The sequence below is a fragment of the Lepeophtheirus salmonis genome, chromosome 2, assembly GCF_016086655.4.
Source record: "Lepeophtheirus salmonis chromosome 2, UVic_Lsal_1.4, whole genome shotgun sequence".
Taxonomy (NCBI): Eukaryota; Metazoa; Arthropoda; class Copepoda; order Siphonostomatoida; family Caligidae; genus Lepeophtheirus; species Lepeophtheirus salmonis.
Genome location: NC_052132.2, coordinates 956922 through 1017869, shown reverse-complemented (window position 1 = coordinate 1017869; position 60948 = coordinate 956922). Strand labels below are relative to the sequence as shown.

General features: G+C 31.3%; 3 protein-coding genes and 1 long non-coding RNA gene across 6 annotated transcripts; 2 read left to right on the top strand and 2 right to left on the bottom strand.

Moving 5' to 3' along the window:
- Positions 1 to 377: 377 nt before the first annotated feature.
- Positions 378 to 1214, bottom strand: LOC121132271 (chymotrypsin BI). Its single transcript, XM_040727638.2, has one exon. The coding sequence runs from the start codon at positions 1194 to 1196 to the stop codon at positions 432 to 434; it is 765 nt and encodes a 254-aa protein (XP_040583572.1). The 5' UTR covers positions 1197 to 1214; the 3' UTR covers positions 378 to 431.
- Positions 1215 to 5755: 4541 nt separating this feature from the next.
- Positions 5756 to 9382, bottom strand: LOC139904716 (chymotrypsin BI-like). 2 transcript variants are annotated; one of them, XM_071894154.1, is made up of 4 exons: positions 9121 to 9382; positions 8715 to 9064; positions 8149 to 8650; positions 5756 to 6716 (listed from the first exon to the last, which is right to left on the bottom strand). In XM_071894154.1, exon 4 carries the CDS (start codon positions 6613 to 6615, stop codon positions 5851 to 5853), a length of 765 nt encoding a protein of 254 aa, XP_071750255.1. In that variant the 5' UTR covers positions 6616 to 6716; positions 8149 to 8650; positions 8715 to 9064; positions 9121 to 9382; the 3' UTR covers positions 5756 to 5850. The 2 variants fall into 2 exon arrangements, with proteins under 2 accessions (XP_071750255.1, XP_071750256.1); XM_071894155.1 differs by lacking the exon at positions 9121 to 9382 and having other exon boundaries at positions 8715 to 9096.
- Positions 9383 to 12136: 2754 nt separating this feature from the next.
- LOC121132269 (chymotrypsin BI) lies at positions 12137 to 14302 on the top strand. Its single transcript, XM_040727635.2, has 2 exons — positions 12137 to 12677; positions 12745 to 14302. Exon 2 carries the CDS (start codon positions 12846 to 12848, stop codon positions 13608 to 13610), a length of 765 nt encoding a protein of 254 aa, XP_040583569.1. The 5' UTR covers positions 12137 to 12677; positions 12745 to 12845; the 3' UTR covers positions 13611 to 14302.
- A 12003-nt stretch (positions 14303 to 26305) lies between these two features.
- LOC139907686 (uncharacterized) lies at positions 26306 to 30219 on the top strand. 2 transcript variants are annotated; one of them, XR_011784408.1, is made up of 3 exons: positions 26306 to 27671; positions 27746 to 27802; positions 29937 to 30219. It is a non-coding gene; the product is annotated as an uncharacterized lncRNA (long non-coding RNA). The 2 variants fall into 2 exon arrangements; XR_011784409.1 differs by lacking the exons at positions 26306 to 27671; positions 27746 to 27802 and adding an exon at positions 27867 to 27898.
- The last annotated feature ends 30729 nt before the right edge of the window (positions 30220 to 60948 follow it).

The following is a 60948-nucleotide window of genomic DNA, read 5'->3' as shown; positions in this document are numbered from 1 at the left end:
GCACTCGGAAAAAAATAATTGGATTTTTTATGTGTTTCATCTTCAAGATTTGCAATTCTATAGGCTCTAATGCAAATTTTGGTTCCACCAGGTTGCATAAAATATACACAAAATATGTCCAAGGAAAAATCGTACACAATAAAAAAGAGAAGAGATGAAAACTTATTTGCACCCATCAGTGAACCGACCTTAAGTCAAACAGACATGATCTCATAATATGTAATTATTATAACAGTAACCCTTGTAAAATTTTTTATCGCTATTGTGTTAAAATCTGCAGAAATGTATGATATTATTAATAAAAAACATCTTCCTGTAGAATATGAGGAAGAGTTGCAATAAATTTGGAGCTATATAGGGCTCAATACTCATATTAATTGGAGTTTGTTATTTTTTTATTAAATGTTTATCTAAGAAAAACAATAGATTCATTATTCGATAACCATTCCAGTTATTTCTTGAATAAAGTCTAGATGAGTTGATACACGTGCATATCCATTGACACCTCCTACACATTTTCCATTAGTAATAAATTGGTTGACTCCAATTTGCATATACTTTCCATCTTCCATTTCGTAGTTAAGAGGGCCACCGCTGTCACCAAAACAGACAGCCATTCCTTGATTTGCATCAGAACAGATAATATTGTCTTCAAAACCGCATTGAATAATGTTTACATTTTTAGCAAAATATAATTCGGGATAATTTGCCCTCTCAAAATTATTTACACCCCATCCTGTTATGGTCGTTGATGCTCCAACAAAGGTCCTATTAGCATCTGCACGTGTTGGTAAGCAAACTGGTCGGACATATTCATTTAATTCCAAAGGAATCTCCAATTTGATCAAAGCAAAGTCTCCAGTTGGTGATTCGTAAAATTCAGTACTTGTTCGGGTTTGCTTATATGGTTCATCCGCACCATTGCCAGTGCTATGAATTCCAACTCGAATTTCGGACCAATTATCATTTAATACACAATGTTTAGCAGTTATAATCCAATTTTCATCCAAAACAGAACCAGTACAATAACCACCGGTAGTGACAAAAGCTAGCCATGGAAACTGATGTCTTGCTGCTTCATGTCCTCCAATGATTTTTGAATCCACAGAAGGTTTGTTTTCCAAACCACAAATATCTGGATATTTGGGATTAGCCAAAACAGATCCAATGATTGTCAGTAACACTAATGCTCTCATGATTACACTAGTTAATTATTATTTACGCATATTTATATAGAATGGGATGATGATAAAGATATTGTTATCTGTTCTGATCAATCAAACAAATCCAAATTTTCCTGGAAGTAAATGCATAGATATTACGAACAAAAGATATTTTTGATAAGTAAAATGTTAATATTTAAATTACAAGGGATGTTCGATATTTGCAATTTTTGTAACTTTTTTGCGAAACGGAAATTTTTCTCTTTCTCCCTTCTCTACCACATCCCATAAATTTGCCTTAGGAAGGTGTTTAAAGAATTAATAAAAGCTAATTTTTGAGTTTCTATATGTATGTAATTTGTTAGGCATATTTCGAATTCCAATATTTAAGAAATGGTTAACTATTGAATGTCAAAATGGGACGAGCAAATATTAGGACTTAAACCTTATTTTGTATACAAGTTTTATCTCTCTATAGCCTAGTTTTATTAAATAAATGAACCTAAAAAGTATTAAAAATAAGTTTTCACATCGTTCCACAGTCTTATTTTTACGTTGTACAACCTAATTAACTATTATAAATGAAAATGATAGATACATTCTGTCATTATCCTACTTTTATTATCCCAAATTTACCCAAATCAACAAAAAAAAGTTGTAAATGTCACAAAATTTAAGGGATTGTCAATAGATACTATCTTGGTTTAATTCAAATATTACTGTTTATCATTGGCACCAAGTAATAATAAATGCATTTGTTAAGTCTTTTTTATTTATAAAGCCATTTGATTGAATTTTATAAGGTTAATTGGAAATTCGGGCGTTTTATTTTGTAAATATCAACTATATGGCCCCAATTTTGCGTTTCCATCTGGTTCTAGCTTTTTTTGTGAAAATGAGGACAAAGACAATTTTTGAAAAATGGGATATCACAATTCATTTTGTATATAACTGGAATTTTATTTTGATTCAAGACATTACTTTTAAACATTATGAGCACATTTCCATTTTAAATTATGGTAAAAGAAATCATCATGTGTGCCATTAAGTAGTTTTTTTCTTCCACTTTATATATTGATTCTATACTATCAGTAAAAAATATATTTTCACAATTACAAAATTAATAATTGATAAGTTATAATTAAAAGGACATATTGGGTTTTAATTATGTCTCAAAAATCAAATAAAGGCTCTAAACTATAGTTAACATTCTTGAATATATCAATTTATCCCAAAAAGGTGAATGCAGAACTCCCAATTAAACAAAATCTGTCAATATGATGTAAAAAATATATTGTTCTCAAAACGCGGAATTTTTATGAAAACTGTGTATTACAAAACCTCTTTATTTCTGTAGAAATAAGTATACAGTAATTTTAATTATGCCCTCGGATGTGTACAACTCAACGGTCAATAACTGGCAACGGGACAGAAGCAGTCAGCATTGGTAAATCACTAAGCCATCTTTTTCTAGTCACCCTAAATTTCAGCTTATTGTCTTTACATGGCACAAAGTTACTACCACCTATGCCTGTCTATGGTCAACGTCCTCGGGGGTACAAATTTGGACTTAAGAGAAGGCTGCAAAAATTGGCTGTCCGAGTTTTTTACTAATAGGGACAAAGGCTTCTACGAAAAGGGGATAATGAAGGTGGATTCCCGTTGGCAACAAGTTATAAAATAGAACGAATCATACTTGGGTTTAATTGGATGATTGTAATAAAGTGAAACATTTAGTTTTTTCCCTGATCTATTACATGAAATTTTAGTTTTGGTGAAAGCAAAATATGAATGTTTTCATGAATTATTCCTTTTACTTTCAAAGTTCTTACAGATCAGCAGGACAAGGAGGCACCATAGTTCCGAATGACATCTCTCATCAGATATGTCGTCTCTCAAACTTAACAAATTTCTAGGGTCATATAAAAAGAACGACTTATTACAGAATTACCATAGTTTGTGTCAGCAGTCGATGTCTACTTCTTTACAGTCATCCATTGCATCCATCCTCCGCATCTATCTCATCTATTGTCTTGTCAGGCGGGAGTGCATTCCTTCTTCTGGAGGGAAATTAAAAGTATATACCCTACCTTTTATTTATCTATTTTCCTGACCCTTGCAGGTAGGTCAATGTGTGGCGTGTTAAATCACACCTTTAGGAAGTAAGAGGGAGAGCTCTTAACAATGGTGATGAAGAAGAAGATCCTCTCCGATGGTATAAAATTCCTTTTTAAGGTCCAATTTAAAGCAATCGACACTATAATTGAGAACTTAAAACAGAACTTGGGGTTTTACCGATTTCAATGTTAGAAACACTCTCTAATTCCACTAATTTAATTTTCTTTAAGAAGTGAGGAAAAATTACATCTTCACTCAAGCAACGCAGATAGAACATGTAATTGGTACAAGTAAAGGAGGAATTTTCTTTTTTTAGCAGCTGTTATTATAATTTAATTCCTGTTGAGAGTTTTTCCTTTTCTAAATTGATTCAATTATATTCAAAAACTGTCCAACGTTCGTGTGTGCTCATAAAAGACGGAGCGTAGCCCTGAGGATTTGTTGCAGAGTGATCATTTTAAGTCGTTCTTGGACTCAGAGTACAAAAGGGCATGTGCATTGTTTAGTTATATTCGTTTATAAACACATTACCGGTGAGTAGCGACACATTTGCGGAAAATAATAAACCTCTCTGAATAGTAATTATGATTACCCCGGCAAAGAATACTAGCTACTACCTAGAGAAAGACGTAAGACGAAGTTGAATCCCCTGTTGACAAAAGTCCTTTAATTTTATTAATCATTATTATTTGAGACTTTAGTAATGTCATTTTAATTTTTAGTCAGGTATTTTAATTTTTATTAATTGATAATTTAATTAAAAGTAAAATTATGAAGTGCTTCTTGCTAGTAGTCCTTGAATTACAATTTGCATTTAAATCCATTAAAAGTAAACAATCTATTTGTCAATGTTACAATTACATGGTTAGGCAATAAGGAAAATGTCTTTTTTTTCTTTGGAAAGGGATTGGGGATGAGTATGGACTGACTCTCCTCATTTTGAAGTTAATGTCCAATAACTTCAGTCCTCGGAATCTGTTTTTTGAATGAGCAAGGACTGACTCATCAAAATAACGAAGAGCCATCATCCTTTAGGATCAGAATATATTCAGATACTACGAATATAGACCATTCATGAATTACTCATTCTCATGAAGTTGAGGAAAGGGACAACATTTCTTTTCATGAAAGTCAGGATAATTTTGGTTGAGGAATGATTACTCTCAACATCAGCAGTACACACTTATAAAGAATTTATCTTCGTACAATTTTAAGAAATCTAAATACTAGTATGTTCATCGGAGCCCTCTGATTTATTATGCAAGGGAATTAAATAACTATGTTTGAATACTTTGTTGTATATTTTCTAGTATTTTTGAATTAGATACTCCGGACTGAAACTAATCACTTCGACTCTGGATTATTTTTGTTAACATTTAATACATTCATGATAATATCCATATGGTCCTTTTAAATATATTTTTTTTTCTGAATTCATTTCAATTTATTTATTTAGTAATTAACCAATGACTGTTTTGATTTTGTTTATTTTAGAATCAAAATTGTTTGTGGCGAATACCAAATTTTTTGATTTCAGTTTATTTCATCCCTTGTTTGAATATTATAATATTCTGAAAATGAGTAAAAAATAGGGATGACCATACTACACATACAATTTCATAATTTAGGGAGATTAATTGCATCAGGAGAATGCTGATGAGGATTAAAACAATTCTTCTAAATATTTAATTAGAAATTGATAATACCCAAGATCATCTTCGTATTCGGGAATTTCGACTTAAAGTGAAATTCACATTATTCTACAGGGTCGAAGTAATATTTTTGACACTTATCAAAGAATTTACAAAAAATGCTTAAAGTCTTTAATAATTTATTAAATCAAAAATAATATTTGAAAGGTGTGGCTTCTGGCTTCGAATTGTATGCAAAAAAGAGACCCTCAATGGCGATGACGTTCTCCAGCCTGGACCAGAGCCTGTTGCAGGCGCGCTCAACCTGGCACATGGGCAACTTGTTAAACATTATGATGATGCGCTCCTTTAACTTTGCCGCCGTGTTCCACAAGGCTCGGTTCAGGTCCTGTTCAACTGCATTCCACAGGTAGAAGTCAAAGGGATTGCAGTTTGGGTGGTTGGGCACTTGGAAAAAAATAAATTGGATTTTTATGTGTTTCATCTTCAAGATTTGCAATGCTATAGGCTCTAATGCAAATTTTGGTTCCACCAGGTTGCATAAAATATACACAAAATATGTCCAAGGAAAAATCGTACACAATAAAAAAGAGAAGAGATGAAAACTTATTTGCACCCATCAGTGAACCGACCTTAAGTCAAACAGACATGATCTCATAATATGTAATTATTATAACAGTAACCCTTGTAAAAAATTTTTATCGCTATTGTGTTAAAATCTGCAGAAATGTATGATATTATTAATAAAAAACATCTTCCTGTAGAATATGAGGAAGAGTTGCAATAAATTTGGAGCTATATAGGGCTCAATACTCATATTAATTGGAGTTTGTTATTTTTTTATTAAATGTTTATCTAAGAAAAACAATACATTCATTATTCGATAACCATTCCAGTTATTTCTGTGCTCTTAATGTTTAAAAGGAATCAAAATATAATTCCAGCTGAATAAAGTCTAGATGAGTTGATACACGTGCATATCCATTGACACCTCCTACACATTTTCCATTAGTAATAAATTGGTTGACTCCAATTTGCATATACTTTCCATCTTCCATTTCATAGTTAAGAGGGCCACCGCTGTCACCAAAACAGACGGCCTTTCCTTGATTTGCATCAGTACAGATAATATTGTCTTGAAAATTGCATTGAATAACTGTTACATTTTTAGCATAATATAATTCGGGATAATTTGCTCTATCAAAATTATTTACACCCCATCCTGTTATGGTCGTTGATGCACCAACAAAGGTCTTATTAGCATCTGCACGTGTTGGTAAGCAAACTGGTCGGACATATTCATTTAATTCCAAAGGAATCTCCAATTTGATCAAAGCAAAGTCTCCAGTTGGTGATTCGTAAAATTCAGTACTTGTTCGGACTTGCATATTTGGTTCATCTGTGCCTACTGTAGGGCAATGAGCTCCAACGCGAATTTTGGCCCAATCATCATTTAATACACAATGTCTTGCAGTTATAATCCAATTTTCATCTAAAACAGAACCAGTACAATGACCATTGGTGGTTACAAAAGCTAGCCATGGAAACTGATGCTTTGCTGATTCCTGTCCCCCAATGATTTTTGAATCCACAGAAGGTTTGTTTTCCAAACCACAAATATCTGGATATTTGGGATTAGCCAAAACAGATCCAATGATTGTCAGTAACACTAATGCTCTCATGATTACACTAGTTAATTATTATTTACGCATATTTATATAGAATGGGATGATGATAAAGATATTGTTATCTGTTCTGATCAATCAAACAAATCCAAATATTCCTGGAAGTAAATATATAGATATTACGAATAAAAGATATTTTTGATAAGTAAAATTTTAATATTTAACTTTCAAGGGATGTTCGATATTTGCAATTTTTGTAACTTTTTTGCGAAACGAAATTTTTCTCTTTCTCCATTCTCTACCACATCCCATAAATTTGCCTTAGGAAGGTGTGTAAAGAATTAATAAAAGCTAATTTTTAATTTCTATATGTATGTAATTTGTTAGGCATATTTCAAATTCCAATATTTAAGAAATGGTTAACTATTGAATGTCAAAATGGGACGAGCAAATATTAGGACTTAAACCTTATTTTGTATACAAGTTTTATCTCTCTATAACTTAGTTTTATTAAATAAATGAACCTAAAAAGTTAAAAAAAATAAGTTTTCACATCGTTCCACAGTCTTATTTTTACGTTGTACAACCTAATTAACTATTATAAATGAAAATGATAGATACATTCTTTCATTATCCTACTTTTATTATCCCAAATTTACCCTAATCAACAAAAAAAAGTTGTAAATATCACAAAATTTAGGGGATTGTCAATACATACTATCTTGGTTTAATTCAAATATTACTGTTTATCATTGGCACCAAGTAATAATAAATGCATTTGTTAAGTCTTTTTTATCTATAAAGCCATTTGATTGAATTTTATAAGGTTAATTGGAAATTCGGCCATTTTATTTTGTAAATATCAACTATATGTCCATAATTTTGCGTTTCCATCTGGTTCTAGCTTTTTTGTGAAAATGAGAACAGAGACAATTTTTGAAAAATGGGATATCACAATTCATTTTGTATATAACTGGAATTTTATTTTGATTCAAGACATTACTTTTAAACTTTATGAGCACATTTCCATTTTAAATTATGGTAAAAGAAATCATCATGTGTGCCATTAAGTAGTTTTTTTCTTCCACTTTATATATTGATTCTATACTATCAGTAAAAAATATATTTTCACAATTAGAAAATTAATAATTGATAAGTTATACTTAAAAGGACATATCGGGTTTTAATTATGGTTCATAAATCAAATAAAGGCTCTAAAATATAGTTAACATTCTTTAATATATCAATTTATCCCAAAAGGTGAACGCAGAACTCCCAATTATACAAAATCTGTCAATATGATGTAAAAAATATATTGTTCTCAAAACGCGGAATTTTTATGAAAACTGTGTATTACAAAACCTCTTTATTTCTGTAGAAATGTGTTTATTGTAATTTTAATTAATGAAGGTGGATTCCTGTTGGCATCAAGTTATAACACAAAACAAATCATACTTGGGTTTAATTGGATGATTGTAATAAAGTGAAACATTTACTTTTTCCCTGATCTATGACATGAAATTTTAGTTTTGGTGAAAGCAAAATATGAATATTTTCATGAATTATTCCTTTTACTTTCAAAGTTCTTACAGATTAGCAGAATAAGGAGGCACGATAGTTCAGAATGACTTCTCTCATCATATATGTCGTCTCTCAAACTTAACAAATTTTTTTTGACAATCTCTCGGGCGGTGTTCTTACGCTTACTACAATTTAGACAATATTCCCAATCCTCAATATTGATGTTGATATGTTTGTTTCTCGACTTGTCTTATTAAATAATCCTTTTGAACTCAATACGGGTAGGTTAGCACCTTGGCCATTCCAACAGATAAATGTATAGTATTTGTCCAAAGAGTTTCAAAATACTATCCACGGGTATGCTAAATAAAAAGAAAAACGAAAAATTCACCTGGTAATTTGGACAATTTCAAGAATGTTGCTGAGAAGAGCAGCTCAACGTTCATGACGTTTTATTGGATTAGCTGTGAGCAGGCCTGAGGGAGTTGGAAAGGAAATAAACACAAATCCTACTCCATATATTGTGAAAAACATTGGCTTGAATTACTTTGAAGTCGATCCTAAACTCTGTCTGAGTAAGGTACATATTAAAAGAGGAAATTATTACACAATTTGACTTTCCTCAATATATCTACCATTGTTTGTGTCAGCAGTTGATGTTTACTTCTTTAAGTCATCCATTCTATCTATCCTCCTCATCTACTCCAGGTGTTGGGACATTAGGAATCCTTACTTCCGATATTAAAGTGAAGGACATTTGTCACCCGGGTGTGACTCTCATCTAACAACCGTTTTTCAATGCTCCTTTAGTTCAAAGAATTTGAGTCCCAAGTCTTCTCCGAGTCTGTCACATCTATGTATATTCTTGATTCTACAATTTGATTAATGTAATTCAAACCCATTGAGGATATTCCACGTAGTATTGAACTTTCACAAGAAAATCCCCTTTTCATTGCATACTAGAGCGGGGAACGAAGAAAACTGTCTGATTTCACACAAATATATTTGGAAAATGAAATAAAATGATATTTATGCTTTAACTCTTTAGCCTTGTCGTTATTAAATCTATCATTCAATCCAAGACCAAATTTACTCAATCCATATGAATTGTAGTAATCAATTTATATAGACTGTCATTTTTTCGGATGTCCATAAATTATCATATGTATTCTTCATCAATTAGAAGATACTAGATGGCTACTCTTTGACGAATGTGTGGAATTAAATTTAACAAAAGATTATATAACTTTGTCACTCTCGGTGTTAAAGAACAAATCACTCTGATAGAGTGGAACATGACTACATATAGTGATAATTAATTTTTAATTGTACACATTCTTTCAGTTTCATTCCACTCTTAATATATAGTGAGCTTTTTAAGTGATAAGGAGACATAAATTAATTCAAATACAGACTATGTATAAAGGTTGCTTGAAGCAAACAACTTTTAGGATTAAATGCAGTTCATAACTTTCTTAGTATGCATTGTAATGATTTAATTAAACTCAAGCATCTTCAAAATTTTTACTTTATTGATCCTAAGACATAATTGATAACAAATTTAAGATTATGAATTTAATTTAAACAAGGTGACCATAGGATAATTATCTTTTTTTGCCATATGCCATAAGCTTCTTATGTATCTACGTGTATTTTGACCAATAAAGTTGAGACACCCATCAAAAATTATTGTTATTGTTATTTTTTTGTTTTAAAGCCCAATAGGCATACCTATATTTCAATTCTAACAGACAAAGGAATTCAAACATTGTAACTGAATATAACATAATCCACACATATAACTGATATGAGTTAATGAAAAAAACAATAATAAGAAAAACGACAATCAAAAGCACGGCTTTCATTATTTTTTCTTACATACTAATACCCAAAAGTCCGAATTAACGACCATTGTCGGAAAAAATAGCTAAAACGTGGAGTTCTTTATCTATTATACCTTCCAAACTTGTTGGTATGGATTTCTTGTTGCATATTCAAGAATCTATTATAACCTGCAATTTACTGATGATGGTCTACACCTTTAAAGCCCTTGGAAGATTCGGATTGGTGGTCACTATCCAATCACTTTCTAACGTCAAAACTAGTTGTTTTTCTAATTTTACTTTACACATCCTTAACAAAGGATTCCCTCTATAACACTCGTAGAAACCATAATTGTCCAACTCATCCTTAGAGAAACCACTTCAAGAATACTTTTAATTAAATTATCACTTAATAAAAATTAAAATCATATTTATAAAGTCTCAAATAATAATGAGTAATAAAATAATAGGACTTTTGTCAACAGGTGACTCAACTTCGTCTTACGTCTTTCTCTAGGTAGTAGCTAGTATTCTTTGTCCGAATAATCATAACTGTTATTCAGGGAGTTTTATTATTTTTCGGCAATGTGTCGTTACTCACTGGTGATTTGTTTACAAACGAATATAAGTAAACATGCACATGTTCTATTGTACTCTGAGTCCAACAGTGACTTACAATTATAACTCCGCAACAAAACTTCAGGGTTACTCTCCGTCTTTTATGAGCACACACTCACGTTCAAAGAGGTTTGGAATATAATTGAATCAATTTAGGAAAGGATATTCACTATTCAGGAATTAAATTATATTAGCAACTGCTGAGAAAAAAAAAGCCTTCTTTATACTACCAAATTAATGGTCCAGCCAAACCGCACACCTTATTTACGGTAAATTAGTTTTTTCAAAGATTATGGAATAATTTTTGGAAAAGGATATCATACTTTAGTCGAGACTAAAGGTAGATTACTTTTTTTTCCATGGACTCGGGACATGAGGAATTGTACTCGAAACCAGAAAACCCTGGAGTATGAGGACTGTGACTTTATCTGAACACTGAATAGGTGGATTCAAATACAGCAATATAATTATTGGGAATTATAAATATAGATAGATACAAGTATAATACTAAAAATATATCTTAATATTTGGTTTCTTATATTGATTGTACTATGTAGGTTATTGATGATAACCTCGACGAAAATTGTAGCAGTCTCATTCATCAGTAAAAATTTAAGTTAAATATTTTCTTGCCTTAGACGAGACTACAGGTAGATCCAGATATTATTTATTTTCCCATCTACCCGGAGCATTATAACTTGGACTCCGAACCAGAAAGACCCGAAGCATGAGGACTTAGACTCTAGCTGAATACTGAAAAGATAGACTCAATTATAGCTCTGAATATTGGATTTAATAGATCTTTACTTTTTTTAAAATTATATTTACAATTTAGAAAGAGTTAATAATAATTATTTATTGAATAAGAAAAGGATCTATAACGAATAACTAATGAGAATTATGAAGATGGGTAGATAGTATGATATTATATCTTAATATTTGATTTCTTATATTAACTAGACTATATAGGTTTTAATGATGATAACCTCGACTAAAATATGGAGTGGAATCATTCATTAGTAAACATTTAAGTTGTGTGTACAAATTTCAGGAAAACAGAGGTTATAATATGCCATGAATGGATAACGTTATTATTGATTGAATCACAGTTTTCATCCATCCATACCACTGAGACTGAATTGAAGTGCTTGATGTAGTAATCAATCGTTTTCGTTCATCAAAATTAAGATAATAAATTTTAACTCCAGAGATATCGTAGTTTCGTCTAAGATAAGAAGTACAAGTTCTTTCTTAATCTTTGACAAGGATAATTTACTTTAGGACTCCATTGACTTGTGAGGAGCTATGATTTAGAAAGAGGGAATGCCTTTCAAAACTTCATAATTTTGGACCAGCTTCAAATCATTTCTTTTAGTTTTGGACGTTATTCGAATCATGTTTCTTAATTTCGGACACCATGAAATAGTAAAAATATACAAGATAAATATACATAGGAGTGCAAATGCTGTTTGAATATTTATCTCTTGCGTGGATAAAATTCAAAATACGACGTACATACTCTTGTACGCGGGGGAATCCTTGATTATTTGGCAATCCTTGAGATGAAGGATCTCATATTATTTTATGACAACGAATAGAGGAAGGAAGAGACACACAGTACATAAATTAGAAGAATAAATTAGAAAAAGGAAAATCATCACTCCACTTTTTGTTGTATTAATAATTAATACAATATACAAAGGATCATGTCTGTGTTTCCAACTCCGTCTCTGAAAAGAATATTATGGACCCAGTTCTTCAATATGATACCATGTATTCCATGAATACCTCCAATATCCGATTCACTGTCAAATCTCTACTCGGATTCTAACTCTAGCCAAGTATCTATGGAGTCTTTTGGAGTCCGAGGCGCTTCACTTCAACTCATGGAACCTCGGGAAATAATCCTTTTGCAAAGATGTGCTATAATTATGAGGTCTTGTTTGCTCCTATCGTCAACTCCAGAAAGTTAAATCCTCATTTCCAATACGATCCTATATTTCATTGGGACTCTTTCATGTCAAAATTAATATCATCCTGATAATATGTTAGATCAATTATGAAGAGGAATTGTCTCCAACTCTAAATCCTTCATTTACTTTAACAATCAAGAGTTATCATTTATATTCCAATTTAAGATATCAACATCCCTTGAAAGTTAAATATTAACATTTTACTTATCAAAAATATCTTTTGTTCGTAATATCTATGCATTTACTTCCAGGAATATTTGGATTTGTTTGATTGATCAGAACAGATAACAATATCTTTATCATCATCCCATTCTATATAAATATGCGTAAATAATAATTAACTAGTGTAATCATGAGAGCATTAGTGTTACTGACAATCATTGGATCTGTTTTGGCTAATCCCAAATATCCAGATATTTGTGGTTTGGAAAACAAACCTTCTGTGGATTCAAAAATCATTGGGGGACAGGAATCAGCAAAGCATCAGTTTCCATGGCTAGCTTTTGTAACCACCAATGGTCATTGTACTGGTTCTGTTTTAGATGAAAATTGGATTATAACTGCAAGACATTGTGTATTAAATGATGATTGGGCCAAAATTCGCGTTGGAGCTCATTGCCCTACAGTAGGCACAGATGAACCAAATATGCAAGTCCGAACAAGTACCGAATTTTACGAATCACCAACTGGAGACTTTGCTTTGATCAAATTGGAGATTCCTTTGGAATTAAATGAATATGTCCGACCAGTTTGCTTACCAACACGTGCAGATGCTAATAAGACCTTTGTTGGTGCATCAACGACCATAACAGGATGGGGTGTAAATAATTTTGATAGAGCAAATTATCCCGAATTATATTTTGCTAAAAATGTAACAGTTATTCAATGCAATTTTCAAGACAATATTATCTGTACTGATGCAAATCAAGGAAAGGCCGTCTGTTTTGGTGACAGCGGTGGCCCTCTTAACTACGAAATGGAAGATGGAAAGTATATGCAAATTGGAGTCAACCAATTTATTACTAATGGAAAATGTGTAGGAGGTGTCAATGGATATGCACGTGTATCAACTCATCTAGACTTTATTCAAGAAATAACTGGAATGGTTATCGAATAATGAATGTATTGTTTTTCTTAGATAGACATTTATAAAAAAAAATATATATTTTTACATCATATGTATATAATTTGGTCAATTGTAGGTTCTGTGTTTACATTTCTGGGATATTTTGAAATATTCCAGAATGTTAACTATAGTTGAGAACCTTTATTTGATTTAAGAGCCATAATTTAAACCCGATATGACCTTTCAAGTATAACTTATCAATTATTAATTTTGTAATTGTGACAATATAATTTTAGCTTCTGGAAGTACAATTTGCAGGGCTTCTAAAGTGCAGTTTGCTTATGTATTGATGGGTCATGTACCCTAATTAATATTATTATAAGGATTGATGAGCTCCAACTTTCGAAAATGTACTTTAAAGTACTGTGTTTCAAATATTATCAAATTAAAATTGTTAAGGGAATTAATCTACAGATATATATTTTTTAAATAATTCAAAAACAAAGCTATATGCTATTATTAATTTAAAAATATAAACATAAAAGTTTGTTTAAACTTTTGTTCCTTCCTAGGGGTGTTTGCACATCCTATAAACTGAAATAACCTCTAAATATCTTTTGTAATAAATTATTAATTTAGAAATATTATACCTTCAATAATCTACAGTGTTAATATTATTTTTGCACATGCCATTATATATTATGAAGTCACAAGAATGAAATACATATAAAAGTGAAAAAGAACTCAATTTATCATAATTATATTTATATCTACCACTACTTAGGGCTAGTAAAGTTTTATATTAATAAAATATTCATTTTTATGTTGGTCAGTTAAAAACTTTATAGAATGTGTTTGGAGTTAGTATAGTAACCAGTCGTTACTTTTATTATCTCACTCAACCTTTTCTCTGAAAAGAAAATGGGAGAATTCTCAAAATCATTTGTTTCTAATTAGAGTGAATACAATGTTGAATATTCTATTTTATCTGTTTCTTTTAATAATTTGAAGTTATAATATATCTCGATATCTTTTCAAATATGAAATATAAATCATATACATATACATTGATCAATGTCCTTAGGGTCTTAAAATGTCTCTTTTAGTCTATTGATGTCCTTGGCTAATTATAAACCATTTTTTTAGCCTCATCTAACAATAAAGATCATATTTATACTGTAAGAATGACAGTAACTAAATCTACTATCTAAAGTTGCTTTTCATTTGACCAAAATTTCTGACTTATTTTTGGAAATTTTTGTAATATGAATAATTCTCTTCAAATAAAGGTGAAATAAAAGTCATAAAAAGGTCATGTAGGTCAATGTCAACTCAATTGGCATTTTTTTTTGTTTAAATTAATAAGTAATATGCGTACTTGCGAATTTTGGGAGGTAGTTGTTGAATTGTTTGTTTGTGATACGCGAAAGAAGAAGTTTATTAGTGGAATTCAATACTTCATGTAAATACAGTAGTTATTCTTCCTTTGGAAACGTAGATACATAATTCTCGTAAAAATTTATTTTTATTTTGCACACAAATCTTTAATGTGTGTGCAAAAAACAACAACACCATTTTTTTTTAAAGTGAAAAATTTCTAAACTTTATACCTCTAAATATTTTTCAAAATGAGTAAAAGTTAGCCAATGATATTTAAGGATCTCATATTACGAGCATTTAGAAAATAAGTTGCACCCATATGGGTATACTGTAAAAAGTATTTATTATCCTCAAGGTGGTGTGACAGTCCGTAGGTTATTGTTTAAAAAAATAGTCTATGCCCAGAATAAATTGGACAGCACGCTTTATGTGAAAAACTTACGTACAAGTTATTTTTTATAATATAATATTATCATTCAGAGAGTTGTATAATTTTCTCGCAAGATGACGCCCCTGTCTCTGTCACTTTGTTTACAAGGGAATATAAATAAATAACACTCATGTACCGTTGACACTCACGTATGAATTTAAATATTGGTAGTGACACAAACGTCACTACCAGTAACCTTAGGTATTTAACTACTTATTGTTAGGGGTAAAAATCCTTATATTAGAAATATCAATATGGCAATACTATCAATAATTATCAATAGGAAGTAACTCTGTCGAATTGATGTTCATTAGACCGTTAATATTTTAAGGGACTGTATAATTTGTATGTCTGTGTGTCTATTACTATTCCTTGTTTGTTGTTCTTCATTAGTTTGTAAATGTTTTGTTTTATTTTTCAATGAAGAAGTCGTGATTTATGTTTTCTGGTAAAACATTTATGATTTTAGTCTGAGCAAAAAAACAATATTACTTATTCTTTTTTTTTTTACCTGTGTTTATTACAAACTTAAGTAGTACAAATGCCCTTTTTTCTTGATTAATTGCTGAATGAAGTGGAGATCTAATCAAACTTCGTTATAAATTCTCACTCAATAATTACCAATAAGTCATGGCGAGAATCCCCTTTTCTTTACAATTTCCATCAACATCATTTTGTACTTATACTTAGTTTTGTGTACGTCCTTATTTAGGACTGAAAATTGTATTCCATTTCACTCTCGGTCTGGTCCAGCTGAGTCCTGCATACGGCAATAATGGCTGCCAGGTGGAGATGGAAGGGCTGAGATCTGCTGCGGCTGTAGTCACCGTCATGGTGTCCCAGTGCTTGCTGACAATGGCTTTGAGGGCCTCTGTGTTTGGAACCGGGCCACTAAAGGCCTTCCTCTCGACATGCTCCCAAAAGGTGTTGTCAAAGGGGTTGGCATTAGGGCTTTATGGGGCCAAAAGCGTCAAAATAGAGTTCAAAATACTCATTCAAAAAAAGTCTTGGAGTAGAGGAGATAGGGTGCTTTCATTGCTGGTGTCAAAAGTGGCCTTTCTACTTGCACAAGGACCTTTCCGAGACCTTTTTGATAGCTCTCCCTTGGCAGCCTGGTGTGAAACCCCAAGATCTATTGCAAGGACCCTCATGTACTTGAGTGGATTGGCCTAAGCTTTTTTCTGTAAGTCCTCCGGGTCCAGTTTGGCCTTTTTTTCAGAGCCCTTCTTCCTCTCCAACAATTCAGATTTGGTGGTAGTGGTCCTGGAGACGCCCAACTTCTTGAAAACGTCTGTCGGTGTTGTTCCAGCGACAAGGAGTGAACCAATGGAAATTCGTGGATCTTTTTCTTGACTTGTACGTAAACTACACAACTCAGACTTGTTTGCATTGTAAATTATTATTTTTGCTATAAGATATCAGAATTTGAATGAATAATTTCAATCACTCAAAATTACTTAATTATCGAATTAGTAAGTGTTCAGATTTCAATTGCCCGACTGGTAGTTTCTTTATACTACATACATGTATATAGCTAAATTACAAATTGTTGTTCAGTACAAAAACATACTAAGAGGCTTTACAAAAAAAAAAATTATACAAAAAGATCATTTTTATTTGATCATTGAAATATTTGATTAACAAACATAGTTTTAAAACAATGAGCAACACAAAAGTTTTGCTCCATACGTGTTTAGAAATTGCAATTGTTCAAGAGGTAAACGATAACCAAATCCAAATATTGATTTTTTTTTTTTGGAGTAACCAAAATTGGAAAATTTAATTTCTCAAAGAAATTTGGCCAAAACATAAGATTGTTTCAGAAGCAGAGATGTGTTAATTGCACTCTGCATTGAATATATTCCGAGCAAAATAATGTCCTTAGAGTAGAACTGAGGACTGATATTTGGGTAATTCCTACCTATGTTCATTAGGGTGATGCGGTTGCCCCTGAAATTACAAATTCTTTTTAGAATCAGCCAACCCTAATTTTGGTACTGCAACTAAGTAAGGTCAATAAAAATACTCATTTTATTAAATTTGGTTGACGTTTATGTCTTGAAGAATTGCAATTTCTAAACACAGTTGGAGCAAAAAATGTTTGTTGTGATTTTTTTTCAAATGATGTATGTTAATAAAATATTTCAATGATCAAATAAAGATAATTGTGCTTTTTTTTCTTTTAGGCTCTAATTTCCATTGTTGTTCCAAAGATTTCTGGTCTTTTTTTAACCTGATGAGGTTGGACAAAAGCCTCTTACAAAAAAAAATTGAAAAATGGGAAACAGATCCTGGCTTTTGAAAGAAAAGATAAAATCGATAACTTGTCTGGGGTTAACAATGGAGCAGATAGAGGGGTGAAGATAGCATAAGACCTATTAGGCCAAGCTAGAAAAGAGGAAAACTTACAAAACATCCTTCAAGTTGTTGAGAGCTACAGATAGGCTGGGATCGAGCGAGTGCAAGGAAAAGGCTGGAGCGATACATATGGTATTATTGATTAAAGTTATGGTTTTGGAGGATAAAATATAACGTGATTCTACATTATAAATGAGACTCTTCTATAATTTCAAGTAACACTAGAACAGTTAATATAAAAAGTAGTCGAAATTTTCAAATTCAGGAATATTTTTCTTACTTCGTGAAACTATTAAAAAACTTTCATATTTTTATATTGTAGGTCTATTCTCTTTAATTCTTCCCTTAAAGTCAAAAATACGATAAAGACTTTATCAGTAGATTACTAGTAAATTGATAAGTTAAAGTATTAAAGTATAATAACGTAAATTTGTGATATTCAGTTAAAAAAGTTTGAGTAAATAGCGTTATAGTGTTAAGACTTATTCCTTGCTACAATTAAGGCAGGCAATACACAAAAAATAAGTAAACAAGATCATCTTTATTTGATCTTTGAAATATTTTATTAACATACATCATTTGAAAAAAAATCACAAAAATATTTTTTGCTCCAACTGTGTTTAGAAATTGCAATTGTTCAAGACATAAACGTCAACCAAATTTAATAAAATGAGTATTTTTATTGACCTTACTTAGTTGTAGTACCAAAATTAGGTTGGCTAATTCTGATGATGTTGGGGGTAACTGTATTACCATCATGATACCTACTAGGAATTTGAAATTGATTTATTTCATCTCACATTTGCTTTTGCTAATTTAATGCAAGATCACGGGAGCTAAGGAGCTCCCCTCTAAAATCTTGTGTGAAAAAATGGCAGAACAAAAAGTAAAAGTGATAAAATAGAAAAAATGGGGACGTCAAAGCGAAAAAGTCGTCCCTCATAATTTTTCCTCCAAAAGATGATACAACAACGTTACAAGCTGCTCGAAAAGCTTTGTTGCTTCATGTTAAGTCATATAAAATGTGAGATGGTGTCTCCTCATCTACTTGGCAGAAAAAAACACCGCCCCTCTAGTTTCATAATAGAGGACACTTCAAGTATACCAGTACAGACTCTGTAAGTAAACCAATTTTCAGCTGGAGACAAAATTGAGTTCGTAAAGCCTCGACAAATTTGCTTTCCAGCCACATTCAGACCTCTTTGTCACGCAACACTCTCAATTAATTTGATATCAGATCTTTTCCATATTGACCTTAGATCTGCTACTCTCAAAAAGGAACGAGCATTTCTGAAGGTACATTTTTTTTCACCTGTAATTTATTGGAGTTCATCTTCATATCAGAAATGCTTTTTTTAATCTGAATCTTAGCCAAAAGTACGTTACATTTTCTAAGATCCCCTACGGTGTTAACATTTGGAATGTTTTACAAAGACTTAGGAATCTGTAATGTTGAGCCTCTCAGAGGTATATTTGACGGAGAGATAACTCAAGCTTCTTTAGAGTCCATTGAACATCACAAAGAAGAGAACTCAAAAATTTGCAACTTATAAGATGCTGCATGATTGGTTGTAGAACATCATTAGCATGAGCCTGTCTTAAGACCTCGAGAGTTACTGATATGTTCCATAAATCTTGTTCTTTTAGACAATTCAAAATCTATTTTGCCAAAAAATGCTGTTATAACGAAAGTACAAAGTTACCTATATTCACTTAAAGCAATTAATGACACCACAAATGTTCTGTTGGAAATCATTGTTAAAGACTATATTAGATTGTTAATCCTTGTTTAAATAAAATATATTAAGCTTCTAGTTTTTTATATAGTTGTTTTTATATTATTTTTTTTATTGTCACATGTTTATTAAGGATTATTGATTGCACTTTAGGTTATTAAAGTTTTGATTTGGTTAGTTTTTAAAGTTTCACCGAAATAAATGATAATTTAAAAAAAAGTAGAAAAATTGCTATAATACCTTTCACCAGTATAATGTATATTAAGATTTGACAAAAAGTATATAAACACAACAGAAATTTTAATGTAATAAGTTCCAATGACTTTATTCTCTGTTAGAAATTATATTATCGTTGGTCGGGATGAACTGTTCATATTGAACAAGACTCATGGATTGAGGAACAAACGTTAACTGAATATTAGGCAAGAACTGGGATTTCCACTTCGTTATGTTCCAGGAATTTTTAGAAGAAGAGACGATTGGTTGTGGCACTACAATCCACTGGGAGGATTGGGAAAGGCAGTCAAACGTCGGGTCTTTCGAGAGCAAGAAGAAAACTGTAAAGCTCAGTACAGTTGGAATAATCTGAAATGGGAATAGAACGATGGTGTTTGTCTCTTTATAAACCTTATTTTTTTCCAAAGAGAAGGAAACAGACTGCATTATGTAGTTACTCAAAGGACAAAATAAATAATAACGTGGTTATAGTCGTAATTCAAAGCTAATGTAAGTTTTAGATCATCCCTCAGTCTGTAATATCTTTGTTTTACCTTTAACCGTCTGTATGTAAACATTATTTTTAAAACGCAGTTTGTAATCTTGATAAATAACAACCCCAAAAATAAAAAGTATTTAAATGCAAAATATATAGATGGACTACAAAGATATCGAAATCATTTAATTATCGTTTTATTTGTTTTAAATATTCTAATCATTTTCAAATTATAAATATAAACTAAAGTGCTAAAAAAACTTCTATAAGTATAGATAAAAAATACATCCCTATATTAAAAAACATATTAACAACATGAGTTTGGGCATCACCCGCACTGATTATTATTTGTGTTGTAATAAACTTCGGTCAAAAATATGTTTTTCTTAATCTTTCCTAAGCAACGCATTATCAAGATAAGTCAATAATTATATATAATCTGATTCAATGTTTCAGGAGTATACTACAAAGTATTGGAGACAGAATCAATATTCAAACGAATAGGAATTCTTTTTATTAATCGTGTGGTGTATAATATCCAAGTTCACTCTTTGGAGCGATCAAGATCGAATTTTAAAACGAAAACGGTCACTACAAACTAAGACAAAAGCACTCAGGCTTACAAAAATTGTTAATGGCTGAGACCGATTTTTGATTTTGAGACCGAAATCCAATACTAGGGATCCACCAATCAGAAATTAGGCTGATTTTCTATTGGTGGGCAGTTGTCAATCAGCTGATACCGACTAATGTACCTCTTACTTATTAATTTTCAATTGATTTTTCAAAATCTGTCTGTCTGTCAGTGGGATCGATACATCAAATAGAAAATTCTAGCAAGCTGGATTACATGATGGTCTTACCTTGTATTTCAATTAACCTTGGAATTACTGGGAATTATCAAGTCTATTATTTTCGATAATAAACATTCATTGATACTTGTTGATGTACTACTTTTAAAATAATGACTATGAAGAGCAAAGTGATAGAAATACCATAGAATTAAAAATAGAGAGAAAATGGACACACAATGTAATAAATAAATACATATATAATAGTTGTATAGGATTTTTCATGGGCGAGGATGCATCTTGAGTCCTCCAAAATATACTCCTTCCACCTACATACCCATTCATTATTAAGCTAGAAACATCCATGAAAGTATATCTACTTAATAGTAGGTGTAGTTAAAAGACACCATTATTTTAATAGATCTTTTAACTTTTTTTCAATTAATATTGACTAATATCAACTAATAGCCTTTGGTAAACAAGATAGTACTTTCATGACGGTTGGACTCTATGATTTTGATTATCGAAAATCCACATTTTGACACCTGACCTTCCAGAGCGGGGGCATCTTTGACATAAAAAAAATCAACGGAACGGAATACATACAAGCAAAATTGCCCATATCCTAATGTTAAAGTATCCAGACTATAAACACTATTCACATTGCTAGTCACTTGAATTACGTTTTAACCTTTTTTCGAAGAAAAGCTGTAAAATATGGAGTATTCTCTAATTGCGGGTGTCCATATTTGACGCACCTTCAAACTTCCATCTTTGACGCACCTTCAAACTGAGTCAGGCAATCACACAACAACTTGAAAAGTTTTTTTAGTATGAAACCTAGCCTTTCTAACACCATCTAGCATAAACTAATGACACTAATACAACACGAGCAACACATTACTAGAGCCATCTGTTTGGAAAAATAATGGATATCTTTTTATTACACCCATTATATGTTGTGTTTTTGCGCTTGGGGTCTTTAAGATCTTGAAAATATATACGTAGACTACAATAACTGCACACTAGAGGAATCACTATTTTGGAAATGAAGTAAAGTTGAGATAATATGTTTGTTTTAGGACAATTGCAAACATGCAACAAAATGTAGTGATGATTCATAGATTATTATAAATAATTCAATCATCCATTTTGAGAATGTCTCAAAGAAGAATGACTCGCTGTGATTCAAATCAAATTGATAAAGGATTAGTTATCAAAATTTCATGTATCATTGATAGTTGTATAGTTTATGTGACAATTTTACAATGACTGAGTTGCCTTCTTACATATACTATCGTGAAATATAATCATTATCGTTATCTAAAAATCAAAAGATTCAATTAACTTCAACAGTGTGGAATCATTCCTACGACTCATGGCCTTATCAGTCTTTTTTCCTCGCCCCCTTGCTCATTTTTTTTATAAGTCCAAACTTGTTTACATTTAACGATCCTTATGACTGATACATCCATCTTTAAGTTCGAAGGAAAAGTAAGAAAATAATGTATGTATCTAGAAAGTATAATAATACGTTCTAGTCACACATTACAGGTATCTTGTATCTTTGAATTACGATTTAACTTCCGCGAATCAAATAGCTTAATTAGTAGTAACTACGTAATTTAAGCTGTAGAAGTTTCTACAAAAGTCCGAAAAGGATCCTTCCTAGAACTGACAAATTTTATTAGAACCGGACTGAAAGGCCTACAGTCTTTTTTAGCTTTTTTAGACCTATCCAAATCAAAACCTTATACTTTAAACAGACAGCATTAGACTATTTCATTAAAAAAATATGTTATATTTTAAACTTTAAATATTCTTTAACCCGTTTTTTCTAAATAAAATAAGTGATACATCAGGCAGCTGTTTCAATAAAAGGCATGAGAATGTATTATATCTACATGTTACCTCCATTTTGAAAATACTTTTCAAGTTAAAAAATATAGAAGTAATTAAATAATGAAGACATAATTAAAACAAGGATAGGACCTGACAATTACTTGAGTAACTTGCAAATATCTGGAATTATTAATATTTCACATTTTTTGCTCTAAACTATTCGGAATCTCCAATATACTTTTGTATTTCGGTATGTAAAATAAAAGAAACCCAAAATTATCGACTATTAATTTTTTCTTTTCCTCTTATCAGTGTTCTAATTGTTGATTTGGCTTGTGTTCAAAACAAGGATCGAATAACATTTTAAAGACGGGAAACAATTGGCAAAATACCAACTTATTTTTGGCCTTTTTATCTGTTTCTTTTCGTATTTAAGGTGGCGTTGAGCTGGCCCTTGTACATCTACTTTTATTTGGTAGATGTTCAATCCTTAGTAAAACTCCCCCCTTTTCGCAATGTCCTCGGAGCAGGTGTCAAAGAATAATAAAGTTTAATTGACTTTGCAATCATTACAATTGGAAAAATGTTGAAGAGTAAGGTTAGTTAGACGCAGCGAGAATGAAAAAAAACAAAAAAAAAACACATGTCTCACACTGTATTAACTCTGATTTCGATCTTCAGTTCCACTCTGAGTCCAACAAGACTTACTCTTACAACTAGAGATGTGAAAATTGTCGAAATATAATATATTAAAAGAAAGTTGTTAACTTTGTGTAGTTAAATGTCTGCAGGCTGATACTACTATATAAATTAAATGCATCTTGTTTGATAATACTTTTGATTGTCAATATGTATATTGAGCAAAAATACGTAAGAGTAATATTATTAAGTATGTGCTTTTTTCATGTATGCTTAGAATGATTTTCTCAATTTTCACAAATCTACTTATACCAGCTGTTTATAAAATATTTTAACATATATATTCCATTGCATTTTTGAAGGGCTTAAAGTTCTTATATCGCATGCTTGCTTGAGAAAAAGACAAATTCAGTGTAGTTAGCTTCAAACCAAGACCTTAGTCATGTCTGTAGCACACTTAGAAAAAAAGATGTCGGTAAAAAGATTAAGAGATCCACCCTGGGAAGCGCACTCTCGATATCATTATTAACGGCTTGGAGATCAGCCTTTTGCTTATAGTAAAGAGAAAAATTTAAGGATGTTCCTTACTCACAAAAACCGTCCAACTTGATCCTGAGGCTACAAACAATATATATAAGGAAAATCTAGGGATACCCATGCTTAAAATTGCATAGAAAAAGTATGTGTGTCCTCCCACAATTTGGGATTATAGTAAAACTGCCGGTATGAAGTCATTAGTATATTATGGGTAGCTGGTCATGTATTAAAGGCACAAAAAATATTGTTTGGTACGTTGTCAGTGCCAATCGAAGTTTATTAAGGAGCATATACATTTTTATGTTTTCACTTTGTTTGCTTTTCTCGGATTCGATGACATTTTATATTGATCGAGTCATAATTTGGGAAATAGTTAGGTCAAGAGCAGCCCTAAGGAAAATTAGCTACATATTTAGGGCAAAATATCCTGCATCAGTAATGATGGTACAAAATACAGAAATTTCGTTTGATATAGAATGCCGATTAACAGGGGCCAAATACTTGGTAATCTTGAAAAATAGGGTTTTCAAATAAATTTACCTAAGATGTCTTGAAAGTATAATTGGGTATAAACTACATACTTATCATACTGCAAATATTGTTAAAGCGGGAATTACCTTCACATATCCTTGACTTCAACCAGTTGTACTCCTTTAAATTGTGCCAAATATAGTCCAGGGGCTGCTAAATACGTAATAGTAAAATTGAAATCCTGAACTCATCTATCAAAAAAGTTTGAATTAGACTATATTTTTATCAAGTTTGCATGACATTCCAGCCTCACCCACAGGTCATTATTGAGACCAACAGAGATCATATCAATCATGAGAAATGCTTTACATTTGTGAATAAATGTATATAAAAGTATAACTATGTACTAATCAAACTTAAGTTGTGGTAAATGATTAATCTGACATTAAATTGTTTAAAAGATTTTATATACCCTGTAGACATAAATGTTATATTCCCTAGAATTGATAATTACGATAATAGTTTTTGGAAGAATAAAACACTGGTGAGATATACAAATATGTAGAACAAAACCCACTCTAATGGCAAAATGAACACATTTATTCAAATTTAAAGTAAACTTTACTTATTAGATAAAGCTACGATATGATTCTTAATTAAATTACGTAGATTAAGGCATTTTCCTTGGATAAGAATGACTTTTAAAGTGATATTTATGTCAAATCAGTGTAATATAATGTATATATTTTCCACAAAAACTATAAAATGATTAATAATTCAAATCAAAATAGTCACTAAACATCTCTGAGAAATTTAAAGCTTGATTATATACGAGGGTAGTTTGAAAATGGTACGGTGCCGAGTGTGCCGAGCTGTAAGGTTCGTACCAAACTCAACAGCGATACCACACCGTACCAAACAAGTCCTAATATATACATATATATATATATTTATAAAAGCCGTTAATCATAGCATGAAACTTCATTAAAGTTAGGAAAGTCTTTTTCTGGAGGACCTTACTGAAGTTACAAGAAACAGGATGATTCAAAACAGCACCCAGGATCGGTTACCGATATCAAAAAAGACGCCATCTATTATTAAAGCCGTGAGAAGAAGATCCAAAGGAATGGCAAGACGTCCATCTGAACATTGGTCAAGAACCAGAGCATGTGCTAAGCTGATATTCAGTAGTTTTTGAGGAAGAAACTGAAGGCTTTCTTTACAAAAAAAAACAGCTCAGCCTATAACTTTCGTAAGCAACAATAAAAAAGGTCAAAGCGAGCTCCTGAGTTTAAAAAAAAAAAAAACTCCCAAAACTTATTTTTCATGAACGAGAAGAATTTTCGTAAAAAAAAAAATTTGAATTACGCTAATTACCGACCACACTGAGTTAATTGATCTATATTAAAGATGGATATGAGGGGGAAGTTTGAGGTCATAAAAATACAAAATAAATCGTAAGACTTAGTTGATAAAGTATGAGTAAATAATTGTTACGCCACTGTACGAAGTCCTTATCAGAATGACTCTGATGGATAAAGCAAAAAAAAAAAAAAATACAAGAAATGTACCAAAATACTGATTACCCTCCTGTATAATAAGTCGAGTAGTAGTTATAATTATAGAGCCTGGAATGTTACTTACATCGATCACACACAACAAAAAAATACTATTTTTAATATCAATCCTTATTTTATTGACAGTTTATATTCAAAGGAGTTTGTTATTCAAAACAGTTAAAAAGGATTTCCTAGAAACTTCGTGCCCAAATCTCTCGTATCAACTAGAAGGAAATGTTAAGATACAGCCTTTGTCCAATGATTCTACGAGGTTTTTTGAAACATATATCAAATAAGAATCTGTAAATATAAATATTATTATATAATAATCCTATAATATTACATGTACACCCAATTGTTAGATATGTTAAGCAAGGGGGTCATTTTTCTCCAGTTTTCTGTAATCCAAGAGACGTTCCAAAGGGGACAACTGCAATTATTATTCCTTACCGGGATAGATTTGAACATTTATTGATTTTTCTCCAACATATGCATCCCATCCTCACCAAGCAAAAGCTTGAATATAAGATTTATGTTATCCATCAAGTAAATTAATCAAAGTCTTAGCTAAAATAATTTATATATAGGGATCATCTATATAATTATACAGTTTGGAAACGATCCATTTAATCGAGGGAAATTAGTTAATATAGGATTTATCAATGCAATGTATGAAAATAACTGGGACTGCATTATCATACATGATGTTGATTATTTGCCATTAAATGACATGAATCCTTATAATTGTGACATTAGCGTAAGAAGAATGCTATTTAAGTCTAATCCAGGCCCATTTGTCTAAGATGCAACACCTTTTCAATTGGCGCGCCTTTGTGCTATTTTTGTATATATTACACTAAAAACTTAGCATAAGCAATTGTCTAAAGAAACTGTAAACAAAAATAAGGGAAGTCAACCGAGAAATAAGAGTGTCATAACCTAAATCATTTAGCAACGCAAAGCTGCAATTCCAAAGCTATCCCGGGTGAAAAAAAAAAAAAAAACCATCAGAGATATCTCCAAACTCTACTGTGTACATGTGACTACAAGAGGAACAAAAAAAGCTCCCACAAGATATAGATCAAGACCAAAGAGGCAAAATTAATTTCTTGAGGTATGTAACTGCACCATTGAAGGCAGAAGAGGCAAGGTGACTATAAATGGCAGTTTTTATGAATTTGAAAGTTGTCAAATCACCATGCGCCAAATCGTGACGCAAAACTTAAGCTTCAATACCTACAAGAGAATTCCTCATGAGGGTTTGAAGCATTTGGATCGAGTAAAACGCGTCAAACTCCTCCTCAACAGGCTTGAAAAGCAAGACTTTGAGTCTCCTCAAAGCCCTGACAAAAGTCCCTATGAATTTTGGTATTTTCGGCCACCACAAAGGGAAGCTTTTGGATGTCTGTTACATGAAAAAGGATCAACTGAAGGCATAATCATGATTGTTTGAGTCAACCTAGATCCGAGCATTTTAAAGAACGGCTGTGCTAAGTTCCGCCTAAACTTTTTTGAAACATAACAATTTTTGTAATTATCAAAGAGTTTTGCATTTTAGACAGAGGAGCCTTCAGTACATTCCCTAATTAAAATTTGTATGCATGTTTTAGCCACGTCGAATGATTACTGGAAGTAGTAAGTGGAACTATGAATATCTGTAAGTTGATTTCCTTTTAAATTCGAGTGTCTGATAATCAAAGTTCCTTGCTTTTTCTACTTTAAAAAATACAGATCTCCATATCCAAGTTTCTTTGGAGGTGTATCTTCTATCAAACCCTCTCACTTCAAGTTAGTAAATTGATTTTCTAATAAGTATTTTGGATGGGGGGGGAGAGGATGATGACTTGTCTAAGACTTGGATGAGAAAGAAGCTATGATCGGAAGGTATGAGAAATACACACTTTTTTTAGCCAACATTTTTCTACTCCATCAAAAAAGAGCTTTTCTCCTAGGCAAAATCCAAAAACTCAATTGTGCAAAGTTCTGAAACCTCTCAGACCATTTTTGAGTGTTATTAAATTACATTCTAGAGCTGTAAAAAATGGTATTCTTGGATCAAAATTGACCATTTTTAGGCTTCTTGTAGCATCCCTAATATTATGCTAAGATGGAAAAAAAAAATTGATTTATCAATTAAACATTTTTTACATCTTGTTGTTAATCATGTAAGGGATCTAATACGTGTACAATGATTTGTAGTTTCCTTTGTTTTATTAAACATACAGAGCGGTCCATTACAATCAGAACACTTTGAATTTTAAACTAACAATATAATTTCAAAAAATCTATACTATAAATAGATCTGTGTCTGAGCTCTCTTAATCATTAGTGTAATCCCTATTTGAAGCAATAATAGCTTCCAGGCGTGGGAAGCCCTTGCACACACTTCAGATATAGTCATCTGTCATGGTGCCTCAGTGTTGGAGGAAGGTTGCTTTAAGCGCCTCAGTGTTTGGATGACGGACACGGCAGATCTTCCCCTTGATATAGACCCAAAAGTTTTAGTCGAAGGGGTCAGTATCAGACCTGTAGAGAGGTCAAAAGTGTCAAAATACAATTTAAAAGAGTCTTGCAAGTAAGGAGATGGGTTTTTTTATTCCTGATGTCAAAAATGGCTTCTCCATTCTCACAAAGCTCTTTCCATTTACTTTTTGATAGTTCTCTAGACAGTTTGCTATATTACCCTGAGATCTCTTGCATGGGGGTTTCGGACTTGCCGACGTTGTAGAAAGTGGTATTGGAGACGCTCAACTGCTAAAAGAATGGAAATTCGTTGATTACGTTCAAGTGAATTAATTTAAATAACTCAACCTTTTTTAATTATTGAATAAGCCAGTTTCATCAATTCAATGGGCCGCCAGATAACACGAGATAATATTCTTTATTTTTGTTCAACAACTAATTTTTTCAACTATGGTTAAACTTTGATTTCCTGTGCTAGATAAAATCATTCAGCACGTCATAGGCCTGACCCTTAAATGATTTGATTAAAAACAAAATGTCATTTAGGGTGTTTTATTTTCGACTTTTTTCGTGGTTCGATTACAGCTACTACGGGAAAGCTGTGATATGGTATGAAAGTAATAATTATATTGTCCTAATTGGTCGCACATCTCAAGCAAATTATGAAAAAAAAGGCAACAACTCTTTAATTAGTCAATATAGATACTAGAAGGACATTTTTGTTATTTTGTATTTAATAGTTTTAATAAATTTGATTTCTCACCTATAAAAAGTGTTTACAAGTTTTTTTCTAGTATCGTCAACAAAAAGAGAAAAAAGTTTGAAAAAATTCATGAAACATGTATAGCGCGCATATCCTATTTTATTTTCTATTTATAGTCAATAGGGTAGCTTTAAGGGGAATTAAAATCTTTAGAATAATGTCTATATAATTAATTAACACAAAATAATGCGTATATTTTAATCATTTTAGACAAAATAAAGAACTTTTGTCTCCTTTCAAACTTTAAACAAGATATATTGTACATAAAGATGACACCGTAGGAAAGTAAACTTTGCATAGTTCATTTTTTAACACATAATAACTTTTCCAAACTTGCTCTAATTGAAAATGAAAATAAATAAATAGAAAGCAAGCCATATTAATGTAGAATGTGTTTAACTGATGGACCGAATAGTAAAATATACAAAGTACATCTTTTCATTCATGGTATCATATTTTGGGGAGTACAAGAGACGTACAGATGACCTATTTGGATTCAAGGATACTATTTTGATCCTAACTAAAATGATCTGTACCCCACCACAATTGGAATAAAAAGGACTCAAACTTCCCCAAGTTTGTACTTGCTCCTAGTAGAAAAGCTCTTCCTGCAGGGGGAGTCAAATATCAATCCGAAAAAAGGAGTGTACATACATTTACCCAAAAATATGTAAATATAATTAATGTTTTCTTTAGATACAAGATGTTAGATCACGAGCCAGCTGTTCCGGATGAGCATCGATTACAAAGACTTGCTCATGCAATTGCTGATATGCCATTATCAGGCCTAAATAGTCTCCATTTTAAATTGATAGCCAAGAAGGAAGAACTCTTATATTCTAATATAACCGTTGATCTACTCTTTTCGGAAAGTAATTAAAATGCTTCAGGAAGGCTCAATTAGTTGTAGAATAAAACTAAATGCAAATTTGATGACCTGTCTTTCCATACAATACAAAATAAACATTTTCTAAGCGTAGACCGCTTACATCCCACACACTTATTTTGTTATTTTGAGATATGGGCGTTTCGCTCAGTCCTGTAACCAGGCCATTGACACTGGAATATACAACGGTGGTCTAAAAAGGTTCAAAACTGTTAAAATAGGAGCATTCGGAATTAAAGGACTCAAAGGAAACAGCGGACCGACAAAAACTTAACGACAACAACAAAAATATAAGAGAAAGAAATAAAGTCTTCATCTACAGCTATTGGACCGATCGATACATAATTGTTATTTTCTCATGATTCATATTTTAAAATGGTTATTTTTTTTATTATAAATAGTTGTTAATACTTTGTTTTATGATCTCAATTAAAGAATGTAATTAGAATTTTATTTTTTTAAATTAATATAAAGTTCAAAAAGAACTTAATATACTTTTTATTATTAGATACTTAAGTGAATTTTACAATATCAAGTTTTAAATAACATTTATAGGAAATCATATATTTAATTAAGTCATTACCTATAACTAAATATGGCCAATAATCATGACATGAATGCACTATTTCATGCATACTTGCACTTTTTCTAGACCGGACATTACTCCTCAGTCTACTTTTTCTAGACCGGACATTACTCCTCAGTCTCCTTTCTCTGTTCGTCTCATTTGAGAAAGTTATGTGTGTATCTTAACTCAAACTTGGCAATCATTTCGAATAATTTTTTTCTTAATGTTTTGACAATTAGGTGGGGATATATTTGTTACTTTTTTTCAAGTAGATTTTGCAGGATTTTGTTTATACTCCTTATATAATTAATTGTTTTAATATCGTTACAATAATATCGCTTCTCGGCTTTAATAAATATATATTTTTAAAGACTTCCCTGATACACGTGCCTAAAGATTGGCCGGTATAATCTTTTAGATCAAGGAGTTTTGAATATAGATCTATATAACTGGTGTCCAAAATAAAAAAACAGGGACAGTAAAAAAAACAGACATATGTCTTAATTTTGTTTAAAATATAGCCATCAATATAATATAAAATATCAGTTTGTGGTTTAGACAACACAGTATCTTCTTGTTGAAGAGAAGTTGTTTATTGAAGAAAGGAGGCATTATCCACTTCGTCTGAATTATGTCTTCCTTCTTTTAAATCATCTAAGAAATCGCTAAAATAATGGCCATCATCATATTGATAAGTTGAAGATCCCTTCTTCTTCATGAACTGACTTAAATAAATTATTCTAAAATTATTATGAGCCTCTAATCATGTTGTTGTTGGGCTCTTGTACCGAATAAGACTGAAGAAATTTTCGACGCATATTGCCTAAATATTCCAGTTAAAATGAATTAAAATCCTTCATGAAGGAGTTGAATGTTCCACTGAAGGATATAATTTAATTTTCACGTCTCTCACACAGTAAAAAATAGTTGATTATGCAAACTCTTAAGTCTTTGGTGGGAGTCCCATTGGCACGTTTGATGAGATTGATCCACAACTTCCTTCGATTGATGTCGCTAGGAAAATTAAACATTTTCATGTGCGATAAGCCTGGAGGTTCTTTACTCGAAGTTGATCTATTATTATAATACACTGCAGTACATGATGTCAATATAAAAAATATATTGCAATTAATAAGTATTGGCTATTTTTGATAAATATTTAAAACTAAGCACACAAAATAGTATATAAATTGCCTTCAAAACCTTTAAAATATATCTAATGACAGCTGAAAATTTGAAACCAATCAGCAAACAGAAGGAAAAAACATATTTTTCTTCTACTGAGTGTCCACTTTTCCCCTTGAGTCCACATCTATCTAGCATTTGTTGCCAGTTATTCATCAATTTTGGACGTGGAACTGTTATGTGTGAGTCGTTTGAATGGATTGATATGAGTGTTTTTATGAAAATGAGGAAAACCAAGTATTCAGCTGTCTTTAAATATTTGTTTTTGAAAGTGTAATCTTTCAACAGATTCATATAATCGCAAACATACAAACGCTTGTTAAATTAAATCCACCCAATATTAAGCCAATCCAACTTGAAGTAATTGAGCAAAAAACAAAAAGTTTCATATGAAAAAACGCCGTACTGTTTGGAAGGGTTTACTGAGATGGGGGCGTCGCTGGGAGAAGTGTTTGTAGAGTTATTAGGGGACAATGTTGGAAAATTAAAATAAAAAGCCAGAAAAATGGTTATATCTTTGTTAGGCCGGTCACTTTTGAGACCAGCCTCGTATGCACAAATTATTTAATTATGAGGTCATCAAGTAAGTATTAGGAAGGATTGGGTATGTTTGGCCTTTTTTTACGACAATGACACAGTCCTATATTCTAGTAGGGAGAATAGCTGTCATTATTATATTTGTTTGTAGGCTGAATAGCTTGAGATTACATTTTATTTTGTAATTATTGTAATTTTTTGATGAACTTATTAATGATAGAAATTTACATATTATTATCTCATTTTCCATGCCTAAATATTGGTTTTATTTTATGGAATAAAGCAGAGCAATTTTGATATACTTTTTTAGTAATAAACTAATATAACTTTTAGTGATATACAGAGTGGGGATCTAAAACTTGCAGTAGTTTGACTAAATTACAGAAATTCTAATTTTTACGGAATCAAAAAAAAAAAAAAAAACTCAAAACAAATTTGTGATATGTTTAAATATTATATTTACTTGCCCCCTGGAGTGTCCGTCATCCAAACCACTGTCAGCCAGTACTGGGACACCATGACAGAGGACTACATCCACAGTGGGTGTCAGGCCTTCCACCAGGAAGTTATCATTCCACTAAGGGCGGCAACACTAAGGATTAACTGAGTTCAGAGACACATTTACTTACAGTATACGTAGGCTCCTTTATATATTTCTGGCCTAATAATGAAAATGTGAATATTTATCATGAAAATGGTTGTATTGTTTTTCAAAGTATTCTCCAGCATGATTTGTACACTTTTGCATGCGGTCAAACCAATTGTCGAAGCCCTTTTTCCACTCCGATTGAGACACCTTCAAAACATGGTTTCTAAAGGCTTCAACAGCATCTTCTGGCAACAAAAATCGTTGACCACGCATTTTTTCTTGATGTGCAGTAATAAAAAGAAGTCATTGGGTGCTAAGTCAGGGTTGTACGGCGGATGACCCATCAATTTGACGTTTTGGCTTGTATGAAAGATCGCATTGTCATGATGTCACGTATATTTTGTTGAAATTTTATTGTTAATTAATAAATTATTGTTTCTTCCAGTTTAAAAAATTCAAAGTGTTCAAAAACCTTTAAATACACTACTTGGAAGATCAATTGGCTTGCAAGATCTTATAAGTTTAATTAGGGGTCTCAAGACAATTGTTATTCAAATTCATACAAAAGAGGAGCTTAGGTTGTCGACCTGGATTGAGTAACACATTTAAAATCTATTTTGAAGTTTTACAAAATTAGGTTATTTTACATAACAAATTATTTAAATCTGATCCTAAAAACATGAAAAATATTAATTTTCATAATAAACCTATTTATATTAGTATTGATTTGGGAATGTTCATAATTTTTGGGGCTAACCTGTTCAGTAGCCTTTTCCCTTAAAAATTTTAATTAAGAACAAGGGCATTGTCAAACATAAAATGGCAACATATTTTTTCTGAAAACCTCGGTCAAATGAAATTTTGGACAATGCAATAGAAGAACTTTACTGGAGGAATAAACTACCGTGCTTTGTATTTAGACCCAAATAATGATTATTTTTTGGGTCAGACCGTCTTCCTTATGGTAAAAAACTATTTAAAAAATATACAACAATTTATTTTCATTTCTTTACCTATTTCCCTGACATAAAAGCTGGACTATACATATAAAAAGTTGATAACATAATTTCTATATTTTTAAGCCATCCTAGCTTTAATCTTATTAAGTTGTTAGATCAAGACCTTCTGTCTCTGAAAACTTCTAGGATAACTTTATGAAGTCTTCAGTGATACATCCTTCATCTTTTTTTTGGACGATCTCCATTAATTTTTGCAACTAATCTAACGTTATAGAAAAAAACAAGGGCATGTTGAACTTCTTTACTTAAGTTTCTGTTTTAATTACAATCTTAGTTTGAATATAGGTATATCACTAAGTTGATAAAAGATTTCCTTTCAATGAGACTTCACTCAAAAGTTGTAATATCAATGTCTAATTTTGTATTTATGTTACTTTTTCATAAATTAAATTTTCCTTTCAGGTCATATAAAAAAATTATCGATCCAATTTGGAAACTGTATAGTATTAGATCCAAAACATATTTTTTCCTAATCTTTTACGTTTGATAAATAGTTAAATATACAAGCTTATAGATAAAAGTAATCAATAACATAATTCATATTGATTTATATTGTTTTATTGTCCCTAACATGGTAATCTAGGTTTACAATATACACGTCACTCACTTAGGAGGTGCCTCGAAAACTATTTTGATGGATTCTAATCATTTCATGACAGATAAGGGTATCTCCTCTCAAAAATTCTTCAAATTGTCCTTATTGATTTTCCGTTAATATAAGATGTGGGTCTGAGCTCCCTTAATCATTATTGTAATCCTTATTAGAAGCAATAATAGATTCCAGGCGGTGGAAACCCTGGCCCACACTTCAGATGTAGTCCTCTGTCATGGTGTCCCAGTACTAGATGAAGGTGGCTTTGAGGGCCTCGGTGTTTGGATGACGGACACTACAGACCTGCCCCATGACATACACCCAAAAGTTTTAGTCGAAGGGGTTGGTATCAGGGTATATGGGGGCCAAAAGTTTGAAAATACAATTCAAAAGAGTGGCAATGATTGCGTCCAGGTTGAAGGTCTGACACCTGTAATGGTTTTATTTCATTGCTGGTGCAAAAATGTTGCTTCTCAACACTCATAAGACTATTTTCTCCCTTTTTTTTATGGCTCTTTAGACAGTCTGGTGTGAAATCCCAAGATCTCTTGTATGTACTCTAATGGACTTTAGGGGATTGGCTTGGTATGTTTTTATTTACTCCTTTGTGTCCAGTTCTACCTCTATGAGTGAGCCCTTCTTCTTCTCCAACGTTTCAGACTTGCTGACGGAGTAGACGGTGGCCTTAGAGACGCCAAACTGCTTGGAGTGCATGAATTGAAATTCGTCAATCACGTTCAAGTGCCATTTTCTATGCTTGTACGTAAGCATGTTTATTTTGTTTTGTAGCTAAAGGTTTTTGCTTTAAGATTTCGAAATATTAATTAATTTCAATCACTCAACCTTCATTAATTATTGAATAAGTAAGTGTTCAGATTTCAATGGACTCCAAGTATAACCATAATAAAAAACAATAAGTCGAATTTTATTTTGTTGTTTCCTATATATATTCTATGCATCCTTTTCTTTCAGGAATTCATTCACAGACTGTGTATATAGCCTGAAGATTAGGGAGTTTTTTATTTTTTTGAAATGTCCAAACGGCCAATTTCAAGTCAATTCTTTGGTTAAGAAACACAATTGACTAAGTTTGTAGACAATTGAACAATGCTTAAAGGTAATACAAGGGTCGTAAACTTTTGAGAATTGCTAATTTTTCGAGAAAAATGACTTGTTCCTTGATTATTGCGGAAACCTTTCACAATCCAACTATATTTGTTCTACAACTTCTAAAAGATGACTTTCTTTACTCTTTGAATTATTTCTTTCTTTCTATTTATAATCTGCATTACAATTCATAATACTTGAAAAATAATTGAGTACTTGTAGAATTTGTTGCGTGCAATATTTTTACATATTACTCATTTCCATCCTGTGAAACATAACTATGTCTTTTAGATTTATCAATCCTTAATTTGGGAAGTACAGGCGGTCCATTGAAATCTAAACACTTACTAATTCAATAATAAATGAAGGTTCAATGATTTAAATTAATTCATATTTCTATATATTAAGGCATAAATAATTAGTTACAAGACAAAATAAACTCAAGCTCTCTAGCTTACGTACAAGTCAAGAAAATGACACTTGAATGTGATTGACGAATTTCCATTCGCGCACCCCAAGCAGTTGGGTGTCAACAGGATCCCAGTCTACGCCGTCAGCAAGTCTGAAACGTTGGAGAGGAAGAGGGGCTCTATCAAAATGGCCAAACTAGACCAGGAAGAGTGAAAGAAAATATCCTAGGTACATCCCCTCAAGTATATGAGGGTCCATGCAAGAGATCTTGGGGATTCATACCTAACTGTCCATAGGGATATCAAAAAATGGGTGGAAAAAGCCTTGTAAGGGTGGAAAGGCCACTTTTGACACCATCAATGAAAAATACCTTATCTTATCCGTTGTAAGACTCTTTTGAATTAGTCTATGAATTCTTTTGAACTCTTTTTTTGAAACTTTTAGCCCTACTACAGCCTTGATACTATCCCCTCGACTACATCTTTTTGGGTGCAAGTCCAGGGGAAGGCCTACAGTCTCTGTCATCCAAACACCAAGGACAGAACTGAAACACCATGATATTGGCCTTCATCTGGAGCAGGTGTCAGAGGTTCCTTCCCCTCCTGGAAGCAAGAATTTTCGTGAAGGGCAGCTACATAAATGATTAATAGAGCTTAGCCACACATCTATTCATAATATTAATTTTGTTGAAATTCTATCGTTAGTTAATAAATTATCTATTTTTGAAGCTTAAAGGTCAATTGGTATAGATTTTAATGGACCACTTAGTAAAATATGTACCAGTTAACACTCCTTTATGGGTGTCTCAAATTTCAAACCTCCCTACTGTAGATCCATTTCAGCCTCATAACAGGAACCTTGAATCCCTTGACATTCTTAGAATAAAACATGATATGTTTTATTTTTTAAGTTTGCTGTTAGTCACATAATATGTAGTTATACATGCCTATTGCTTGCATATGTAGTTACAAATGAAGATGCGGGAGGTGATATTGAATTGTTTTACTAAAAAAGTGTCTGTACACAGACACTAATTAAGGTGAAATACACATTAATCATTTTGCACTCCCAATTGCAAGAAACAATGAGGCTTAGACAGTTGGAGGGGGAAACATTGGATAATGAATCAAACGTTATACATTCAAGACAGAATGAAAATATTCATAAAATCAGAAATACAGTGTAGAAAATAAAAGATACATGGTTTGGTCGTACATCACACTATTCTCTATATCTCGAAAGTTGACAACAGCGGCAGCGGATGGATACAATTCAAACCTGGCAAACATTTAATAATAAATAAATAACTTCGTAGTGCAAATAATATATTATTGCTTTGTTAAACATAGGGAAGTTAGTTCCTGACTATTAAAAGGTTGTCATACTTGAATTTCAACTATTTTGCTGTTGCAATCTCCAATTTCGAGATAGAAAGAGAAAGTATGAGGTTTTGACAAACTTATACAATGTACCAGAAAAAAATTATTTCATCACTTTCCGAATTTTTTAGTTTGACCACTGACAAGAAAAGAACAGACTAAAAATATAACGATAGGTTAATTTTAACAGTGAGAGACATTATATGTAAATGCTTTGTGAACAAAAAATCTTAAATATAAGCCCTAGAACATCATCCCCACTGTCAACACCCCCTCCTTTATTGCATCACGTATCCTTTCATTCAAAAAGAAACAGATAAATAGTCCAAAATCAGTTGGTAGTTGGCAAATTATTCTGAACTATGTAACTTTTATTCAATAATTGTTGGGGACAGCTTAATATGAAGTAATTTGTATCCAATCAATCTTTCAATTTCTTTATTTTTTATGCAAAAACATTTTTCAACCATATCCACATGACATTTCAAAATTATAAGATAAAAAACAGTCAAATATACTTGCATATGGAGGTTATAAATAAGAAACATTGAATAGTATTATCAACTACTTAGAATGTTATATAGAAGGTTCATACTTAGAGCTGTAAATATATTACATTAGACAAGCACGGGACTTTTTATATTTGCAACCTGAAAAGTGTTTTTTCTTTACCCTGAGCTTTAATTATTTTTTTTTTATTCTTGAAGAGAGTATTTCTAATTACAGAGGGGTTCAATTAGAAGGAACTGTTGTACAAATGAATTGAAAACAATAATCGAATTTATATACGAGCGTAGAATCCGAAACTAATCTCCGTTTTTCTTTCAGTCAGCTGAATTCTCAAGTATCTGGGAATATTGTTTTTCGTGACTATTATCATTCAGAGTCATTTTATCCATAAAACATCACCCACATTAAAAATACGATTAATGAAAATGATGTATGTTTTGTTTTGTTTAAAAGTGTTTTTATTGATTCTGAATCTTGATCTGAACTCGATATATTTCCATTTTTAGGGTGAAAAATGATGAAAAACGACACTCTTATTTATACCTTTATAACTTATTCATAATACAAAGTGATCCCATATTTTAAGGGGATATATTTTCAAATAATAGTAGTAAGGAACGTCATAGTTTTTATCATAATAAAATATTCAGTTTATAATTAAAAAAAAAGATCTAGTTTATAAATTTAAGGATGTTTGTTCCATTTTGTATTTTTAAAATGATACCATTTTGTAATATTTAAATTCTCTACTCATCCTGAATGGATTGCTATATTCTTTCGATCCTGGGATCTTATTCTCAAGGATGGATGTTCACTCTACTCCCTTATAAGGTTTGATAGTTTTCCTCTGATAAATTCTCCTCATGTCGTCCCTCGTGGAATTCAGAATCTGAATTTGAAAATCTCTTGTGATGAATGATTAAGTATGATCTTCGATGTCCTCAGTCTTCCTTTTTGGAGGCATGACATCATGAAATTGCATTGAAATGGGGGAAAATATAATGATAAAGTTGAATATTTGCTAGTACACCTCAATAAAATATGGGATCACTACAAAATAGAACAAAAATCCTTGGAGATGCATATTTATTTAATAGATCTTTTTTAAATACTATACGAGTATAGTGTATACATATATATGGATATGCTAAAGCTTACAGAAAAGGAGAGAATGAAGGTACATACCAACAGGCACATATGTGTTTTTTCATTAAAGAATACTCTTATTTTATCAATTTTTAATGTAATTCATAAATGTAAAGATTTATCGGATTGAACTTAAAAGTGTAAACTCAGCCTTGAAATATTTATGGGTTCACATATAATGTAATGAAATATTTAAAGTACAAATTTGACTTTAAGTTTATCTGTAAAGGATTTTGAATAAGTATTCTCCCCCCTTATACGATATTAAAGTTTGTTTAATTATATGTAGGTAGATTATATTTGTAAATAAATTGAGAGTAATTAGGATATTTAGAATCTCATTATCATTTAAAAATAAGAAATGTTATTTATCATAAATTTGCATACATTTATTAAACAATTATTTGGTATCCATTTATGTGGATAACGTGAGGTAATATCTTCTGGTCTGGGCTATATTTTAATCTTATTTAATGATATCAGGCTGGTAAAATATTCTAATAATCAAAAGGTAAACAAAAGGTATTATCTTAACTAGTCTTTATTTTTAAGACACTAAAAATAAAATTTAAACGAGAGGTTTTGTGAGGACAATTATTTGACCAAATCATTTAAAATTAGTGTTTGGCACAACTTTTATAAAATACTTGAGGCCTCAACTCTAATAATTTCCTCGTACATAACCCCTTGCAGACCTTGACTATGTAGTAAGACTCTTGCTTTGTCCATATCTTCTTGATGAAACCTTCTAGAGACTGGACAATCTGTGTGAGGAGTAGCACACACCCTCCCCTACATACCCACACATTTCTGACAGATAGCTACATTTTTTATTACTTACCATGCTAAGACTGCTTCAATAGCTGAAAAAAACAAACAGCCATAAACTGAATAATTATTCTTAGAAATAAGAAGTTAATGTAAATATGTCTTAGTCTTAAAATAAAAACAACAGCTTGAGAAAATAAAAATAAAACATTGTTTAAGTTCCAAATATTAAATAAACTTATATTTACAACTCTCCTTGTAAAGAATGTTTAATGTACAACAATGTCTGCTAGCTGTTGTTTTGATAGTAAAGAAATGCCCCTAATATTTTCCTAATCAACAGATTTAGTACAACTGGGGCATTTTAATTAAACTGTGGTTCGAGAATATTAGCCACTGACAAAACAAGATGTTCTTTCAATCTTAGAAAATAGTCTTCCATCTCAGTCATACTGTTGAAAGACAATATTAATATAATGTTTTCTTCCTGGAGCTTAATTTTCTCAGAATAATAGTATAAATTGATGATTTTCAGTAATAAGTTTAGTTGTAGGTACATAATTCTTACGGTTGGTGGGTTAATAGAGTCTGATTCTGGCATTTTGTCACCAAATAATGGGTTAGAGAAAAAGTAATTTCGATTTGTTTGCTTTTTTCAATGCATATAAGAAATGTTACATCATTTGATTTAAGTCAAGTATGCCCCGTTCAGTTTAGTAAATTGTTGCCAACGAGACTCCAACTTCATAATACCCTTCCTATAGAAGTCCTAGCCCCTATTGGCAAAAAAATCAGACAACCAATTTAAAGACCCCTCTATTGAGGCCAAATTTGTACACCCAAGCGCGTTAGCTATAGACAGGTACAGGTGGTAGTCACTTGGTGTCAGGTCCGAACTGTACGATGGATGCATAAAACTTATTTTACGAACGTCTGGCGCGTTCTCAAAGATGTGTGTGGCCTGGCGATGTTTACTCACTGAACCTTTAGAACAATGCGGACATGTTATTCCAGGATGTAGGAACATTGGTGTAAAATGACAGGAATGGTTAAACACAGCGTTCTCTTGGAATTTTTTTGAGCATTCTATTTTTTTTTAAATCAAATTATTCATACTGATACATTTTTCTCTACAGCAAATCTTGCCTAGGACCAATGTTCTTTGTTTCGTAAACGCCACTAGTTTTTTAGTCTTTTTGACGAGATCATAATAACCCCTTTTTTCCTTAAAGGATCATGTTACAATCAAGTTAATACTGGAAGCAGAACATCCAAAATACGGAATGTTTATGTCTTTTATACTTTTCTAATATTATAGATATTGTCTGAGACAATAGAGGCTATTTTTTTAACTAAGGAATAGTCATCAGTGACAGCAGTCAGGGGAGACCTAAAATCATTATTTGTGTGTCGTCCAGTAAATTTGCTGCATTCTAACACTTTACAGTCCATAATTGATGCATTTATTCTTTCCAAAAGTGTACAGTAGCCAACGTAGAAGCCTCATGATAAATTATATTTTGAAGGTGCGAAAAATTCTGGTGTGGCTTTTTCTCTCCCCAAAACGAGAAATATTTTAACTCATAGAAAATCCTATTTATTAGGGAGAATAGTTGAGGTTTAAAGATTATTAAGTTCCTAAGAATCAGTTGTGTGTACACACGCCGTATATGTGGAACCAACCTTTATGACGGTTATGCCACTGCAAGCAAGGACATTTCCAGGGGCATGTACAGCCGGGAAACACCTTCCAAATGTATACCTCTCAAGGGAATTGGGGACGTCTTGTAACCCTACTATTAAATATTATTATTCAAAATATATATCTTTAAAACAAGCTCTATTTTCAAATAATGAGGCCATGCTTTTAAACTTATGTGACATGCTTATGAAGATTATTCATAGACCAACCCAACTTAGGATTGTATACACCACTAGATTTTTTGAACTATTTATATCCTTTTAACCATTAATAAAGTTAGATAAAAGCTACTAATGATTTTGTTTGTATGAAAATATTCTTCACACATTAATGTGTGAAAGATATAATAAAAGGCTAAAAAACCACGAAAAACGAGTGTTACTTTTTTATTGTTTTCATGAGTTAATATGAAAAGAAAAAAAATATAATAAAAAAACAAATATATTTCTAAATAAAGATATCCTAAATTGAAAGTGAAAAAATATAACTCTTAAACAATGACCCTTCTAATCTCCATTACCCTTTTCGGCTCAATAAAGTTTTTCTCTCCTAGATTTATTGAGCAAAAGTTAAATTACTTTTTAAAAAAGAAATATATTTTAATGTTATATATAAAGAGTTCAAAATAATGATTCAAGTCTCATGCAAAAGAGTTTTGCAATGGAGGGATGGATTTCATTCATTGGTGATGTCAAAAGATGCCTCTCCACCTTCACAAGGCTCTTTCCACACACTTTTTTGAAAGCTCTTTGGATAGTCTGGTCGAGATCTCTTGCATGGTACCTCATGAACATTGACCTGGCAATTTTCTTTAACTGCTTTGTGTCCATTTTGGTCTTTTTGTGAGAGTCTTTCTTTCTTTCCAACGTTTCAGACTTGCTGGTGGTGTAGATAGGATATCTGGAGAGGACGCCCAACTGCTGCTTGGAGTGCGCGAATAGAAATTTGTATATCACGTGCAAGTAACATTTTCTCGACTTGTACGTAAGCTAGAGGATTCAAGTTTGTATTGTTACTAATTGTTTATGCTTCAATATATCGAAATAGGAATTCATTTCAATCGCTGAACTTTCATTAATTATTAAGTTAGTAAGTTCTTTGATTTCAATGGAACACTCGCTACAGCACAATATTTCATAGACATATTTGATACAATTACGGTCTTTTTATTCAAAATTGTGGCATGAGTTAAGATGTCAAAGAGTTTTTGCTATATTTTCGCAACTATTTTTTATTTTAAGATACTTATATTGACCCTGATAAGATCCCTTTTCAAATCGATAATTAATATTTTGGAGGGGGACGATCAATATTGGAGAATTTCAGTTCTGCTTACAGCGCCTCCAAGTGGTAAATAAAAAAATATTTGTTCATTTAAATTGATAATAATTCGTCAAGAAAGCGATTAAAATTATAGCTTCCCTTTTTGTTGAGGATAAAGATAGGACAGGTAGTGATTCCAAATCCAATAGTGCCCGGATACAATAAAAATAAACTTAGGTATTCTGAAAATATCTGAAAATATCTGAAAACCAAACCGGGGTTTGGTACTCGAACTTTTTACAGGTCTTAAAAAAGACCCTAGGAAATTTTTGGATCTGAAAAAGCGAACATGAGCATTATTTATAAATTTTAGTTTGAAAAAAAAGATTTTATCTAAATGAAACGTAGCATTGATATATATCCTGATTTATGCTTGGAGCGGCATCCACATATACAATTGTTGGTGGTTATTTCAAGCGGCATTACCTGACTATGACAACAATTTACAGTGTATTTGGTCATCAACTGTGGATATTTTTTCTTCTTTTCCACTATTCAGTGTTTTAAATATTGATTGGTTGTATACAAATTAGTTCTCACTAAGTAATAATCATTTATTGGTGTAAATCTAAGAGGTGTCTCACTAATTTTTGAGCACTGACCAAAATATAGACCAAGGGAAACCTGTATCTTCATAAAGTATTGATTCGTCCAGGAACTGCATCTATTTTAAGTTCAAGTATATAAAACATCTTTTGAAAAAAAAAACTAACTGCAACATTCTATTAAAAAGTAAAGTTTTTGCTACAATTACAGAATAATTATTATTACATTTTTGGAAGAATCGGTTAACCTCCAACTTATTTTTGGGTATTTTACTCTTTCTTTTTGGATGAGAGGTTGCAAGACACCATATAGGTACCGACATGTACAATGTTATTTGAACAGTAATTCAAATAATAAAGAATAATTATGTTCTAAGAGTATTAATTTTGGGTTATTCATTGTTTCAAAATCAGTAATCATTAAAAAAAATATCCCTAAATCGGATTCTATTTTATTTATTCAGTAGATTAGATAGAATGTTTATTAAATTCAAGGCAAGAATCCGTCTTATATTGGTTACGGATCTTCCGAAAGCTCGGGTATACAAATGTTTTACGAATATTTACGTCTTAATATCCGAACCGAACCTCATTTTAGAAAATGTAGATCCACCCCACCATTACTTGAGGGACCACATATGTAATTGACATTTATTTTTTCAAGAAAAAATATTTATTATTTTGTTTTGTATATAGATGGCGTTTCATACGATACCTCAATCACACTTTTTAACATTCTGTTCAGAACCACAATGTAGAGAAAATAAACGGGTCTCTCAAATATAATCGTAAAATGATTTTTGTTACCTACAAATTTTACAAATGTATATCAATGATTACTCACTATTCCGGACATATAACATAAAAATAATATACATTGCAAAATAAATCAATTATTTTCAAATAGATTACTTTAGTAATGTGTATCTCGCGTTGTATAAGTGCAATTGGCTTCCATTAAATGTTGTTAGGTACATAAAATTTTGTACTAAACAGTTTTGTGATGGTTCAAACGCATAATTGTGTGAGTGTTTGTCAAAGTTGGACAATATCATTAAGAGAAAATACGCCACATTTTACAATTTTTCTTCGAACACAGGCGAAAACATAAACCATACAGCTAAAAATGGAAATAGTTTCTATTGTACTGGTACTTTAACTGTCAATCATGTGTAATTTTGTTTCTTGGATTCCTAATGTTGATGCCAAAGATGTAGTACGATCTGAAGGGCCAATTGTTGAATGGATAACATAATGGAAATTGTCGAGTCCCACCATGATGAAATAACATTTTTGATTCCAAAGGAGGTAAATGTTAATGAAGATATATATTGACTAGATATGCTGAATAATTAACATAAATTAGTGTTACTTCCATTTACCAATATATTTTGCGAGTGAAATAAATCGAGTATGAATGAAATGTCACTGAAAGATGTGCAAATAAATTTAGCATAAATATTATTTTTATCTAAATGAACTACAAATTAATTCTCTAGTAGAAATATAAGATAAAATATATTTATATTTCAATCCTCTCAACCATAAAAAAGCTACACTAAAAGCAAATAAAATCCCTTTGACCTTTGAACTTGCAAAATATGTATATACATATAATATTGCACAAAGACTTGCGACATAACTAATATTTAATTTAGGTAACATCATTGAATTAGAGGAAGAAGGGTAACCTTGACATCAGCAAATGTACTATCTTTTTAATTCAAACTAGTAGCGTAGTTTGAATTACATTGGCTCTAAAATTACGTAGTTACAATGTAGAAAAGTAATTAAATAAAATTATGGTTCGTTTTTTTAAAATTATTATTATATAATGTAACTAAATTTTGTTTTACTTGTCGTTGTACCTGGCATTGACAGAATTTAATAAGGATCGACGATCAGACAAATTTTGCTCTTATAATATACAAGGGCTTCCAGCATTTTTATCAACACCAAAATATAATTACCTTTATAAATACATAGATTTATTTTTAAATATGTAATAAATTTATGAGGGTGGCTTCAGAAACGTTTGGGATTGTTTAAGACGGGACTGTAAATCTGAATTTTTTGTTGTTGAATCAGAGTCGGGAAATTTTCTGACTAGATAATTATTATTCATGTAATTATAATTTATTTAAAGATTAAGGCTTACATTAACTCTTTCTAAAGTAGTGTTTATCTATGGTTATAAACTATGAGTTAGTATTTATTAAATACTATTAATTTATTAGACTAAAAATTTAAAACTAATTTATAAGCTCACTTTACGAATTTGTGCTCCATAGTCTATACAATCACGATTCCTGAACATTTGTTAAGTTTAAATTATTACGTTACGTCGAGCGTAGGGAGTAGACATAGAAGTTGATAATTTATTCTTGTGAATAGTCAATGTCATCAGTCAGCTTTGCAGTGAGAGATTGTGTGTATTTTTGATCCTGCTTACGAGTGCATAAATTAGGTTAAGAAAATTATGAATGAATAAGTAATAAATATAAGTCAGATTACTTTTGATCCATTTCATTTGTTGATCATCCTGTTAAATATCTTTTATTCCAAATATTTTTTTCATTCCTGCCACATTAATTTTATAATATAGAAAATAACTCCACAAGAAATCCTGTGTGGTACTCTTCATTTTTACTTAATACTTACATGTTCTCTTTTCGAGAATGAAAAATAATAATACCAGCTTTTAAAAAAAATGATGTTATGATCGAGTGAGTACTTTAATCTGTAAAGGACTACCTGATTCAGTTTTAACTAAAAACGCTTGTTGCTTTATCACATCTGACGTCACATTCATTATTTTTTTTTATTGTACTTCATTTCTTTTTAAATATGACACACAAGCAGATGCTACAGGAAAAACGGCTACAAGTTTTGTTCATATGACTTCATTTTTATTTTGTTTGTAGGTCAAAACGTCGACCGACAAATATCTTAACTTATGAAAAAAAGTTTCTACGATATTTTACTCCAGACATTTCCCGCTCTAGATATTTACACCAACACCCCTTCATAAACTACAGTAAGGAACCCTACCAAACCCCCATTTATAATGTCTGCTGTCATTGCGCAAAACATGTATTCTGAAGTATATATGGAAATGTTTTGAAGGGCCAAAATATTGATGGCTCCAAAAATTTTATGATATTCTTTTTTTTGGTGTTGCAACATTTACTCTTCAGATATTTCCCGTTCAAAACATTCCCCCACCCCTTCATCTACAAAAGTAATTACCCCTCAATCCCCCATTTAAATCCCGAAAGTTGGGATGCTTTGATGTATCGCTTGGTTACAAAAAGGGTGAATCCAACATCTGTCAGATAAGTTACCTTCAAAGGCCCCTCACAACACATCAATTTATACCCAAAAGTTGGGGCTGCTTCAGGTACCGCCAGTCCCCCAAACGAGAGAATAACTGAAATAGTCTTCAAATTTCTAGCCCTTTTGGGGCTTCATGTAATTAGTGGTTTTGGGTTTCATCCCATTTTGGGGCCTGGTGGTACTCCAAAACACGTCCAACATTTTGGGTTTTAAGGGGCTCTTAGTGGTTCCTTAAATAGTGGCAGTGGGTTTAATCCCATTTTGTAGTCAGGCTGTACCCAACAGCATCCTCAACATTGGGGGAGTAAATAGGGGTTGTGAGGGGCCCTTACTGGTAGTTTATATGGGAGTGACGGGGGCTGAGCTATGTTTCAGCTGAGAAATGTCTGAATGGGATATATTACCAACACCATTTGGGGGAGCCCCTTATTTTATATTTCACGGTCGATGTTTTGTCTGGTCGACGTCATGTCCATTTGACGTTTTTTGTCAGTCGACATTTTGTCGGTCGATGTTTTGTCCACGCACCGTTATTTCTTAGATCAAAATCAATGTTACTCTGTAATGACTATTTCAAAACAAATAAAAAGATTTATTTGCAATAGCACGGATTTTTCACACAATTCAATCAATGTATGAAATAACTGAATACTACAAATTTTATCTCATGTTTTAATAGTCAAATGATCTAATGGAAGAATTGTTGTTATTATTATAAATACCCAAGAATGTATGTACATACTTTCATACAGAAAAACCTAGCTTTATTATTGATTTTTTTTTAAAATTAATATTCATTTCAATCACTTCATTATGAAATAACCTTGAAAACGTAGTTAAAATAAGGGTTAATACAACAACAAGAGGAAAACATAAAAAAACGGGAATACTTTGCCTGAAAAAGCTTATCAGATCACTTCATCAGTGAACATAGCCAAGAAAAGAGTATCTTGAGATGTTATTAAGTATATTCAAACACTTTGGATTTACGATAGAGTGGAAGTTGAGGATTCCAATTGCTTAAGACACCTAATCAAAGGCCTTTATTGTTGTGCTTCAACGCAAATATAATTGGCAGTACATTGGAAAGAAGTCACTCAATCGTCCATTCATCTTTATACAGTTAGGACATTGCAATAAGGGGCTCATTCTTTCTGCAAAGTTTATATAGAACTCTTCTTTTAAGATCTTAAGGACTGAGGTACTTTGGGACCTTCATAGAATAAATGGAACAAGTTTTCCGATTATGTATGTCAAAAATAACATTTTGTTTCTTAATGATCTATCCGACACTTGTTTATATAAATACTTTATATAAATACTTATTGTAATTTCTTAGAAACTAAAATTTTGTAGGCGTTGCAAATTACAATTATAAAGCAGTTATCATTATTCTTAGATTCTTGAGGACAGAATATATAGTTATAAAGTGTAATCACAAGTGTATGTGCTTTAGATATATTGGATCAAAATCGAAATTCCAATGTATTGGGCAAAATATCCAAAATCTGCATACCCGTACTTTATTAATTAAATAAATTTGCATCTCATGGAGATGTTTCGGCAGTTGTGAAATTGATCAACTGTGAAAATCTTCTTCTTAAAGAAAATTTTGACTATTGATCCATTTGTCTTGATACATGTGAAGATTTTCTTGCAACTCTCGAGCCTCCTGGTTTTCATGCCCTCTGTTAGAAGGTTGTGTGGTGTCACTGACAAAGAAACTAACCCCAACTTGTCCTTTATAGCCATCCTGATGGTCCTAGGAACCACAGAGAAGTCGTTGGTGAAGCGATTTTTCGACTTTGTATGATCCTCTTTTATATTCTTCTCCAAACCTAAGAGGAACTTCGTATGCCTTTTTTAATTATACCCTCCACTTCCTGACATCCTGGAGAAGTCTTCCCTAATTTTTTTCACTTCTGCTAACTTAAAAACCATGCTCCTAGAACAATTAACAATGTGCATAATCTTCGTCACATTGACTGAAGCATGTAGATCTGAGATCTGCTGACTTTTTGCTTGTTCCTCGTTCATGATGATGAAATGACTAAATGATTAGTAAAGTTTGTTTATGTAAAAAGGGCGGCAAACACAAAATAAAAAAAAGTAGAAATCACTAAACCTTTTCATGGTATTGAGAAAATAAACAGTCCACGTTTTGCTGTATTATTATTAATTTTAAAAAAACCACATTTTTTATAGAGTTGAATATATAAGCATAAAAAAATTTGTCGAGATGTCCATTTTTTATGTATGTTAAAGAATTGCAAATATAATTTTGTGAATAAAATGCAAGAAAAACTTTGTTATGCTAATTTTGCAAAAAAGACATACATGACATTTATTGCAATTGTATAGAGAAACACAACCCTACCACGATTTTTTTCGTACTTGCAAAAAAATGGATGTAAGTTATAACTATTTATCGAAAAAATTACCCTCAATAATTTGCTCATTTTGGGAAAATTGCAAGCAATTTGATACTTAAGGATTTTATAGTATACAATTTCATTGCAAGCAGTTGGATAATTTAGTTCTTTTTGTTAAAATTTGAATTATATTCAGATAATGATTACAAATTGTCACGACAGACACGATTTCATTTTGCTAAGCATATCTCGGCCAAAAGGTTGTGAAATGTCCAGGTGAGCAGCTGGTCCTTCAGGGGTATCAAAACCTCGACCAACCACTATCTTGAGTATCAAGTACACCTTATAACATAATATAATACTCACAGGTTACAAAAGTGAACCACTTGTCTACTAGGGGAGCAAAACCTATCGCCGCCGCTACCTTGATTATCAAGGCCCCCTTCCAATATCCTATGATACACCCCAGCCCACTGTTTGTACAAGTGACCCACTGGTTAAAAAGGTGGATCATTACTTCCTGCTACCACTTTCCCGAGCATCAAGGAGCCCTTTTTATAACCTATCATATACACCACCCACGGGTTGTACAAAAGAACCGCAGGTTTAAGAGATTGATCATGACTCACCCTTTTAATATCCCATTAGACAATCTAGACCATGGGGTTTGCAAGTGAACCACTGATGGAAAAGGTGGGTCAATAGCCACCGACACCGCTTCATTGAGCATTCGGGACCCCTTCTTATAGTTTATAATAGAACTCAGACATCGGGTTGTATAGTGAACCACATCATTCACAATCTCAGGAATCATACGAGAAATGAAATGGATACATTAAAGACATTCTTCTGATGTGGCAACGTGATAAAAATACAAATAAGTTGGTGTGTTCTGGTTGTCAAGAATCACCCCTTTTTTAAGTTGAAGATTTTCATTTCATTTATTGGAAGAGATTTGGAGAATCAAAAAATTTGTTGGTAATTATCCTCCCATTATTGCTAAATATACTCGTATGAATGGACATCGTAAATATTGTACTAACCAGTCTTAGGATTGAACTAATCAAAATGTTTTAAATTACTTTTCATTGTTCATTATTGGATAAGGATTCAAAGCATAAATATTTTTATTTTTTTTGCACTATCATGCTGAGTTCACATTTCTTTGAAATGAAAGGACGTTGAAAACCAAAAAAAAAAAATCAATTTTTAAATAGATTTAATTAAATAACTGAAAGGAACTGTACTAATATTCTAACAATGGTCAGCTAGGAAAAATATATTCAGACTATTTTTAAATGATTAATGATGTTGACACAATCAAAGTTATTTCTATGCTTTGAAATTAAAGATTTTATTTATTTATTGTTACATAGTGATTTACATATGTGGCCTGCATGTTACCAAACCGAGCCTGTATGAAAAATAACCGAAACTGATCCCAAAACCGTTGAACTGAAAGAACTGCTGAACTTAAACCAGTACAACCTGTGTGACGATTAATTTTGACTATTTTAAGAGTTAAAAGGAATAATTTGTTGGTAGAAATTGTGGATATCGACTCGTTGAATAATACAAATGTAAACCACTCTTTATTTATATATATTTTTCCATATGATTTACAAATGTGGCCTGCTAAGACAAAAGTAAGCTATGCTGATTTTTGTCAAAATGAAGTTTGGATTACATTTGTATTGTGCCACGAATTCAAATTATTGTGATTAATCCTTTCAAGGCTTTGTGCTGCAAATTACCCTTCAAGAAACAAAAATCATCATCACTTTCAAATAACTAGAAATTGATATATTTAATTTGAAAGGTCATATATGTACCAAAATAACTATTTAAATCAAATAAAGACATATAACTTTAAACAACATTCTCGTGCATCTCAACTTATCTTTAATTTGAACACAAAAATTAGAATTAACCGAAGAATTATGGCCTGTCAAAACATAAGCCAACTATGTTATTGGATTACATTTGTAGTACTTGATAAATAATTGTTTATTCTCTGAATAAATTGTTTTTATTAACGATTTCGAGTTGATGCAAATTCCACATAAAGTAGACTTTACATTTATCATCACAATAAATAATTCTATAAAATGATTTTATTTGAAAGGCCCTATTGGAGCCAATATATGTCTTTTCAATCAAACAAAGATTTTACACTATAGCTAATATTCTTGAATATCTTAACTCATCACATCAATTTGAATAATAAGTTTATAATTGATCGAAATATGTCAAAAGATAAGCAAGCTAATTTATAATTAATTATAAAATACAATTATACTTTTTGACGAATTATTGTCCATGTCTATTATTAAATTATTCCATTTAACCCTTTGTGTGAGCCACAAGTTGTACTGAAAATATACAAAATGGATTTTCTCAATAAATTAAGAAGGAGGAGCTGATATTTGAAGGGATACACCCAATATAAGACTCTCAAATTAAATAAGGATTTTTAACTATAACTAATATTCTTAGATATCCCAACTTATCCTACAAATTTGAATAATAAGCCTTTAATTGACACAGATATGTGTATGAAATATAAGACTCTACTTATATGAAGTGTAAAAATAATAATTAGGATTTCTCCTATTTTTGAATTTTGTTTAAGATTTTTTTTTGTGAAGAGACCCCATGTAAACTATGGGTATGCCTGGATTTTTTTTTACCTCCAGCAACGAAGTAAAAGATCGATTTTGATCAAACTTGGTACAAAGATCTTATATCATCACAGTAAGACGCCATGAAATTTAAAGAGAAAAATAAAGGCATCATCGACATTAACTTTGGAGCAAATTGAGCTACAGAACTTGGAGGTTTTGCACTCTACCGAGTGCCCCTTTTAGTTTATGAGTGTTTTGTCATTAAATCACAAAAAGAATATGTTTGTAGTAAAAAATGGGCCCGAAATTTCGTTGAATTTGGCAACTTATAATGCATCACAAAGTTGTGTATTTCCACAATGCACAACGCATGTATATATAAATACTTATGGGTCCTAATTAAAATTATATTTTCATTGTTCTCAACATGAATGGCTTCTACTCATTATCATCTAATGTATTCTCATAAATTAATCAGACATCTCATCATTTATTCAGAGATATTCATTTTCTGTGTATATGAAATATATACGGATATATTGTTTTGATACTTTTTTACATTCTTCATTTCGTATTTGACTACTATTTCTCCTGAGGAGAGGTATAATAACATCATAATGGAATGTTAATTAATATATTTTCAAACAATGTACGTATCATTTGATTGGTGGAGTGAAGGGTTTCGTTTGTTATGAGTGTTTAAAATAGTAGTAGTGAAATACCATTCCAGGTGTTCCTAACAATATGAAAACTAATCCGTATCTTGGAAGGACATGTACAAAGTAATTATTCAGATGTCGATCCTCAATTCTATTCTAAAGTCAACACAAACTGTTACTTAGTGATGAAAATCTTGTGTATTTTGGTTATATCTAAAAAAAAAGTAACAAAAAATCAAGATGATAACCCTAACAATTTGGAGAATGTTATAGAGGACAGCTGCTTAGCTGTCATGCCCTTTCATTAGATCAGCTTCAGGGAGCTGTGAAGAGCGAGGACGGGAAGACGGAAGTAAACCAGGACATTGACAAGACATACTCTGATATCGATTCCCAATTATATTCTGAGTCTCTCAAGGAATTACAATTTCAACACTACAACGAATTATCATGGGAACTCTCCGTCGTTTAGGATCATATCCGGATTTGTAAATAGTTTTATGTAGAAGGGAAAGAAGTTAACTACTACAATCAAGTTTTGAATATAAATAAATGTAGTTGGAAAGGAAGATCACTACTAAGGATTTCAATAATAATGACAACAGGTACGGAAAACAATAATTCCTCGTGTTACTAATTCAAAAAAATAACAACGGCCAACTACAAAATAAACACGATTTACATCACTATTCATAAGTGCATTAAAAAATGTTTACTCAATATTAGGATTAGTACCAGTTATCTTCTTATTTAATTGAACTTATATATTGAAGATGATTGAATCAGAGCAAAGGACTCATAATCAAGACTCGGAGATCCGTTCTATTAATAAAAAAATTCAGACAAATTCGGACTTTATGTGTAAAGACTTGAACCTCATGACTCTTTCCGTGAATAGCTCTGACATACCCCTAAACTCGATTTCATATTCTGAAATAGAAATAAAAGGTATTTTAAAAAGAGAGTATACTACTAAGTATATATCTAATTTTGATGGTTGTAAGTAAGAAGCTTGTACGTAAAATACGATAATCGTTGAAGATGGTTAGTATCATCATTTGAAATAATTTTATATACAGTGTAATATGTACATATATCTATCCGTATATACGAGATCTGATAATTGTTGAATTCACTTCCTTCTTCTCTACACATTATGTAGACCCTTGAGAATTATGTTTATTTTGTGTGTAAATAAAATAAACATCTAAGTGCATTTAAGTAAATTCTTAAAACCATCAATGTATGTCAAAAATGCGAAATAAGTTTTCCATGTATCCATGATGAATCCATATTTGATATCGTCATTCCAATTTGGAACGTAATCCTCATTGTCTCACGTTATCCATGTTTGATTTATGTAGTAGTGATGTTAAGAACTGATTCTTGCTATTTGAACCGATTTGTGAACTGTGACAACCCAATCGAAAAGTATTAAACACCATCATTTATCAAAAGTATGTCCTCCTTCCTTTCAACTTACAGGATACCAAGATGAATGATCGGCTTATGTCTTTTTGCCTCTCTAGACATAATAATATGTGCAGTCAAATGAAATCCATTATTAACAATGGTTTTTGAGGTATACAATAATATTCGAAGTTGTTGATGTATTCGTTCATATTATCTGGATCTAGTTATGTTTATGTTTATATAATAAAAGTGTGTAATTTTTCATAGGATGGGGGGAGTGACTTTTAAGTATTTGATTCGATACCTAGAATTAAAACCTTTGGTTATTAATTGCAATTAAACTTGCAATTAAAAAGGTTGCTGAATAAATATTGATTGGACTCTGTTTATTTAAATTTTACTGTATTGAAATGAAGGGATTAATAACTAAATAAACACCCGATTAAAATTTAATTTTTCAATTATTTTGTCAATCATACATTATTTTAGATAATTGATGATGAATAAAATGTTTTTATTGCCACTACTAAAAAAATAATATCACAGGATATATAATAAAAAAGTGTCCACCATTTTACGAGTTTTAGTACCCTTAAAATGATCTTTAGTTTAGTTGTTTTTCTATTCAAAGAAATTGCAAACAGCATGGATAGTCTTTTGCAGGGGCGTTACTAACTTTCATCATTTGGCTCCAAAATTTATTAACACTGCAAAGCAAATACTTACATCAATTGGTTTATTATAAACCATATGTTGTGTGCAATGTGCGATTTTGAATATAATTGAATATTTTTATGGATTTATTATTCTGTGACACATTAAATTTTGGGGAGCTTTAGAAAAAAAAGGCGTAAGCAAAGACCTTGGATCCTTTCAATCATTGTAAGTAGGATATCATTTGCACCCTGGGATATTTACAAACAAAAATATTATTTGAAATATCCCACTGTATGTAAGAGCAAACTGCAATCTATGGATCCATTACATCCCTAATGTGTAGTATTCATACATATATGTATTTAATTCGTGAATAACGTAGGATAAGTTAAAAAAAGAACGAACGAGTCGTCGTTGCATGACCTGAACAGAAGGTCAAATCATTAATGAACTCTAAATATGTGGATATTATCATTAGGGGCTTTAAGTTAATTCATTAAGCACACATTAGCTGGTTAAAGCATTTAATGTACTTAGTTAATAATCTTAATCTCTAAAAGGGTTCTTATAGACCCGACAACGTCGTTCCTTTTTTAGAAGAATCAATGAGAAGACGGAAATTTTGTTATATAGTATTTCAGTTTGTTCATGTTAATTTATTCCTTTTTTAAAAGAATCAATAAGAAGACAGAAATTTTGTTATATAGTAACACAATTTGTTCATAGTAATTTGTTGATATCAAAGTTAGCACGGAATCAATATTTACCACAAGTAGTCTATATTTTTATTTCTTTGAATAAAGATCATACGAGGCATTTAACCTTCATTATTTAAATTTTTAACCAAAGAGAGAGAGAGAGAGAGAACTCGTAGTCAGGTAATTACAATATTTTTCCAAACTGTTGGACTTTCGGGTAGATTCAGAACAATGTAAGAAGACGAGATTATACCATAGAATACCTGAAAAACAGAAAGTACTCGGTAAGCTGGGTAAGACCCATATAAACAGCTAAATAAATTCAGTTTATGTTCTGAACTATTAAAAAGAAAATTGAACAATTGGTAATTTTTCTAGGAAGTTTGTCTATTTATTTGATACAAATATCAACTACCATATGATATATCATTGCCCGGAAGAATTAGAAACCTGCTAAAAATAATTTTTGCTGCCATAATATAGAATACAACTCCTCAAGAAATCCTTGTTGTTACTATTCTTTTTTTTTATAAGTCCAGGGTATCTTGGAATTAGTAATTTGAAGAATGCATTTTCTTTGCCATTGCAGTTGTCATTATTATTTAACTCCTGTGTAGTAGTCTTTTTTTCCTTAGTAGATTCAATTATATTCTAAACCTGATTCAACATACGTGTGTGCTCATAAAAGACGGAGCGTAATGCTCATGATTAGTTGTTGAGTTATAATTGGTACTATACGTTGGACTCAGAGTACAATTGAGGATCGACATCGCAGTCATACTAGCATATGGTCTTTTTTATACCCTTTTCTCCTTCCTCCCTTGTTACAGCTGATTATAGCAGATCCAATGGAACATCATGAGCATTATTCTTATTATTCAATATTCTCTCCACAAGAACATTCTTCAAATTGTCAGGGTTAGCATGTAATTTTCGCTTTCTTTTTTTTTACATGTCCATTCTACACGCTATTTTCATCCCCAATCATAACTCACCATTTCTCATGTGTACACTCACATATAGCTACTCAATACCTAATAAGTGTATGTGGGACAAAATAATATAACTGGATGATTGATAAGTGCTTTAGTCTCTAGTCCGCTCACCAAACCATTTCTTGCTGTATGTTAAATACAAAACGCCTGCAAGGGTTACTTAGTTTTTACATACCATACTGAAAATTGAGTATGAATTAGCATATACACCAGAGACCAATACAAAAAGGCTCTTTGAATAAATACGCAAGCCTGCAATATTTCATTCATACGACTACATTGTTATTTCTTAGATCAAAATATGTTTATCATATACATCAGGGGGCACTATATACTGCACCCTGTGACTGTTTTTCAGAAATTCAGACGTACAGATAATTTTTTTTTTGAATAAAAAGATGAGGTCCAAAAATATGATGGCATTTGTATCGTCAGAAAAGAGTAGGTGGATTGAGTTGTGTCAAATAGGAAGAGAGTAAACCTTCCTGCTAAAAAACAACACCATTAAATTAAGTTAACTTAACATAAGTTCCCTCTCAACTAAGTTTTCCGTGTAATTTTGAATTTGAAAGGTTAAATCGGGCGATTTCTTGTATGTGCTTTTGATAAATGGAATATGATATTTACTTGGACTGCCAAAAAGAATTGATATCATAAGATATTGCGATTCATATCAATACATATAGTTATTGATATTAGTTGAGAATATCGGAACCGATTAAATCCGGTTATTATAAGGAATTATTGTAAACAAGTGATGGAAATTTTGATGTGACATCATTATTTATGATACAGCTAACTCTGATGGCAGTAATTATTAATTTGTAATATCAACAATAAATTAAAATAGAGTCCGAATGTTTTTATCTTGGAAAATTTAAATACTAATTATTTACATAAATGATTTACTAGGTGATTTTAGTGTTTACAAATCGTGGTTCTAAAGAAGCTGTAGCTCCCAAATAGGGTAATAATTCATTACATTTATAATGTACTCCTTGTTTTTTATATTCGTGATGACATCCTCTTTGATGGAAACTCTATAGACTCTCCTCATTGACTAGCTTGAAAGATCCAAAAAGAAAGACTCAAACTTGACCAGATGTAAAAAACAAAGAACCAATATTTATAAAATGACTCAAGGCAAATTCAGTATAACAAGGGATCATCGAATAACCCATTAGTATTGGAATATTAACCATTAATAGTTCTATGGGCCAATTTTATTAATTGTTTGAGTTTCTTAGCTCATTTAAAAAAAGAAGTGTTTATTTTTTACTCATGTCTTGATACATATAAATGAAACTAAATTAATTATTTGTAAATATTAATTTTTAAGTATAAAAGAAACAATATGTAAATCACTTCATATATAGTGTATGAATGTACCCCTTTCATGTGCACTGGATAACATTATATCCGTGATGAAGGCTTAAGAAGAAAGAATCTTTTTCATGTAATGTAACTATTCATCTCAAGAAATTTTAATTCATCTACAGGAATACAGACGGACAGGCAAGGGAAAAAGTTACACATCCCTTCATTACGAATCCATCTATCGATCAATATTAAATATCAAGTATAAATTATATCAAAGCATTATTACAGTTGACCATTTGTATTACTTTTTATTAGAGTGGATATGTTCTTGATATACATCAGTTGGTCATTTTTCATTAGCTCAGTGCATGGTTAATTTTGCGTAATGTTTACTCTATGTTGACCAGGGGGGTACCCTTTTTTTTTGTAGTGTTACCCTAAAAGAACTTCTACTAATATTAATTTACTACCAATTGGTCCAATAGTAAACTTTTTAAGGGGAGGGGAGGGTTGTTTTTTCGATTTTTTTATTAAAAAAACTCCTATTAACCCCCATCTTTTTCTAAATTAAGTAATTTTGGGTCCTTTACCCCAATTCCCCGACCAGTGATTTAGTCAATGAATCATGTAATAACATTTGTTTGATATTTGGGGTAACTTTTTACCCCAGATCACATACTACGTTAAAAGAATGTTCCAGAGTGTTAATAATTCTATGTATGTATAAACACTGAATACCTACAAAGGTATCCTTCCTATCTAAGTACATACTTATATATATAAAGTATATAATTTAAAAGCACATCATCATGACCCTATTTTGCATTCACGGAGCGTAAATATCCTAGGATAAAAATGATCCCTTAAAAACATTCTAATAATTATATCGTTGATGCTGCATATTAAGGCAATCATTTAATGTATATGTAAGCCCCTCTCCACTTGTTTCTTTCTCAAAAAGTGTTCATGTAAGAATACATTTACACCCTAATATATAAATATATATATTTTTATATTAAAGAGTCAAGAGGTCAAAGCCATAAAAGGTCGAAAACTTAATAAGAGGGACTCTACATATTATTATATACCTACTTGCTTGATAACATACAGCAGCATCACTTCATAATTGCTCTTTATGCCTAGGGGATATATTACTTAAAAAATTGGTGGGTCATTTATTTAATAGAATAATCACTGCGCGTGATACGGTATTCAATGATTAAAATAATGGAGTCGAATGGGATTATAAAGGGAAGAATTCTACTACCATTTGTTCGCATAGACTAGACTAGAACGGTTCTGTCTGATTGCGATTTTACGATAGAATCATATCTAATATTTATAATAATTTAATCTCCTTTTGGTAAAAGCTGTAATGTATTTTTATAGTATAATATGAGAAAGTGGCTCTTAACAACTGGTGGAGGGATATTCAGGTATCATATAATGTAAAATATATTATATATTTATTCTAATAACTAACTTGTATTTTAAAGGTGATAAGCAATAATTTTTTATCCTTAAAAGGCTAAGAAGTGACTGTTCTATGTGACTCTCTGGGGAAATACGTGACAATGATACTCTATGAGGAAGAAAATCATCACTTTGAGTTCTGATTTGTAGTTGTAGTACAAATTTATTGTAGCAAACATTTGTGGATGTTACTAGTCGTAGGAAAGTACAAGGGTTCTGATCGTTTAAGTATACAAAGTATTTTGTTGGGCTACAACTTGTCTTCCTTCAAAATGAAAAATGAAGTATATATTTTTATGTATCACTGGAGAAAAAAACTTTAATGAAACTTTTGAAATCAACACTATACTTTTAAAATGGAAACTTCTGAATCCCTTTACACATGGAAAATGTCAATAAAATGAGTCATTTTCAAATGACTAATGCAAGCAAAAAACACCCATTAAAGATAGAAACTTTACAAACATAACTTTTTTATTAGAATACAACAGAAGATCGAATTAATAGGTCGCCCAGAACATTGGACAACAATTAATTTCAGGGTAAGTGGGGATTATGGGTATGGTTATTAGGTGGATCTTTAAAAAAAAGCACCATTATTCTACATGGTTTAAAAGATGCTCTTGCATTCAAAAAGTAAGGCTAAAATAAAATTTGATTTGAACAATTTGATTTCTACCTACTTGTCCTTTTTCGAGCTCCTTAATCATTGTTATTCTATTTATTTTTTTCGAAGTTGCGTTGAAGAAGTTAATCTAATTTAGGGTATGGTTTTTTTATATTTTTAGCTATTTCAACTGTCTTGTCTCCTTGTTCCTTTAAGTTTCTTTAGTTTATACTCAGTAAACAAAAATAAAAATACTTTTTTTATATAGATTGAATAAGATTATGATACTCAAGACAGTGGCGGCAATAGATTTTGACCCTGTCCACCTGCATAATCTGTTGGGCAAGATAAAATTATCTTGAAACTTTGCTAATAAATGTAAAAAAAAATATTACTAAAGTAAGCGATGATTTTTTATTCAGAAAGAGATGTGAACACTTCCATGATCAATTAAGTAGTGATCAAAAAATGAAAAAAAGAGCACTCGACCAAATCGTTTTTGAAAACGAATATTAATTTCATATTGAAGTTGCTAAATTCTAGTTTTAGTTTCTTTGTTGTTGGCAACCTGAAGAATATTTCCTATTTTGTCAACTGTTATCATTTTCTTCCATTCTTGAGGAGAAAGCATCTAAGACGGCGTAGAGTGTGACGTTGATAATTTGTTGATGAGTTATAACTAGTTTAATGAAACGCCATGAGGGGTAAGCTCCACTCCTCTCAAAAAGTCTCAAAATCGTCAGCTTAATAATGTTAATTTTCAGTTTCTTTGTATTTTTGTAATAAACCGGTTAGTCACCTTGATCCATGTTAATAATTTAAAAAAAATGTTACTTGGGTTAAATGTCTAATCACTTGCATTAAAACATTAAAATCAAGAAATGGGACAGCTCATTTAATTTCAAGTTACTTTTTTTTACATACCTGAAATACTTACAATTAACGACCTTATACAGAAATCTAGGACTGTATTTAAGTTTTTTCTTTGGGGTGTGTGTAATGTTTTTTTTTCAAATTTTCTGATTGATATTCCTTTTTTCCAAATGTTCAATGAAATGATTTTTCCCTGTACAAAAAAAATCTGCCTCCGTTTTTCTCAAAAGAAAAAAAAAACTGACAATTTTTTCTTTAAAATTTTTTTCCATTATTTATCAAAGACTTTTTTTTTTGTAACGAAATAATGGTGATTTTTATATTTATGATAAAATATTATCCAATCTTTACTCAAATATAATTTTTTTTTAATAGTCAACATTAATTTTTTTACGGTGTTTACATAGATAGTCC

Excerpts from the sequence above, each read along its gene's own strand:
- LOC139904716 (XM_071894154.1), bottom strand. The coding sequence starts at position 6,615 with ATGAGAGCATTAGTGTTACTGACAATCATTGGATCTGTTTTGGCTAAT.
- LOC121132271 (XM_040727638.2), bottom strand. The coding sequence starts at position 1,196 with ATGAGAGCATTAGTGTTACTGACAATCATTGGATCTGTTTTGGCTAAT.
- LOC121132269 (XM_040727635.2), top strand. The coding sequence starts at position 12,846 with ATGAGAGCATTAGTGTTACTGACAATCATTGGATCTGTTTTGGCTAAT.